The sequence below is a fragment of the Amblyomma mixtum genome, chromosome 2 (assembly GCF_055824585.1).
Source record: "Amblyomma mixtum isolate Tamu chromosome 2, ASM5582458v1, whole genome shotgun sequence".
Taxonomy (NCBI): domain Eukaryota; kingdom Metazoa; phylum Arthropoda; class Arachnida; order Ixodida; family Ixodidae; genus Amblyomma; species Amblyomma mixtum.
In genome coordinates, this window is record NC_143013.1 from 230,181,804 (window position 1) to 230,251,874 (window position 70,071).

At 46.6% G+C, this 70,071-nt stretch overlaps 5 protein-coding genes across 12 annotated transcripts in view; 2 read left to right on the forward strand and 3 right to left on the reverse strand.

Annotated features, from left to right (window-relative positions):
• Positions 1–2,036: 2,036 nt before the first annotated feature.
• LOC149362875 (glyceraldehyde-3-phosphate dehydrogenase 2-like) lies at positions 2,037–9,382 on the reverse strand. The gene is made up of 9 exons (XM_089573294.1): positions 9,330–9,382; positions 8,714–8,782; positions 7,501–7,597; positions 7,063–7,169; positions 5,337–5,454; positions 4,510–4,737; positions 3,603–3,863; positions 3,053–3,150; positions 2,037–2,350 (listed from the first exon to the last, which is right to left on the reverse strand). Exons 1-9 carry the CDS (start codon positions 9,365–9,367, stop codon positions 2,281–2,283), a joined length of 1,086 nt encoding a protein of 361 aa, XP_089429420.1. The 5' UTR covers positions 9,368–9,382; the 3' UTR covers positions 2,037–2,280.
• A 696-nt stretch (positions 9,383–10,078) lies between these two features.
• On the forward strand, positions 10,079–31,936 carry LOC149362876 (mitochondrial 2-oxoglutarate/malate carrier protein). Its single transcript, XM_089573295.1, has 10 exons — positions 10,079–10,237; positions 12,593–12,654; positions 13,693–13,783; positions 18,455–18,535; positions 19,752–19,874; positions 21,057–21,147; positions 21,364–21,454; positions 24,646–24,745; positions 25,851–25,902; positions 31,507–31,936. The coding sequence occupies exons 1-10, from the start codon at positions 10,167–10,169 to the stop codon at positions 31,684–31,686; spliced, it is 942 nt and encodes a 313-aa protein (XP_089429421.1). The 5' UTR covers positions 10,079–10,166; the 3' UTR covers positions 31,687–31,936.
• On the reverse strand, positions 31,084–41,040 carry LOC149362877 (uncharacterized). Its single transcript, XM_089573296.1, has 6 exons — positions 40,117–41,040; positions 39,750–39,988; positions 38,681–38,887; positions 37,761–37,982; positions 36,159–36,458; positions 31,084–31,893 (listed from the first exon to the last, which is right to left on the reverse strand). Exons 1-5 carry the CDS (start codon positions 40,271–40,273, stop codon positions 36,231–36,233), a joined length of 1,053 nt encoding a protein of 350 aa, XP_089429422.1. The 5' UTR covers positions 40,274–41,040; the 3' UTR covers positions 31,084–31,893; positions 36,159–36,230.
• A 1,193-nt stretch (positions 41,041–42,233) lies between these two features.
• Positions 42,234–47,454, forward strand: LOC149362878 (centromere protein K-like). Its single transcript, XM_089573297.1, has 2 exons — positions 42,234–42,700; positions 45,062–47,454. Exons 1-2 carry the CDS (start codon positions 42,327–42,329, stop codon positions 45,375–45,377), a joined length of 690 nt encoding a protein of 229 aa, XP_089429423.1. The 5' UTR covers positions 42,234–42,326; the 3' UTR covers positions 45,378–47,454.
• Positions 47,455–61,906: 14,452 nt separating this feature from the next.
• Rabex-5 (Rabaptin-5-associated exchange factor for Rab5) overlaps positions 61,907–70,071 on the reverse strand; it is a 94,035-nt gene continuing 85,870 nt past the window's right edge. For all 8 annotated transcript variants that reach the window (XM_089573304.1, XM_089573302.1, XM_089573298.1 and 5 more), the window contains 4 exons: positions 68,216–68,452; positions 66,871–67,101; positions 62,962–63,187; positions 61,907–62,237 (listed from right to left, as the gene is read on the reverse strand). In XM_089573304.1, the coding sequence (XP_089429430.1) occupies positions 62,984–63,187; positions 66,871–67,101; positions 68,216–68,452 (672 nt within the window). In that variant the 3' untranslated portion in view covers positions 61,907–62,237; positions 62,962–62,983. The remainder of the gene's footprint in view (positions 62,238–62,961; positions 63,188–66,870; positions 67,102–68,215; positions 68,453–70,071) is intronic.

Consider the following 70,071-nt stretch of genomic DNA (forward strand, 5'->3'; position numbering starts at 1 on the left):
CGGGCGCCACCGCAATGCACGCATGTATTGCGTTCTTCAGATGAAGGCCCCTTATTCCTTGCAACTTAGTCTCTTTACACTAAATATGCGATTCGTGACAACTGCACATCCTGAAGTGTACGTTGGATAAGCATTTTAAACACAGTGCATGATACCGTGGTATATGCTGTCAAACTCGTACCACGAAATAGAAATGAATACCTACGAAAACTTTTAATGCTGTTTTTAGCACGCAGGTTGAGTATTAATTTAAAGCAGTACATGTAACTATGGGGCAGGCAAGCAGCAAGGAAATGAAGCAAGGAATATAGTACTTACACTGCATAGGCGTGAAGTGTTGGCCGACTGCCGTTTGTCATGTTTCACCTTTACAGTACACAGGAGCCATCTTTTCGGATCCCTCGGAAATTAAAACATTCTCCAGCCATTTTGGGAGCGATTTGTGCACGCAGGCACGCAACACCGCGGCATGTCTTCCCTGTCTTGTGGCCAAGAAAAATTGCAATCGACGGGAAACAGGATGCCGCACGTGCAGCTGACGCAGGTGGGACAAGGAGTGGGCACAAATATGGCGTGTGCCCTCGTCAAGGCAGCACTGACCCCTTCAAAAGATCTCCCCACCCCTCCACGAAGCAGCTGAGGGGGAGCGCGCATCGAGGCACCCTAACTTCTGCTGGAGTAGGACGCTCTAGTGGGCTTGGTTCGTTCAAACAAAACGAATAAAACTGCTCAAAGAGAACAGGACGAAAGACGCACATAAGCTACCTTGTCTGTACTTATGTGTGTGTGCCTTTCATCCCGTTCTCTTTGCTCCATAGCTTTGTGCAGTTTTGCTCGTTCTGACTTCTGGGTCGACGCTGCTTACTTCCAGTGGCTTCACTCGGGCGCCCGGTGCACTACCAGCCCCCTGGTGGAGGTCAGTATGTAAACAACATAAACCATAAACCACAGTGACCACGGCCAGTCTCGAGGGGAGCGCGTTAAAGAGCGAGCGCCTCCTCCTCGGCCGCGGTGAAACCAGCTGTAAAACTACGCTGACCGCGGCTGCGCCGAACACGGAGTCGTTTGCAAAGTTGATTTATTTCTTGCTGTTTTAACTTGCTTGTTTTATCATTTTGGCCGGTTACCGTCCTGTCAGGTGCCCACCTAAATATCCGAGACATCATCCTTCGCCATGCTTCCCCTTTCGCGTAAAGGCCCAGTTTTGGGGATGATCCCCAAAACTGTTCATGATCCCAAGTGACGGCGAGCGACGTCATCACACGCAATGTGTTAGCCCATGTCACTTGCCTCGTCGCTCTGTTCTGCCTTTCAATAAATTTCGCCTAGACGCAGTTTCTTTTTCCGATCTCCCAGTGTGGGTATTGCCATCTTTTCAAAAGCTAACAACAACAAATTTCGCTCGAAGAAGTGCTAGAGAGATGAGCTAGGAGGTGCTGGGGCACAGACACGGCGTACACCCAATACCAATTGGAAATAGTCATGGGAACAGACAATAAATCATCTATTGTCATCAGCAAGTTTTTTTGGGCCAATGGCGTAGTGTCGTGGGTCGGAAGCATGCATGTCACGGATTACGTTCCGTGGTATGCAGAGCAACTCAAGCTTGCGACTAGCTTTGTTGCAAGGATCAGCCTTAAAGGATGGCGTGCAGTGCACTAGAGTCCCTCTCAAGGGTCGCTAAATCAGAAGCAATCAGCCTTCACCGAGCAGCGATGTTGCTGTGAAACTAGTGTGAAACCGTGCAGAAAGTAGGGCTATGGTGAACTAGATTTTATTCATGTTTATACTGCATAGTCAACCAGAGCAATTCACATGTTGCTGTTACCAAACGGTCAGAAATAGCCCAATAGTCCTTCACCCACAGCACAATGCTGAAAGTGATCTGCAACGAACCTGCAGAATCATTTAATATCTTATCAGAGGAATACTATATTTCGGAAATTTCAGCAGCTGTTACCATAGTGAAGACAATGTTGCACGCATTGGGCTGCATGCAACAAAAAATGCCAACGTGGCTGATGTAGCACACAGTCTTCTGGGGTGGACGCTTTTATTTCAGAGACCTGCACAAGGAGACACTACAGGTGGGAGGAGGAACGGAAAGACGTGGTGTTAACCTGTCGGCAGATGGACACACGGGCTTGGCGACTAACTCAAGAGAACCACAACACCTGCTGGCAGCAAAGGGAAGCAGCAAGTGGACAGCAGCCAAGAGTGACTGATGCTCCCTGGTGTAGCACTGCTGGCGTGCTGTCCTCTGCTGGCAGTGAAGGAGCTTTAGCCCCTCGACTTCATGTACTTGATCAGGTCGACCACACGGTTGCTGTAGCCGTACTCGTTGTCGTACCTGCAAGAGAAGCAGCCATCAGCCAAGACGTACTGTGCAGCAGCTACACAACACAAGGCACAAATTCCATAAAACAAAAGACACTGTTAGAATGCTAGGAACTTGGGTATATTCCTCAACTTTCACCATTTTCATCAATGAAAAATCCTAGCCTCTATGTACCCTTCGACAATTGCAACCACTGCTTTAATAGATCACTTGTTAGTTCCGAAGGCAACATAAATATCGACTAACAGTAGCTAGCACTTGACCAGTAATACTCATGGGTCTGCTCCTTTTACCAAGACTGCCGTTTCCTTGAGATGCCACAAGGAACTGCTACTATTTCTTCGTGAATGTGAACAAATTGTAAATCTGAAAACTACACATGGGCTATGGGAGGTGCCATGGTGGAGGTCTCTAGACTAATTTAGTCCACCTGGGCCTAAATTAATGGGCAGCAAATGGGCGCCATTATCTAAATGCTGCCATTTTGGTAGACGCGAAACAAAAGGCGCCCGTGAGCCATGCAATGAACGTGCCAAAGTTCTCATTCATCCATCTCACTGTTTACTTATATGAACGTGTTTACTCAAGAATTAAAAAAATGGGGCATGCATAAAATGCCTGCCTATAGAAATTACTAGTGGATCCCATGAGGGTAAGGTTAGGCCCGAGTTGCCCTAAGGCCTTGATCCAAAGGTATAGCACATGTCGACTAACCATGAAATCAGCTTGACAAAGGTCTTGTTCAGGGAGATGCCAGCCTTGGCATCAAAGATGCTGCTGTGCGTATCTCCAACAAAGTCGGTCGACACCACCTGCAAACAGTCCAGAGACACAGTTCTGAGAATGGCTACCAGGGGGTGTCAACGATTAACGAAGGGGAGCAAGGCTTGTTTCAATGATTAGGTGTGCACTGAAACCTGTAAACGCTGAAGTATGCTCGGCACCACATTCTGGATAGTTTTCCACCACGAGGTCACTAAGTACCGCTTTGATGACCCTTTGTGCTTCAACTAGAATTGACAACCTATCGCACACCGCCTTGCTACACTGAGGTGGACAGAAGTGAGAGCAGCTGATGACAGGGTCACAGGGGTGTGTCAAAGTTGAGCACGCATGACAAATATGTCTCCGACCCAAACTCTCTCGGAGAACCATGCATACATGCATCTGTTTCAATCCATATCCTTGCAGAGAAGCCACTGAGGAGGCGCGGCACCAGAATCAAAGAAGGGCAACAACCCCAGCTGCACGTTTCAACCCCCACCTCGTCCTCGGTGTATCCCAGGATGCCCTTCCAGTGGTCACTGAGAGCGGCGGCCTTGACGCAAGCCTTGATCTCGTCGTAAGTGGCCTCCTTGGCCAGGCGGCAGGTCAGGTCCACCACGGACACGTCCGGAGTCGGCACACGGAAGGCCATGCCCGTCAGCTTGCCGTTCAGCTCGGGGATCACCTTGCCCACTGCCTTGGCAGCACCCGTCGAAGCGGGGATGATGTTCTGGGCCGCTCCACGGCCATCACGCCAGGCCTGCACACGCGAGGTTTAATGAGCACTCGCCGTCAAACCTTTCTCACTGCAACAAACTCCATGGCACTGCGGAAGAACTACAACAAGGACTGCGCCACTCCCATCACTCCGGATATGTCCACTGCAGGGACAAGGCCTCTCCCAGTGTTTTCCTGTCAACCTTTCCTGTGATCATCATCTCCTGGAGCTCTACTTCTGAATCTCGCCAGCATAGTCGACCAGCCTGCCTCCCACTGCTACGCTTACACCTCCTCATGGAATCCAGTCCATTGTCCTACCGGGCACAGCACGGGTGTGGAGCTACAACAAAGCTACATTTGTGTGGCTGCAGATTAATTTTTACAGCCAGACTTCTTGAACGTGTATCGACATTGCACAGCACAGACACTTTAGCATTTCACTATCATTGAAATGTTGCCCTGCACAACTGTGATTAAATCCTGCGACCATGGGCTCAACAGCCAAATGCCACAGCCACTCGGGCAGGCAAGTTACGCCAAGGGGCCATCGGTCCTCTGCACTACATGCCCATTTTCTTTCAGCTGATTTCAGCCGCGATATGGCCAAAGTTGCGTCACAGTAAGTATTGTACACAATTATAGGAAACACAAAGAATGTGGGGAGTAAGTTCTAACTCGGCACTTGCCTTGTGGCTGGGGCCGTCCACAGTCTTCTGAGTGGCCGTGGTGGCGTGGACAGTCGACATGAGGCCCTCCACGATGCCGAAGTTGTCGTTGATCACCTTGGCCAGAGGGGCCAGGCAGTTGGTGGTGCAGGAGGCATTGCTCACAATCTTCATGCTGGGGTCGTACGCGGTGTGGTTCACACCCATCACAAACATGGGAGCATCCGCTGATGGGGCAGAGATCACCACCTGAGAGGATTTTCCAACCACAGACCCCAATCAATCATCAGAAACACACACGCACGCACATTATGGACACTTAACAAGCACTACTACATTCCTTTCTTGCATGCAAAGGGAACAAATATCGTTAAAAACTCTTCAAATCATGCTTGAGAAGCTGTAAACAAAATTTACCCCAATACCTGCAACCATACCATATTATTGCAGCTTAAGGCCATCATAATTTCCTTTGTTCAAAACATGGTGACTAGCCTTCTTAACACCAAATATCACACACATGTGTTGCGCAATCTACACTGTTCCACAATCAACATTAATATGCAGGCACTAGCCAGTGTCAGGGCTGACGAGTTTACTTCCCAGTTCATTACTCATTCGCACAAACGTTCAAATCTTTGTTTGGCTTAGCATGCATGCTTTGCTCCTCACACCCAGAAAACTGCAAAAGCACTGCTTTCCTACACGATGCCCTCAAAGCCCCAGTATAGCCAAGCTAAGGAACAATGCAGAAGGCACTGCGAGCCAAGAAGCTACAGCAATAATTCCTTCATTCACCTATTACGATCTTCTTGCATGCTGTGGTGGGATATGTCCCCTGGACTCACCCTCTTGGCACCTCCATCAATGTGCTGCTGGGCCTTTTCAATGGTAGTGAAGACGCCGGTGGACTCCACCACAAACTCTGCACCGACCTTGCCCCAAGGGATGCTGGCAGGCTTCATCCTGCACACACAGATAAGCAGCCCTAATCAGCACGAATCGCTACACAAGCCAGCACAAACAAAGATGCCACGTGCAAACAGTGCGGCATTGCACCCTGAACATGTGGCATCATTAGTTTACATGGGAACTACAAGGTGCTTGGTCTTTACTGATAACACACAGGTTGCCGGGGCATGGCGTGCCTTCAGGTAGTCCTTGCTACAGGCAAGTAGTCTTCTCCAGACCACCCCCTCCCCCCTACACTATCTGAGGATGACTACTGGTCAAGTTAGCTGCCATGACAAGCTGACTAAATAAAACACTGCAAGTCCGTACAACTCAAGGCAACACTTCAGCAAGGAAGAGGAGTTCATAAAAAAGGCCTGAAATGACACTGCTGGTCTGACACACTGAAACTGATGGGTGACAGACACCAAGAGCCAGACAGAATGAGAAGAGTTTCGCAACACTAAGTGGCTGTGTGGGGGGCACTGAACCCATCCCCGAGAGATCCTGGCAACACATCCTCTTTGCAATTCAGATAGCCTAACAGACAGCAAGAAAGCAGGCTACAAAAACAAAAGCCGCCTGAAGTGCCAGCAGAAGCACCGCGAGAAGCGCACGGAGATGAAATGAAACAAAGGCAACAAAAGAAAAGCTCTTCCATTGACTGCCTGCTAGGTCTAAACTTAGAGGAGGGGGAGCAGGAAGGTTCAAGCCATCAAATGGCCTTGGAAGCGGAAGCGCGGCAGCTGTTCCAGGCATTTCAGAACAAAAACAGTGCCGGTGGAACAGTGCCAGCCCAGCAAGAGAAGCCAGACACGCACGGCTCCTGGAGCACGGCCAGCTTCTAAGAGGGGAGTGGACAGCTTTGTCTTGTCAAAAGCGCTGCTCCCCAAGTTGGATCTCATACCAAACCAAGAATGGCATGGGCAAAACTCCTGGCCTTGCGGCATAGAGACTCCAATGTGCACTCAACCAAGGAACATTTAATGGCTAACTGGTTTATGAAGTAGAAAGTCCCAAAGCGACTAAGGCTATGAGGGACGCTGTAGCAGACGCATCTGGGTAATTTTGACCACCTGGGGTTCTTTAAGGAGCACCAACATCTCACAGTACATGGATCTTAACATTTCACCTCCATCAGAATGCGATCGCAGCGACCAGATCGAACTTGCATCTTTTGGGCCAGTAGCCGAGCACCGTGGCGGCTTAATAATTAACAAACCTGGGGTTCTTTAATACTTCCATGGTGCTCAGACGGAATGAAGATGTGAATACGCACAATGCATTCAGACTAGGTTTGTATTTGAAGGCTGTGCTTTGTGGGGTAGATTCCTGGAATTCCTTTTCTAATGCATCCCCTGGGAGGAAATCCTCTCAAAATGACATTTGATATGGGTAAAAACAAGAGCTGGAATGAGGTTTCAACAGAGCTTGATCCTTTGCTACTGTTGCTGCCTGTACTTGCACAATACTACACAGTGACCGCAGTGCATAAAGCATAAATTCATCCCCAAAGGATCTTACGTATTTGGCAGCTCATCTGGATTCCTAAGCACCCACAGCATGTAAGAAAGGACACCACAGGTGCATTCTATGCAAGGCAACAGTGGCCGTGGCACTCACTCCTGGAAGACGTGGATCTTGTGGCCATTGACCACGAGCATGCCTCCCTCCTCATGGACGTCTCCATTGTAGCGGCCATGGGTCGAGTCATACTTGAACATGTACACCTGCACGCAGAGGAGTGCAAGCATAAGCTCGAGTCAGACAGCCGAAAAACTACCCTGTTCCCCTTGGGAGACATCGCAATCATGCAGAATGGTGCCAGAGTGCGAGATGCAAAAATCTCATTGCCAAAAGCCCTTTTCTTTTATGCTTGCTGACTTAAACAACTACATCCTTATGGAGCTACTAAAACATAGAAAAACTGTTCGAAAGCATCCGTCACGTGCAAAATAAGCAGCATCTGACAAAAGCTGAATGTAACAGAACTGCTAGTTTCAACTGTGTAAACTCATGAAAAAACCAAGAAAGAGCACTGAACCTAGGGGCAGAACTCACCATGTACTTGACATCAATGAATGGATCATTGATGGCCACGACCTCAACGCCCTTGCTCAGGGCGGCACGCAGCACAAGACGGCCAATGCGGCCAAACCTGGGAAAACCAATTAAGACAATTGGTGCCAACCATAAAAAAAAAAACTTGTGCCCGGCATGCATTAATGCCGTGCAGAGAGTCGAGATTTTACAGCAAACACCCCTTCACTCAATGAGTAACGAGCCAAACACCACAACAAATGAAACTTATCCCATGTTGCAACAGCCCCATTTCTTTCACAATAATGCACACATCTCGCATTTGATTTTTTTTCTGGGGCTATTTAACTATTGCAAAGCAATGGGCAATGATTGCGCCATACAAGAAAAATTGTAAATTGTGGAGTTATACGTTTCGAAGTGACAAATGGGCTACAAAGGTGACAGTAGCAGAGGGCTTCATATTAATTTAAACCACCCAGGGTTGTTTAACATGCACCGACACCGGACAGCACACGGGGGCCTTCTGCGGCTCACCAAAAAAAAAAAAAAAAAATTAAACCTTTTTTATGATTACAGCGGCGATATGAAGGATATCAAGCAGCCCCGCAACTTCAAGGTAGTTTTTAATTAATTGAAATGTACATCCCGAGCACTTAAACGTCAAAATACGGGGTCGATTCCCTAACAAGAATGCGAACAAAAAAATGAAACGTCAGAAAAAAAAAAAAACGATGTACCGCATGCCCTTACGCTAGACGACAGCAGTGACGTAAGCGCTCATCGATCCAGACGGGATCGGAGGAGGCGGAGCGGCTGCCGCCGCTACCAAGCCGGATAGCAAGCGCGTCAAGTTGAGTCAGCAAACAAAACAAGAACAAAAAAGGCGGCGGGCGGGTGGGATCGCGCACAATACACACCGCGCTCTCCCCAAGATGTTATCAGCTAGGCGCATGCAAACTAGTAAGGAAATCGCGAGGGACCGGCGGCGCGCTCGCCCAAGTGGCAGACGCCGCACGCATTGTGAGTAGAGCACTAGAGCAGCCATGACAGCTGGCGTAGAGGTCACGTCAATGTGACGCCGGTACCAGCGCGTGCAGGACGGCACGAACGCCCGCCAGAACAGCCCTTTGTGGGGGCGAATTGGGTTTAAAAGGTCGCGGCCACGACAGATAAAAGGGAACGGGGAGATCGCGGAGTAAATGCGATAAACGCGGAAGTGGAGAACACGTACCCGTTGATGCCAACTTTCGCCATGTCGCTGCTGCCGTTCTCCGAGTTAGTAAACTGGGTGACGAATAAGCTGGAAAAGAAAAAAAAAAATTTGTGAGTGTGCGGGCAGCACAGGCAGAGAGAATAGCCTTTCAAACAATGCACTGGGGGGCAGCGGTTGCCCTTTCCGACAGCCGCAATCACGAAGATGCTACAAAACAGAACACCGACGATCGTTATGCGGCGCCTGTAGATCCTAAACCACGGAACACTTCACAGCAGAGTCCCAAGCAAGCACGCAAGACAGCGCACGGTTCGATCCACTCCTAGGACTCGAGTTTTCGCGGCCGGCTTACGAAACGGTAAATCACAACGGAACAGAGGTACGAAAGAACAAAGCGCGCTAACTTTAAAGCAAGGGCTCGAGAATTCCGCTAGCTGAACAGCGAATAGGATCGAAAACGGAGGGCCTGCAGGGCTCGATAACGCAACGTTGCGACAGAACTGACGTCCCGGTCAGCGCGGGCTACGCTAAAGGTGCTTACGTGCGGCTGGACACCTAGCCTACGCGAACGCCAGAGGCGGAAGTGCCGCTCGGGACTACGGGGTAAAACCCTCCAGCACAAGCGAGTTCTGACCGGCCGTGCTCGGCGACAGTGGAAACCTCCTGGCCCATAAGATGAAACGCCGCTGCTCTTCGAAGCGCGAGCGATCGCCGGTAGCAGTGCCACGCGCTCGCAACCGGCCATCATTTGTTACACCCAGGGGGCTGACGTGCACGAGCGCGGCCCCGAAGCCGCTACAAAGATGCTACCGATGCGTTGCATTTCTGCCATGATTTCGCTTCCCTCATTACAAGCTGCGCAAAAGCATACCAATGACAACGCAATCGTAGCCGCGAAAGGGAAACGCCGACAGCGTCCGCCGGCAGTCACTTTCACACCGTGCCACGCCCGCTAGGAAAACAGGAACGGCCGAAAAAACGGGCGTCGGAACGAAATAACCGCCGCTACGGTTCTGGGAGTCAACAGCGAGGGCGAGGCGACAGTACGTGACAATTAAACCAATTAAATACGGTGCGGAAAAAAAATTATTCGAAATGCCGTTCGCACTCTCACCTGACCGCCGACAAGGTCAACTGAATGAACGCGGGGCGCTCGAGTAGTTTTGTTCGGAACTGTAAATCTCGAACTCAGACTGCTCAAACGTTAGCATTTGCGACAGACAAATATCCTTCATAAATACAAGAAAAAGTCAAAAAATTTTACTGAACTTACAATGCTTTACAAAGAACCTCTCTGCATTCTTTCGTAAAAATCAACGAACTGCGCTCACGCACCGTGGCCACTATCAGCATCATTATAGGGAGACTTTATTGTTGTTGTTTTCGGTTTGCGGGCGTCGTCCGCAATCGGCGACCTTCAGCGGTCAGGGGCGCACTATAATTTGGCACTTGCACGGCCACCAGCGGAATCATGTCAGCGCAGACAGCCCCCGCAAAGACAATACCGAAACCCGTGCGGTTTCTGTTCGGTGGTTCTGCCGGGTAAGTCCCGAAAATGTCGATGTTAGAGAGATAGCTCGCTGGCGCATTGCGTCCACTAGACAGCCGGCCGGTCGGCCTGTCTCCTGTAAGCCGACACTTCCCGATACTGTCGGCCTTCTGCGCTATCAGAGCGGTGCAGATGCGTCCGATGTTCTGGGGCTGAGTACATTTTAAAAGAAAATGCTACGGCTGAATCGAGAACGCTCGAAACTATTGATGTAAGGGACACACGCGCGTACGACTACCTGTACACGCTCCGACCGTTGAACCCGCGCTTGACACCTATTGACATAGCGAAGAGATACAGCGTGGGAGAGACGGGTAAAGAGAGAGGGCACAGTGAGAGACGCTTCGCTGTCCCAACAACTATAGCACAAAATGCCACTTTACCAATGACACTTTGGGATTGATGCGGTTAACATATCGCGCACAACTTTGTGGGCGCATGTTCTGTTGGTACGCCCGTACCTTGTAGTGAGTTCACGATTCGTAGTATGCGTGCTGAGTCCCCACCGTCGATCGCGCGTGTAAGGAGCTTCTGATCCGCGCCAAATTATATGCAGATAGCAGAAGCGCGTTGCGCTGCTTTTGCTTGTGCACAGAGCGTGCACACATGCATACGTGGCTGCTAAATGTTTAAGAGCGGTGGATTTCAGTGGCTCGATGCTTGCTATAGGTGCGAAGGCGAACGTGCGCTACACTGACACAACCTGTATATGATAGCTCTATATCACAGCTGCTATAGTGTGATGCCAGCATTTGCATTAATTTGTTTTACAGTTAATGTATATGTTAAATATGAATTATTCTCTAGCGGCCATATGTGTAATCACACACACACCATGTCTGTTCCCGATCCAGCGACTGTTATAACTTGTCCAGAGAATACATCGTTTTTGTCACTGCGAATTGGCACACATCAATTCCTATAAAACAGCATATGTAACACATGCACTCTGTCCCATTTATAGATGTATCAAACAAAATTATATCCCTAATGGATAAGCGCAAGCACATGCTTCCAAATTGCATAGTCGTTACATCCGCGGCGGCCGAATCTCGATGGAGGCGAAATTCTAGGGGCCCGTGTACTGTGCGATGTCAGTGCACGTTGAAGAACCCCAGGTGGTCGAAATTTCCGGAGCCCTTCACTATGGCGTCCCTCATAGCCTGAGTTGCTTTGGGACGTTAAACCCCAATAAACCAAACCAAACAAAAAAAGTGGGTGTAGTGTGTCATACTGTGTCCACTCAGCTTATATGATGCCTCTCTGCCCCTCATAAAGAAATCCAATTGGATGAAGAGACAAACACTCGGTAGCTCAGTGAGTGAACTTCACGAGTGTATTAACTGTCAGGTTTAGGTTTCAGGTTTAAGAAACCTTGGTTGGTTGGTTTATGGGGTTTAACGTCCCAAAGCGACTAAGGCTATGAGAGACGCCGTAGTGGAGGGCTCCGGAAATTTCGACCACCTGGGGTTCTTTAACGTGCACTGACATCGCACAGTACACGGGCCTCTAGAATTTCTCCTCCAAAGAAATTCAACCACCGCGGCCGGGATCGAACCAGCGTCTTTCGGGTCAGCAGCCGAGCACCATAACCACTTTACGTCCCAAAGCGACTCAGGCTATGAGGGACGCCGCAGTGAAGGACTCCGGAAATTTCGACCACCTGGGGTTCTTTAACGTGCGCTGACATCGCACAGTACACGGGCCTCTAGAATTTCTCCTCCAAAGAAATTCAACCACCGCGGCCGGGATCGAACCTGCGTCTTTGAGGCCAGCAGCTGATCACCATAACCACTGAGCCAACACGGCGGCATTAACTGTCACATACATACAGCTGCTGCATCAGAACACACCACGCAGTGCAACATGCAGTTTCAGCGAGACTAACATGGAGCGGTCTGTGTTATGTAGGGAAAATATGAAGGATTCAAGCCTTTTTGCACAAGTAAACCAAAGGCATTTCTAAGCATATGTAATTATAGTACCACCTAATTTCCGCTATGTAATTCTGACTGGCATGCCCAATATCATTGTGACCATGATTGTACATGTCACATGCATATTCCCCTAATAGCTGTCGCGGCGGCTCAGTAGTTATGGTGCTTGGCTGCTGACCCGAAAGACGCGGGTTCGATCCCGGCTGCGGCGGCTGAATTTCGATGGAGGCGAAATTCTATAGGCCCGTGTGCTGTGCGATGTCAGTGCACGTTGAAGAACCCCAGGTGGTCGAAATTTCCGGAGTCCTTCACTACGGCGTCCCTCATAGCCTGAGTCGCTGTGGCACGTTAAACCCCCGTAAACTAAGCCAGCATCTTCCACTAAGCAGTGCTGACTGTGGCTCTTTGCAGGATGGCAGCCACACTGTTCGTGCAGCCACTGGACCTGATCAAGAACCGCATGCAGTTGAGTGGCAAGTATACACCGACCGCTTTGTACACGTAGGAACGTAGGGCATCCGCTTGCAGGTGCAGCTGGCTATTGGTAACGAATGCTTCGTAGTAGCCCTTGAGTTTAACATAAACAATGCAGACATGAACGTATTAGACAGGTTGTGTGGCATTTTTGCAGCACGTGCCACTAGATGCAGGACCAAATGAAGGAACATCTTCTTTTCCTTCGCATAGTTTGCAAGAAGACCGCAAAGATTACCACACTAGCTCCAAATTACATTTCTTCTCTAGTCAAATTCTAGTACATGCCATATTTGGCATGCTGATAAAGATATCTTTTCATAATGTGTTGGTTTTCAAGGGCCTTCAGTTGCTTACTGCCCAAACACTGAGTTTGGAGCAGATAGAACGAGAAACTTCACTCTCTCCCGGGTGTTGAGTAAATGACATTAAAAGAGTCACTGAATGCACAGATGTTGTCCTGTAGTGAACAGCAGCACAACTCCAGTGTGCCTAGCTGTTGGTTTCATGTGTCCAGCTGATAAGTCCAGTTCCCGAAACATCAGCCAGCATATTTTCAAACATGAAGGCACATAATCAGTTATTGAAATAGAAAAAAATGAGTGTGAACACACACTATCAGTGTATGTATCCTTTACATATCCTTTACACCTTCTACGCAAACTCTTGATTCAGTGGACTTGACAACTGAGTGCACATGACCAGTAGCATAATATACATCAGTCGTACTGGTGGGGAGACTAATTGGCTGCAGTGCTGTAAAGGGCAGCATATGTATGTGCTTGTAGATTTCCTGCAATGGCATGCAGCAAGCTCGGTGGCTACTCCTAGACCAAAGTGACATTCCCAGCTGAGCATCTAGCACCAGCAGGGATTCTCTCTCTGCAGTACTTCTGGCTCCATGAGCTCAATTGACACTGCAGTGGTATCAGAAATGCAGAACCATGTTAGCATGCACGCTACAGCTTTGCATGCACTAAAGAAATGACTGTGATGTGGTGATTTGTTGACTGTCGTCGTCACTGTGTTGACTGCAGGCGAGGGTGGCAAGTCCAAAGAGCACAAAACAAGCCTGCATGCCATCCGCAGTGTCATCCAGAAGGAAGGGATCCGAGGAATGTATGCCGGGTAAGACAGCTTGTCGCAGTGATTAGCATCCATAGTGGTATTACCCCAACCACCAAGGAAAAAAAAAGAAAAAAAGAAGATGCCATAGAGCATTGCACGTGGTTGAAAAGTGAACTTAAATGGCGAAGCTTATTTACTGAGCCAGGGTTACATGTTCAAGCAAAAGAGGTAATGGGGGTTGCGTTGAGTTTAATGCAATATTATTAACAATGTTTGGATTTTTACTGAATAGAAGTGTTGTGTCAAAACTTGCTTACTAATCCTTTTGTCTATGCCAGAAGTTAGAGGGACACCTTATATCCACGAAAAACCCTTATTGTCATGCACCTTTAGTAGAGAGCCTGACATTGAATGGTTCAGTCTACACTGGTATACTATGTGGATTGCACTGTGAAGCCATCAGTCACAGGGTGCTTGACCAGGGTCTGAAGTGATTCACATACTTCACAGAGTCAGCAGCCTGCAGTCTTGTGTTATGAATACATGCGCAAACTGTGCGCTTACAGCACATCTTGTATCTCAACTGGCCAATGAGCGTAATTACTCATGCTTTGTTAGTAAGTCATACCACAGTGACGTCAATGTCACCACTAATTAAAGGTGCACTGAAGAGGAATCTGATCTCGCCTTTTTGCCGCGGGAACTCAATCTACACGTTCCGAGCATTCTTAGAAACTTCGACTTATTGCTCTGTGTGGCCGATTTCTCTAATTAAATCGAATTAACGTCCGGCTCCCGCCTTTATATCTGAATTTTCCCTCGTACGGTGGGCGGAGTCGACCAACGCATGGGGTGCCTTTCAGCCAGCTCCGTGGAGGCTTTGCTTTCGCTTTATGTTGTTTTTTAGGTGTCCGTGAATAAATAGTTTCATTCGCAGATAATATAGCCGCAAAATAAGCCTGCAGAAATAAAAATACGCACGGACTATTTGCTTCTGCGGATTACTACGTATTACTCCGCCGATGGCAGAGCGGCAAGCCGCCACGGGACTGGGTGAAAGGCACTCCGCGCGTTGGTCGACTCCGCCCACCGTACGAGGGAGAATTAAAAAAAAAAGGCGGTAGCCGGACGTTAATTCGATTTAATTGGGGAAATCGGCCACACAGGGCAGTAAATCGCAGTTTCTAAGAAAGCTCGGAACGTGTAGATCGAGTTCCCGCGGCAAAAAGACGAGTTCAGATTCCTCTTCAGTGCACCTTTAAGGAGCACTGAAACATATACTCTACTGTTAAAGTCCCCCAAAAGTCATATTGCACACATTTTTATGGTTATTACCCACAAGCCAAGTAGTGCATGACGAGACAGACATGGGCAAGCAGTTACTTAAAACCGCCTATGTACAGGCATGGCCAAAATATTAGGGTGCACACTCTGTACAGAAGATATAATGGTTTCTTGGATTCATATGCAAATGTAGCAGTGGCATGTGCTATCGTATCTGTAAAGTACTTCCTTATATTTTCACCAGGTAAGGCGTGAGCAGAGTTTGATCATTGAAGCGTGGTCCACAATATTATGGCCGGGACTGTACATGGCCAGTAACAAGAGGTCGTAGCAGACAGCTCTGAATCCCACTGCTGCACATATAACCTTTACCCTGCATAAATGACTGGAAAGGCTGCCTGAAGGCTTCTTTCTTTTTGGTGATCCATGTTTTTATGAGCCACGTTTAGAGAGCATCAGCATCAGTGTAGTCACGAATAGCTGAAAAATTTTGTTCTGTTGCGCTCATTACGCTGTAGCTGTTGTGTATTTCTTTTCATGGTTTTTCTGCTGTAATCACTCCCTACTCCATATGGATGAATGTAGTTGGGTCACTTTGTAAACTGAAGCACAGCATGTTCCTGCGGTAATTTTGGTTTTCAACAAACGATCAGCATTCCTTGTAAATTTCTCGCTCTTGTCAAGTGAGGACATAATTTGTTCCGAGCCCCAGCAGTGTAAGTTGTGGCACCGTTATGCATGCGCACAGCTGAGGTGGGAATGAGCTTGTAAATTTTTGGCTGGGTTTCCTTGCCATCTGTACAGTAGTTTCCTGGTATTAAAGAACTGGGGTCAAGGCTGGGCATGGTTCCTCAACTTGCACCAGTATGAGTAGATCTAAACTGCGGACAGCTTGGCACCTGGTCATAAAATAGGCAGCCACTACAGACCATTGCTCACTTTACCCTTTACAGTGTTCACTTTGTTCAAGTCATAGCACGAGGAAAAAAAACATATTTCTGTCTTTTTTCAAAATAGTTTCCTGGGCCTTTCACGATGAACAAAGTAGCATGCAGATAAAACTGTGGACAAAGGAAGAGAGATGGACACTGTCAAGCGCTGAATTTCAGAGCTTCTAGTATCTGTCCCCCTTTGTTTTGTGCGCACTGTTTCATTCTTTTGTCTTTCTGTTAGCCCTAACTGTGAGATGCTCGAGGAGGTCGAGCTGGAAAGGAGATTCTCAGATAAACAGCACAAAACTAGCTGGCAAGAACCCTGCATACACTGAGAATCATACAATTGGCTCATTCTTTTTTTATTTGCTAAGATTATTTTGCATTAAAGTATTATTCCAAAATAGGACCTTTTGTGGCCATTTTTGAGTGACTCTAAGCGTGTCATTTCACACACCAGTTTTTCACATATGTTGCAGGGGTGGCTTATGTGACTTGGCACGGAATTCATTTGCATTGTTTTTTTCCTATCTGTGCGAAAACCTAAAGAAAAATAAATAGCTCACACTTATTCGTGCTTATGTGCTGCGAAACACAATCTGCATTCTTGGGGGCTCTACATATGTCTGCCCGAGTTTCACTGCATGCTAATGGCCAGTTTTTTAGTTGTGCATGTACAGCCAGCAAATGTGAGTATTCAGACACGGCAGATCAGTCCTCAAGTTAGGCACCCTGTTGCTGTAAGCAGTGCGTCATAATTTTTCTCTGCTCATTTTGCGTCAGACATCCAAAGTGCAGTATTAACATCCGTGTTGTGTACGGGCATCTGTTCATTTTAAGGCAGTCAGTACGACTGCAGCAGGTGCCTTTGCCTTTTTCTTTAAATTAGTACGTCCATTTTGTAGACGGATTGTATCAGCCTCGTGAGAAGACAAGAATGGTTGCCATTCATTTCTGTAATCTTGCTTACATCTTCTGTTCATGCTAACTCAATGTGCATCGACAAACACTACAGCCAACTGGTTCTAGAGGCACGGTTAATATTTCACTGGGGTTTTCCTCTTGAACTCATCCAAAGAAATGGCCACAGAGGCAGAGCGAGGCCCGCCCCTAGTGTGTTTGTATCAGTCAGGCTGGAAATCAATCTGTACAAGGCCCTGAGCCTGACCTTGTTAGTATCGCGTACCTCCGCCTTTCTCTGAGCGTGTCTTATCTGCGTGTTTCAGTCTCTGCCTCCTCACCACAGCGTGTTAAAGAGACACTCGAAAGGGGGCAAGTCCCAGACTATTTATCCAGACGAGCTGTTGTGCAATCTGGCGGGCAGAAAAAATAAGCAAAAGCTGGAGATAAGGAGCAGATATGCTGGCACAGGCAGGCCCGATTCACTTGTGGGCAGTGATAACACCTGTCCTTGTAATCTAGGAAGAGTACAATCAGTGTGAATCAGCAACTTGAAGGGCAAAACAGAAGTTGATTAAGATGTGTTGCACTATGCTAGGTTGTCTAACATCTCTTGGATTTTGCATTCTTGACTCACTAGTTGGTAATCCCAGCTGTGTAGTCATGGAAAATATGTGACAAAAAATAGGGTTTTAATGTATTTAAACCGAGTATACGTGCGAAAGCATGTGTTTAGCCTGATTGGCTCATGGTTTTGCTTTGCTGGATCGTTGGCGACAATATTAGACTCGGGTTAAGCTTCGATCGAGGTTAAGCTGATCTGATCTATTTGTGCCGCAGATGGAAGTTGATAACGATGTGCAATGCACAGCACGAGAGTGTGTTGCAGTTTAACACTAGGCGTGATCGGTTGCAGCGATCGCATAGTGCTCTCGAGCAGTGGCCAGCAAAGCCGATCGGTTCGGGCCTCTGCGCGTTCGAATCCCAGTTGCGGCAATATGTATTTAATTTATTTATTTATTCAATGTCAAGGCTGCAGCGACGAATTGGCTTTTGCAGCTTTGGTCATGAAGTAGAGTGTTTCTCTAAAAGGTTATAAATGAAAAGAAAAACTACAGAAAATGTTCACTACATTCGAATGGGAGCATAAGCACAGATTTGTGCTGCATAGAAGACGACGGTGAGCAAGCAGTGCCGCAGGACGGAGCAGATGGAAGGTGATGACAATGCTCTCCAATGCATAGCGCGAGAGTGCGATGCAGTTTAACACGAGGCGTGTTGGCTGCGGCGATAGCCTAGTGGTCTCGCTGAGCGGCCCTTAAATGAGATTTGTTCGTGCAGCCATGGGTTCGACTCCCAGTGATGGGTATTGATTCAATTTCTTTTTTTTCATGGTTTGACCTCTAACTCGGCTGAAGGTCAAATTTACGTGGTCCGCGATTGAAGTCCGAGGTGCCGTAGTGAAGCTTTCATTTCAAAACGCGACTCTTTCTGTCTTCTCAGAGCCTTGATGAGATCTCAGTTGTGCATACACCTGTTGTGCTCGTGCTCTTGCTTAACAGTGAGGAATGTAAGAGAGCATTAGTGAGCGCTTATGCAATAAATGTGTTTGCAGGCTGTCAGCTGGTCTGTTACGCCAGGCATCCTACACCACTGTTCGTATGGGGGTGTACACATCCCTCTTTGAAACCTTCAGGTATGTATTTTGCCATGCATTGATGTTGTGAATTTTTGTGTGCCCTTCCTGATGATGCAAGCTTAATTGTGCTCTGCACACAGTACTGTACACCATAACATTAGAATCTCGCATTATTCACTGCATCGCCAGCTTCTGTGCTGAGAGTTGCCTTCAGGCACGTGAGAGGCACCATCCAATCTGTCAGGGGTAGTATTATTCTGCATTATGGGAAATGGATTTCAGCTGTCCTCCCTTGCTGTGACTTCTTCAACATAATTACTTTTTATGTTACTGCTTTATTTTGCCTTTGATCTTGCCACTGAGTTGTGATATGGCTGTAATGGAGATTCCTTGCAAGTAACCTAAATTTTAGTGCATTCCTGCACTTAAAGCTCCTAGGTAGAAAACATCATGATTTCTCTCAGTGGTGAAGCAAGCCAACAATGCATGTTTCCTAACGGTTTAGAACAACTAGCCTAGTCGATTTCTGAACCTTGTATGTGTTATCTTTTGTGTGAAGCTTAACTGCAGGAGAAAAACAATAGTTTTGTACTGAATGACATGACAGCTTTACTTTGCTACATCCATTCTCTGTTAATGTAAAGGCACTCACTAAACAGTTGAGATCCCAGTGCACATTTTGCATTGTTTACAAGGGTATGCGGTTTTTTTATTGGCTGGCTAAAAAGTAACTGTGTTTTTGATCTGCGCTTCCTTTTGCAGCCACATGAACCAAGTAAGAAAGCAGCTTTGTTTGTTCATATATGCAGATTAATTCTTCGCCTCAGTGTGCTGACTGCATTCAGCAGAGTGCCTGTGGTTGTGAGCATTGTTTGTTTGTGTTGTTTCTTTTTTTTTGTTCATATTTGCAGGGAGAGAACCTTCAGCTGGTGCGTAGTGTATTTTAAAATTAGGCTGTAATCTTTCTGATTGAACACGGGACATGCAAGTGGTTCTGTTGAAATATTGTTGGGGGTTTTTGTTCGTGAAATTTTCTGTTCAGCCATTACTGCCAACAAGCACACCAACCTCACAAAACAGGGGTCAGTCGTGCTTTTATAGGTTGCTTGTGTTAAGATGTTTAGCGCCCGGGACTAATCTTATCATGCTGAGAGCAGAGTGATCAGCAGATGTTATACTAAATAAGGAGATTTTCACCTTCCTCTGGGTACCTTTAGCAGTGGTTAGCTCTTTCAGTGAGCACACACATTGCCTCTTCACGTCATGGTTACAGTTCTGAAGGCAAGCCCCCTGGCTTCTTGATGAAGGCATCCATCGGCATGGTGGCAGGTGCCGTAGGGGCCTTCTGTGGCACACCTGCTGAGATCTCTCTCATCCGAATGACTGCTGACGGAAGGTATGCATAAAGCTTACTCTCTATCGGCTTTCAAGCTTCAAGCTTTGCTCGTGCCAAGAGCAGATACAGAAACTGCCGCACCCTCTGTGTATCTGCGGGCTATGCATACCCTTAATTTGTTCTCAGCCCACTCCATTTCTCGACTCATGACAACTGCACCTCACGACATGCATGCTTTGCCACTGCTCACTTGTTTTACAGTTGGTAACATCTTGCCAAGCAGTACAGCCTACGATAACAGATACAGTGATGAGGCAGGACTGTAACACTCCCTTTTTGCTGCCTGAATGGTGCTTTGTGCCCACTTTTGGAATCCGGTACCCAATTTGAAAATTTTGTTAGTGCCACTAAAATGATACAAACCGGCATATTGCCTAGTTAGGAACAATTAGCATTTGGTCCATTTTGTGCGGCTAGTCCGAGTTGTGTGAAAGACCATGCTGAAGGCCACGGATAAGTATCTTCCTATTTTCCCTACAACATTTGCCAGAAAATGAGACACGAGGAATTGTCGGACGCTGGTTGGAAGTCACTCATTCGCGCCCCCCCCCCCCCCCCCCCTTTTTTTCATAGAGGTTGCTCACAGCGAATCTAAAATTTTTGGACTGGAAAGCAATGGCTTCCGAGAATATGTTCTCTGCGTAGCAATGAGTATAGGCGCGTAAATGGTATGTTGCATATTCACGACATCGGGCAGTAGAGGGATACCATGTGTTTACCAAAAAATGTCGCCGAAACATATTGAAATGAAAATGAAAATTGGTTTTGACGAAAGGAAATGAGGCAGTAATTGTCTCACATATCTCAGTGGACGCCCGAAGTGCTTTGCAAGGGGGGGGGGGGGATAAAGGATAGGGTGAAAGAAGAAAGGAAGAAACAGGTGCCGTAGTGGAAGTCTCCAGAATAATTTCGACCACTTGGGGATCTTTAGCGTGCACTAATATGGCACAGCACAGCCTTTTGAGTTTTGCCTCTATTGAAATGTGGCCGCTGTGGTCGGGTTCGAACCCGGGAACTCCGGCTCAGTAGACGGAGCGCCTTAACCACTGAGTCACCACAGCGGGTCTTGCATGTTGTTCAGGGTATAAAGTAAATTAGACCGATCCAGAGCATCACGTAAAATGGCTTTGGCCGACAAGTGCAGCAAGAGGTGTGACATTGCTTGCCTTTTTCAACTCACAGGTTACCACCGGCGGAGCGTAGGAACTACAAGAACGTGTTCGACGCGCTGATCCGGATGACAAAGGAGGAAGGAGTTCTCACACTGTGGAGGGTATGCACAGCACTGGGAGGTGCCACTAGTTATTCAGCCATTGATAGTGAACAGCAAAAAAAAAAAGAAAGACCTTGCGAGAGGATTGTTGAGCCTTGAAAAGCTGTGTACATTTGGGTCTGCAGTGCACCTGACTGTGTTAGCAGGCACTCCATGCATGGAGGTCACATCTGAGGCAGGTCCATTCATCCTCACATCCTCTCCCTCCCTTCGCAGGGCTGTGTGCCAACCATTGGTCGAGCCATGGTTGTGAATGCTGCCCAACTGGCCTCATATTCTCAAGCCAAGCAGCTGCTCCTGAACTCGGGTGAGCTGCCCACTGAAGATGCCTGTATGGTAGTGCCTGTGCTGCATCATTGCACTGCACTGCACACTTGTTTTGTCATCTGATTCAACAAGCTACATGCCGACCCAAGCCAGATGTGTTTGACTGTAAAGTTAGGGTTTGGTTGAATCCTAGCACTACTGTCCTTTTTGCGATCTACCGGTTGAAGTCGCTGTGCTGCTTATTTTCAGTTGCAGTCTGGTTACCCTGTAGTTGCAGTGGAACTGTTAAAGGGAGACTGAAGCACTTTTTTTGAAAATCCGGCTGGCAGCGGCGACCTATAGTTTTTCATGCTGTATGCTCGAATATCGCATCCAAATAAGGCAAAAACAAGCGCGAATTGACTTTTTTTAGCAGAAATATGCGGCCTGTGCCGCGGGGCACGCCGCGCAGCGCGCCGCCGCCCGTGATTGGTCAAGCGAGGTCGTGACGTCATTTTGAGGACTGGAGAAGCTACCGATGCGGATCCAGCGCTGCGCTGAGTGCAGATCGCAGCTTTCCGTGGCGTTGTAATAGCGAATATGGCGACTATTTTTTTACTGACCTCCAAAGGAAAGGATACTACAGTTTGTTCATACCATGTATCACCTGAAAGCAAAAAAGACACGAGCAAAAAATTCTACGCCTAGCACAAGCATACGCTAGCGTGAAAGACACGCACGCAGATCATGCGTAAAAGGTGCCAGCACAACCTCGGCTGGTATTCTCGGAAAGGAAGGGGTGCGAACAATACTCAAGTCAATTACCACCACCGGACGCCTCCTGGCTCCCCGAAAGAGCGTCATCCTAAAGAAAAGGCCCAAAGCGCTGTGTACAAAAAATCCTATTCTCACTACCCGGCGTAGGTTGGGGCAAGAAAGTATTTCAAGGAAACGATGAAGCAGCACAAAGCTGATGTCAAAATTAGCGAAGCGCAGTGGCCAAGCACTGCGAGGCATGTGACCACAGGATATTGAAGGAATCATTGTGCGCTGGAAACCAAGCTAGATACGCGCACAAGGCTGCTGCTTCACTCGTGGCGCGTTCAGCAGATGCCAGAAAATATTAATCGCTGCCTCGGAAACGTTCGCCCTTCCTAGATTTGCAGTTTAGGTTCAGTGAAGTAGTGGCCAACTATATGTGTGTTTAAAAGCCAAGCTAGCTGCCACTCGTTCGCTGCCACAACTTGAAGAAGAAACCGACTAAGGTTGCGAGACATGATGTTTTTTTGCAAAAACTTGATTGGCATTCATTTCTCTGTTAAATTTGCATCCGAAGTCAGAACGTCGAACGCTTTCATTTTAATCGCTTAGATACGATTAAACGAGATGCCGCATATGAAGAGCTTCAATGCTTGCTTTGCTTTATTGTGTTTTGCTTTGCTTGCTTGCTTGGACACGTCGAACCGAGTACAAAATCACTAACCGAGCCTTGCTGAGCACGCCTCAGGTGGTCTGGCCGCACCTATAAGCTGAGAAGAGCAACACATGCTTGAGCATCTATTAGGTTTCTGCAGGGGCGTGTTTCTAGTGAGCATATTTCTGCTTTTAGAAGATGCGCTTCTTTGAAATGGTGACACGCCTCTCATGCGCGAGGAAATGAAAGGAACTGCGTCATGGTTCAGCTGCGACCGAAATCTCCAGAGATCACATTAGGGACAAGCTCTGCATGTAGCCGGTCTCACGAAAGTGCTTCGAGCAGAGTACGCTTGCTTTGGTCGGCTTGAATTCTTCGTCAAAGCAGCGAGCGCTTGCGCTGCGAGCGTATGATCTTGCGGAAAACAGTGGAAGATGACACAGTCGCGGGCGTAGTTGTTCGTGGACACGAAAGCAGAGTAGTACCTCATGTTGAATCTGATTCTCAAGGTCGGCTGACACGCTTTGTACGTCACAACGCACGCAGACGAGGAACAACGCATGCAGCACGAGAAACAACGCGCGCTGAAAGCTCTCTCGGGTGCGCCGAAGTATCTCCGGCTCCTCAACGTGATGTCACGTTGGCCGACATGGACGAGGTTTCCCTCTCCGCTGTTCTCCTCTCCTGCGGTCGCGCGCGGCGCGGGAGATTTAAACATCGCGTTTTTAATTGGTGATTTCGCCACTGTTCTGGCCAAAATCGAAAAAATAATTTCACAGACGTGATCAGCAATGACACTACTTCAAAACCCTAAAAAGTTAGCTAATTCGAAAACCGCCTCAGTCTCCCTTTAAAGAGAGGCAGGCGGCACTCTTTTCTGTTTCGGCATAAACGGGGACCTGTACATCAGTGATCAGTGTCATGGCTCAGAGTCACTGTCACGTGCAGTGGCATGAGTCACATTGGCTGCAAGCTGTTTTGTTGTGCTGGTCTCTGTGAAAGGAATTAGCTATGTTGAAAGGAAATTATTGAATTTGCTTTCAAATATTGCAGCTTACCATTAGTAGCCGTTCTGTGCATCTGCCCCGGTTAAGTATAGCACATAGTTGTGCTTTTCGGGGAAATTCGCCTTCAGAGCAGGTATATAGTAAACTGTAGTTGAACTATGTTGCTGCGACCTAAGGTGCACTTTGTACATGTATGGCACTGACTTTTAGGTTCTTGCACACAAAGCGGACTTTACTATGTAGCATCATGGGAAGTGCTGGATATATCAGTGCTGCAGGGAACAACAAGACCTCTGTAATGCCTGCGTGGGTGAACTTGTACTGTATCCTGTGAAACAGATTTTTGGAAAAACACGACTGCAGTGTGTGATCCGATGCTTCAGCACTGTAGGTACAGTCTTTGTCAAAAGTATACAGCCCAGGGGTTCTGCTTCTGAGCCCTGCAACACAGCTCCTCTTACATACTGAGGCACCCTAATCTCATGAAGGCGGCAGGAACTTAAGTCCTCAACCTCCCAAGCTTAGTACTATCAAGTGTACTAAAGAGACCTGCTACACGGCTTGGAAGAAAACCTTTTGGGCTGCATATTTTTGACAAAGACTGTACATCATCACACCGTAATGCCTCTTTGGAGCAACGTTTCGTAATGCTTTGGCAGCAACTAGAAATTGCCCAGTTGGGAGGAGCCATAACCGATTTCACCCTCTTGTTAGAGGGCTGTATGAGTACCTTACTTTTCGAGTTGGGTACATGGACTGGGTCCTGGTAGGATTAGCTACCACCAGCTCACCAGTACAACGAAAAGCACTGTCGCGTCATCTCTGGTGCAGGGTACTTCCGGGACAACATCATGTGCCACTTTGCAGCCAGCATGATCAGCGGTCTCATCACCACGGCAGCCTCCATGCCCGTGGACATCGCAAAGACCAGGTGCGCCCCCTTCTGTGCACGTTTTCTCTTTTTTTGCTGACTGCAGCTGCACCTAGAGAGCATTCTGTTCGCGAAATTTCCTTCCGAACTAAATCGTCAATCCAGGGAACACCTTTAGGTCATTGCTTGTCTCTCATATTTCGCTCAGTTTAAAGACTCAGCCCACTTACCGTAAGCTGCACCTGGGGAGCGTTCTGTTCACAAAATTTTCTTCTCAACTAAAAGTTTATCGTCAAACCAGGGAAGACCTTTGGTTCATCACTTTTCTCTCATATGCCACTCGCTTGAAAGACTTGACTCACTTACCATACCTCAAACGCGCCTTGAGTGTTGCAGTGCAGTCGTATACAGCATGATGCATACAGGGTTTAAACGTACTCCGAGGACAAATCAAAGTTAGCCTCTATAAATTAACCATCACTTTTGAACGACAAGGACACTGCCTTCACTGAAAACGGAGCCCTTATTAGCTAGAAGAGGTTAAAAAATGAAATGCAGGTGTCACCACTACCTTCCTTTTTCACAAACTGCAGTGCCTCAGGACAGGTTTTTTGGGGGGGTGGATTCCTGAGGCTAGGACACTCCCCAATGATGATTATGGAGCCCCTTCTGGTCTTGACGACTTGAGTTTGAATCAAGTCGCGGCAAAATTTTAAATCTAATTTTCCCGGCAGTAGTACGTCTTCTCGGCCAGAAAAAGATGAGAAAAGCCAGTAAAGTACAAGGAATCAATTTTTACTGAGTACAAAAGTTGGATAGAGGCATCCTCAGCATCTCTTTAGCATGGCCTCTTTACCAGTGCGCGTCAGAGAGGAGCGTGCACAGAAGACTCGCTAGCTGGACATTAAAGGAAGACCTTAACTGAATGTGTGTGCTACTGGCAGCAAAAACAAACTTGCCACATGGTATACTCATGGTAGCTTATGCCCGCTGGTGTAATCCAGGTAATCGGAGCACCATTTTTACATACCCGGAGTCTATTTTCCAAAGCACTGAAGTTCCACAGGCGATAAAAAAAAAGCGCCAGCACTCAGAGCCTTGTCACCGCTCTTCTTCTAAGCGTGCTTGTGCAGTAACACTGATGTCATGCTTGTTTCCATTCCAGGATCCAGAACATGAAAACTATTGACGGCAAACCAGAGTACAGGGGTGCCATTGTGAGTATATTCCCTTTGTGCGTCCGATCCAACTGCTTTTGGCCAAACTTGTTTCTGCCATGATTTTCAGAACCATGCGCTTCTTCAGCGCTGAGGAATGGTTTTTCTTAGCACCCAAAAGACTGATTTAGCTAGAATGTTAATTAAATTTTGATCATGACCCCCACCAATTTTCGTAAAAGACTGCCGAAAATCAACGTTTGAAAATCCAGAAATTTCATTTTTACAACTTTCTAGATCTGTAACGAATATTGCATTCAAAATTTAGCAAACTTCACCTGCTTAGAGCCTAATACAGACAAAGTTAATGCCTTAAAGTTGGCTCTGCCTTCCACTGTCATTTTATGCATAAGACATTTATGGAACTCTAGTGAGTGAAGTTGGTTTTCCACAGTATAGTTTTCGTCTACTTTAATTGCCATAACATGTGCAGCGTACAAAACTGGAAACGTTTCCTTGTTTTTTAGCTATGCAATTGTAAGGCAAAACTTCTTGATTTTGGAGCTCTGCATTCTCTGTTATTTGTCACGAAATATTGGAGCAAAGCTTCAAAATTCTGCTTCCGTCAGTAGTTCAAATTCGATTTGTCATGTTAAATTCAAGAGGCTTCACCCAAACCAGTGCATCAGCATGTCTAAAGCAGGTTTTGATGAGGAGCATTATATTGGTAAGCAGTGGAAAAGGAGTCGCTGTGATTTCACAGTTCACACTGCTAAGCTATTTGCTTGACAATACTTATCGCAATGCAAACCTCAAAGTAGAAAGGACAAGTGTACATGTGTGTCCCAACCAACATTATGGATTTGTCCGTGTTGCACTGTCCGGATAGGCTTTGACGCACTGTGCTTCAACTGGCATTCAGCCAGGTTGGTCTCTAATGGAGATTACATTTTGGCAGTTTGATGTTCACTCATTCTGGCACCTATCACTGCTGAGATCACAACCTTTGTCAGCTTAATAGCTGTAACGTATATTTGTAATAAGGGAGTAATTATTCAATGGCATCCACCAGAGCGCAGCCATACGGCTACAAAGGAAAGCTATACAGCTTTCTCAGAAACTTCGGAGTTAAAGAAAAATTCGTCCTGGTCCGGGGTGCGAACCCAGGACCACCGCTACACCGGAGCAGTCGCTCTACCAATTGAGCTAACCAGGACGGCAAGCTTATGGTAGGGCGAGAGCGAATTGATCAATAACTCGAAGTGGGAACAGTGTTGGTCAAATGTTTTAGGGGAATCCCCCAAGGTGGAGTAGATTTGTAATAAGGGAGTAATTACTCATTGGCATCCACCCGAGCATCCACTGTTCCCACTTCGAGTTATTGATCAATTCGCTCTCGCCCTACCATAAGCTTGCCGTCCTGGTTAGCTCAATTGGTAGAGCGACTGCTCCGGTGTAGCAGTCGGTGGTCCTGGGTTCGAACCCCGGACCAGGACGAATTTTTCTTTAACTCCGAAGTTTCTGAGAAAGCTGTATAGCTTTCCTTTGTAGCCGTATGGCTACGCTCTGGTGGATGCCATTGAGTAATTACTCCCTTATTACAAATCTACTCCACCTTGGGGGATTCCCCTAAAACATTTGACCAACGTATATTTGTTCGTATAACTAAACCTTCCCGCAAACCAAGCGTCACTGAGCGGTATTGTCAACAACAGTTTAATGGCAGCAAAAATAATATGGCACAGTACACATACAATGTGCTAGCAAAAGTCACAGTGAACACCAAGTGCATGAAAATAGTAACCGTTCAACCATACAGCCACAAGAAAGTTTCCCAGTGAAATAAAAAAAAAAACACCTTATCGGCGGCGTTGTCAGCGTAGAATGCTTTGGTGCTAAAGAGTAACTGAACACACTGAGCTGCTAGCCGTGATGGAGACTTATTTTTTCTTTGGCGTTGGAAACAGACATTCATACATTTGGTGTAAAAAGATGGCTGTAGTGTGAAGCTGCTGTAACTAGCGCATTTCAAGTCAGATATGATTTAGTAAAGTACACACGGTTGTTAATAATGGTCTGTTTGAATTGAAGCTTTTGTCCCATCAATATCAAGTGCATTACCCGTAATTTGAACAAAATTAGAATTTCGAGAATCAGCAGTATAATACCACGTGGGCGACTGCAACGGAATATTTCAGTGAAGGGTTTGAGATTCAACATGTCCAGTGTAGAGAAGGCTCTTGAGATGGTCCGATTAGAGTGGTCTAGTGAGGAAGCAGTACGCTGCACCCCTATTATGACAAATCCCTGAGGGTTGCAGTTCCACACGCAGGAAAAGCTTCACGGTAGTGATAGGTGGCAACCAGAAATGACAATCTGCTGCTGAAAATCTCATGCTGTGCACCTGCTTGTAGAGAGAAACAGTTAACAAAAACAAAAATCTGCATCCTGAGTTATCAGAGCTATCACTGAGATTGAAGACATTAGTAATGAACTGAACAAAATGGAACATGGTCGACGCTCTTGGAAGGAGACTTGCAGGGCAGACACATATGCAGGCTTAGCACGTGAGGTCAATATTGTGGGCTTTCACAGTCCAAGGTAAGACACTTAAAGCGTTTTCTTTGGCTAGGTCAACATTCAGCAACACTTAGTGCTATAAAATGAGCACTTCATGCAGCTTCTGTGCAGGAGTAAGTTGACTTTGCAAAACGTTTAGCGGCAGTGCACAAGATTTCATTGTCTCTAAAATCTCTAAAGGATGACACCAACAAACTGCCCATACCCACCTTCTAAAAAGTGCCAGAAAAACAAACAGCTTGCACTTGCAACGGTTAATAATAAACATAAACAATGCAGCACAGGCAGACAAATATACCAACTGTATATTCAACACCTAGGCAACAGTATATACTATAAAACAACAATGTGGATTAGTCACAGTTCAACATTAGTGCACAGAGGTTATTTCCACAAGAGTTGGACACAACACCGAGCAACACAGGCAGGAATATTGCATTCACTTTGGTCGTCTTATCAGGAAGAGGCTGTTCACTGCAACAGCTCTCCAATGCCTGTGGGCTCTCTTGCACAAGAGTGTGAAGAAGGAACCAGGCTATAAAGGCATGAAGTAGCTTCTGTGGCTACGCAAGGTTTTCTGCCTCTGCTCGGAGTGCTTACTTTTTAACCCTCCCTGACTTTAATAAGAAATAAGAAGCCTACAAATAAACTCTTGTAGTGTTGCAGACCAGGATAGCAACAAGTTCTCAGCTCAAGACAGACTTGCGCGCTGAGCACTAGAAGACTAGGACTGGTCTTTTGCGAAGCTAAAACTGGTTTGCAGTCCTCTTTGATGGTTAATTAGATAGTTAAACATTAAACATGAATGTAAATCAAACCGATGCCATGAAATTCTCCTGATGGGTAACAGTATAAATTGAGCTGTATACGCTTGTACAAAATGGCGCAAACAAAATCTGAAACACTTGTCACCGAGCACATTAGTTTCGGTGCTTTTAGATGGCAACGAAAGAAAAGTGCTCATGCACAGAGCTTTGTGCCTCGATGCAACACTGTGCAAAGGAGATGCTATGCCACTTCTGTTTGTACACAGTGCACTGGAACAAAAAATGCATTCCTCATCTCATCAGTACTGCCTATCAAATGCGGCTGCATGCTATCACGGCAGACGCACCTTGGCATTGATGTGGCCGTATTTTCGTGAATTTCATTCACCCCCCCCCCCCCCCCCCCCCCCCCCCCCCCAAAAAAAAAACAATCTCCAGACGCGAAAGAGCAAGAATGGTATAGTAGGAATGTGAAAGACGCTTGTACTGTAAAACATACAAGTCCTTGCAGAAGAGGCAGCTGCAATGCATTGGCAGTTATCACTCGCATGTAATTCATCCCTGCCGCACGCCAATGACAGTTCAGCACAAAGGGGCAGCGACAGGTATTGCATCTAACTATCACCTTGACCTTTGCTGCATTGCTGCAGCTGCGGTATCTAAATGTCGAAAGACGCTTGCAACCTGTTGCTTTCCGTTTGATAAAGTCCGATAGAGGCGACATTCTGCATTGTATTAGCTAGTGTATCAGTGCCAAGTTGTGCATCAGCTATTGCCTTCAACAGCTGCGGAAACTCTAAGAACACAAATCTTAGCAGGGGCACACATGCAGGCCCTTCATGCATATCTAATGGCACACTGCTCTTGAAAAGGCTGCAGAAATGCACAGTTAGCAGTGTCTTGCATGCAAACACACACACAGCTTGTGTGACTGTAGTTGCAAACTTTGGCGGTCACATGTGTGGTTGCAAATTTCCTCAGCCCTTTTATATACAGGATGTTTCATTTAAGACTTTACACAATATTTGAAAATAGTCTTTTAAAAAGAGCGCTTTTTTTCGGTATAGCATTGTCACGGTGTAGTACATCAGAATACAGCTAAGATGTGCTAACTAGCAGGCTGGTTAACTAATACTGAATAGTTAACTTTTTAACCATTACTGTTAGGCTCCTTATGTACTGAAAGGCACGTAGTCCACTGTAAGTAATATCCATACCAGTTTTTAGAATTTCGAAAACGCGGTTACCCTCGGCGCTGTGGCTCTAAGAATGTTGGCTACATCGCGCAAAAATACATGCACTTTCGCGAAGCAACCTCTGCAGTGTTAAGTAACTTGCCGAAATAGCCAAAATTTGTTGGGTCACAGCGCCGAGCGTAACAGAGTTTTCAAAATTCTAAAAACTGATATGGATATTACTTGCAGTGGGATACACACCTCTGAATAATTAAGGAGCCTAACAGTAATAGAGTTAAAACTTTTAAATATTTGTTCTCACGTCTTAGTTGTATTTTGATGTACTACACCGTGACAGTGTTATGCCCAAAAAAGTGCTCTCTTAACTCGACAAGCCTATTTTTAAAAACTGAGTAGTCTTAGGTGAAACACCCTGTAGTATATGCACCATTACCACAGACCGCAAGGCAGCAAAGAAGGCATTCGGGCGGGAGTTCACTTGCTTTTTAAAAACACCAAAGGCTGCATGAGGGAATTCCTGCAGAGTTCACGCCACAGTTGTTCATTGGCAAAATCTGTCTTAAAAAAAATAAAATAAAAATCCTCCACTGTATTATTAGTCATTGTTATCTGAGATGCCTGAGTGGGTTGGTACAGCCATAACTATTATTCATAGTCTCAGTGGAAGGTGAAAGTCTGGAGGTTGCGTTTCTTTCTCCTGCACAAACACAGTCTTTAACTCTGGGTTAAGATGTGAGTGATGGTCATTTGTGCTTCAGTAACTAGCAATTGTTACCCTGAGCATGTCTCATTCTGTCTGCACATGCTTTTTGGAGGAGCAGACTGAGTTTTCATCTAGTTTAACTTTTTGTTACAAAGTTGTTTAAAGAAAGAAAAAGAACAGGTGAGGTGATCTAGGAAATGTGAACCAGTGCCCAGGGAACTGGCACCTAATGTCCTCATGCTCTGCTGCACCTGTACAGACTTTTGCAGCACCACCTTGGTTTTTTTGACGACTAACCTAACAACTGCAGCCATTTTTGAAAGGGAAGCCAGCCCACTGGTGCTCACATCACAGAGCACTTCTCGTGGGCACACAGTTGCTTACGGTGCCGGCTGATCTGCCGTCCCATCTCTCGTAGGACGTGCTGACCAAGGTGGTTCGCAACGAGGGCTTCTTCAGCCTGTGGAAGGGCTTCACGCCCTACTACGCCCGGCTGGGTCCACACACGGTGCTCACGTTCATCTTCCTGGAGCAGATGAACAAGTTCTACTACCGCGTCATTCTCGGAGACACCTCTGGAACGCGGGGTGGACTCTGAGAGACTCGTTGCCTTATCCCTTCACTGCATCACCACCTGTCTTTCGTCCGAGCCGGCCAGCGGTAGTCCCTTCCGAGTGTTCGTGCACGCAGAGTCCACTGCCGACAAGGGAGGGGTACTGGCACTCTCCTCTGTGTGTTCTGTTCATAGAGTCGTCTTGTGTGGGCCAGCAGGGCCTTGGTGCATTTTTTTTGGTTCGTCGGTTGGCTGTTGGAAAGAGAATAAAATATACGCTGCTTCTTACGTTCAACAGGTGTGGGATGACTCTTTGTAAGTAGTCACATCATCATAGGTGGGTCTTACGTTCAACAGGTGTGGGATGACTCTTTGTAAGTAGTCACATCATCATAGGTGGGTCTTACGTTCAACAAGTGTGGGATGACTCTTTGTAAGTAGTCACATCATCACAGGTGGGTCTTACGTTCAACAGGTGTGGGATGACTCTTTGTAAGCAGTCACATCATCATAGGTGGGTCTTACGTTCAACAGGTGTGGGATGACTCTTTGTAAGTAGTCACATCATCACAGGTGGGCCAGGGCCAGTATTTGCATGGCTGCGCTCTGTTATCAATATCACTTGCAAGGACAACCTATGTTCAGATAGACTGCGCATGCATCAATTTCTCCACATTTTTTTAAATTCATCGAGTCTACATGCACCTATTTCTACAAAGGGTGAACGTGAGCACCGACTCATAGGCCTCAGACTTGCGCCAATTGGCAAAGGGTCGCCTTCAAGGTGAAAACAGCCTGACCACAAGATGGGATGTTGTGTGCTGCCCTTGCACATTCATTTCAAGACATAAAACTATAGTTAGTGGTCAGACTGAGAATTGAGTAAATGTAGAGGTGTGCTAGTATTCAAAACTGCACTTTATTCAAATACCACAGATGTTAAGAAATTTTTTACTCAACTTGTGACAAAACATCATGACTTATCCAAACACCAGTATCTTGTACCTGCAACGTGAGCTGGCTAGCTATTTTGTCACAGAACTGACTGCCAGCATGCAACAAAAGCTAGCGTCCGGTGATGCTAGGGCTTTCATAAAATCAATGTGCTGACAGCCGTCGAGAGCTGCTGCTGTGTGCTCGCGTGTCGGAAAACGAATTGCTACACCATGCGACACGTCAGTGTGGTGTGCCATGGTACGGTCAACAACTGGCTATGAACCTGACTGGCAGCGATCTTCTCATTTTACATCACAATGATAAGAGACAGCAGCATGCCCGGAAGCAACCCGACTTGTGGAGGAAAGTGGAGGGGCAAAGTGGCGGCAACCACTTTGATCGTTTTCATCTTTCGTCAGTTAAAATCAAGAAACTAAGTATGTTAGGCCGCAGAGTACAAGAAAAAAGCGTACGACGAAAACATCAGCTCATGCACCCTCACTGTATACAGCACGGCCAGCATGCTGAAGCATCTAATAGCGCAATTTCATTTCCCTGCTTCTGGTTCGCGACAGCGTTTGCGCTCACCACGGGACTTGCAGTCTGGCGAAACCAGTACGAGAGGGCTAAGAAGGTGACATGTCGTCTTGAACACTCCGTGTCTTTAAGTGTCGCGAGGGAACGTGGAAGGGATCATCCTGTTCACATCGCAGCCGTCTCGTTGCATTTTACCAATGCTTTGCCCCTCCAACAACCGACCACTTACGTCGTTCTTCCACTAAGGAGGTATCTGGCCACCTTACAATGCGTCATAACAGGGTTCAGCTAGCTCCTTTGTCACGTGAACATTAAGTCAAACTGATTATAATAGACGTCTTTTTCACTGAATGCAACTTTTATCCAAATTATTGTAAACAAGATATTATAGTCTAAAATATAAAGTTTATTACAACTGCATGATTCCCTCTCCATATTTAATGCCTGTAGGCCTTAAAAGCATAATAAAATTATGCTGATGACAGGTGGAGACAAAATTTGTTTGCAATATCTCTGTTCTTTTTGTTTTTCATAGCTGTGTCTGGTGGAAAAATGTTTGTCTTCAGTTTAAACTACCTGTACCGAGGTTCAAAATTATTTCAAAATATTGGAATCGCTTAGAAACCAATATCTATTATTTGTATTCGCTTCACGAACAGAAGTTTGGTATTCGCACACCTCTAGTAAAAAGTGTTTTTTACCCAACACTTTCTGCTGTTGAGGTGAAGCACACTATATCAATACTAAATTACGGAAACAAGAGCAGCATGCAGAAGTGAAAGTAAAGGTGAAAAATCTGAAAACTGTCCTGTCTGCACACTGTTTCTTTGTTCCTGAATGAAGTGCCAAGCAGTCCATATAAGTACTATTCATACCTACTGGTGCGGTATTGATAATAGTGCACTTAATGTGGGAATACTTTTGTAAAGAGAAATTCCTGGGTTTTTAAGGGGGGACCCTGGTCTTGAAAAGAAAATTTTATTAATCTAGTTATAGTGATGAAATTTTCAGGCCACATGTATTTTTGTGTGCTGATTTTAGATATGCCACTTAATTTTGTGTAAAACAATTCCTTGAGCACTTGTGCAATTTTGATGCAAGTATTTTGTGGAAAGTTTTGAAGAAAATTTGCTGCAGGAAACTTGCTGAAATGCATGCCATTGGGTTCTCTTGACACCAAGGAATGCAATAAGGGTAAAATTATCATCCTGGCTATCATAGAACTTGAATTATAGGGTACTGAAGCTGCCAATTCAGAAACAAGAATACACACTTTTCGTCTCATTTCTGAAGCGACAACTTAAAAACCCTATAATAACTCAGGTGCATTTCAGCGAGTTTCCTGCAGCAAATTTTCTGCAGAACTTTCTGCAAGATACTTGCATAAAAATTGCACAAGTGCTCAAGGAATTGTTTTACATGTAATTAAATGACATATCTAGAATCAGTGCACAAAAATACATGTGGCCTGAAAATTTCATAACTGCGACTTCATTAATAAAATTTTTTTTTTCAAGACCAGGGTCCCCCCTTAACCTCCACGCATTTTCTCGAAACTTTCACGTTAGGTTCTCTGGATCATTTTGATCGTATGTGTCAAATTTCATAATTAGGAGCTCCATTTCGATCCAGTGGAAATGAATTTAAAATTTTCCCATTTTCTGGTCTCAATTGATGTGATTTTTATCCTTGCATGCGTGATGTCATGAGGTGCACGCCCATCGATACTCACTCTGCGTTTAGTATCGAAAGAAAAAATTTCAATCTTGTTTTTGGTCATTTCAGACAAGTAACGTTCGAAGCTGTCACTTGCAGGGCAAACCATAACGTACAAGAGGGGCTTTGTGACGGTATCCGTTACATCGTACGTTATTTTCACACGACATCATACCTTGGTCAAAACCCAGTTTCAGTTTTGGTTTCCTGGTTTTTGCTGTTTTATTACATAATTGCTTTCTTTATTGCTTTGAAAAACTGTATCAGAACCTAAGACAGGGAAGTCCAAGAAGCATAATGCAAGTCAATTCAAAATGTTTGAAATTTCTCTGAACTTGTCCCCCTTTTTAAGCCGCCTTTATAAGCCCTGCTCAAAGGCTTCAAAGATGCTGGGAGCGTGAAACACAAATTCAGACTCTGAAGCATTTGTACAAAAATAGTCACCTTAAAGCCAAGAGCAGAAAGGTACAACCACTGCACGGCACAGTGACCGCCACAGATGAATAACGCAGTCAGATAAAAGCAAATGCAATCAGTGCAGCCAGAGGGTGCCAGGGTGTTAAACACTAATCAGAAATACTAATGTTCAAAACCTAGCCTCACTGCATGAATACTACTTAAAAGCTAACACCACAGTTTCTGCACAAGGCACGGGCATAAGCTGGAGACAACCTCATTGAAGATTGAAAAAAAAAAAAAGAAAACTTTTTGCTCAGAGGTGAAAATCAAGGAATTTAGATTTGAAGGACCAGGCACATTTTTTTGTTCCTGAGGTACCACACCTCTTGGTCATTGAAAAAATGTGAACCTTGCAGTGAAAAGTTTCTAGTCAATTTAAAACTGATGACTGGAAATGACAGTTAATTGTTCTCAGGGTTGCACAGCACTGTGGCATTTATGCTCATTTATGCTAACTCCACAATGTGTGTTAAAGTAAACTGCCATCCGAAAAGAAAGTCAAAATGCAGCCGAAGCAGTGACCGCTAAGAGCTCGACCGGTTCCTCTGCCACTACTTTGCAAGCCCAAGCAACCAGTCTGCTCTTGTTTCCTTACAATCATCATCATCAGCCTGGCTACACCCACTGCAGGGCAAAGGCCTCTCCCATGTCTCTCCAATTAACCCTGTCCTTTGCCATTTGTGGCCATCGTATCCCCACAAACTTCTTAATCTCATCTGCCCACCTAATTTTCTGCTGCCCCCTGCTACGCTTGCCTTCTCTTGGAATCCACTCCGTTGCCCTTAAGGACCAGTGGTTATCTTGCCTTCATGGTTATCTTCCTTACAACGTGACCACCTAATTTCATGGCCAATCAAGAAGGTGCTTACCTTGGTCAGCAGAGGGCAAGACCCTGTCCTGCAAAAGGCTGCGGCCGGCATACCAACACACAGGAGCAGGGCCTAGGAGTGGAATACGCGGAAGATGGAGGTGATGTGCCGCCGGCAGATGGGGCAGGCATCCTGGCGCTTGAGGAGCATGCGGCCACAGGCAGCACACGTGCACAGGTGGTGGCACGGGTGTAGCACGCAGTTGCGCTCCTCGTCCATGCACACCACGCAGTCCTTGTCCCGACCGCCCGCACCCCCAGCCTCCAGGACCTCGGCTGTCAGGGCACTGCACAGCGTGTCCTGCAAGCAACGGGGGGGAAACGGGCCCACGGTCAACGCAAGGCACAGTTACGCTTGCCAATTATCAAGGCTTTCAGCAGTAGCTTTGGAACAAAGTCTGGTGGGTTACCAGAAGTTTGTGTAATCTTTCAGGGCCAACAACTCTGGTGTTCTAAGTGGGCCACCTGACAGCTCAAATCAAATGGGCAGCTTTACATGTACGGACCCCTGCTGCAGCTTAGAACAAACAAGAAAGCATCTATACCTCTTGCTTAGTGTGTGTCACTGTTGACAACAAACTACCTAAATGATTTTAAATAGGAGCTCCAATAATGATTACACAACAGTTAAGCACAAGAACCATGCCAGACACAGGCCTGTAAAAAGATGCCGGCAGTTCTGTCAGAGAGTCTATATGAGAAGTTCATGAAGGCTTGAACACATCTGGTGACAGTAACTGAATGCTTTATGAGCTACCAATATCGCTTCTTGGATAGTGACCATGCCTTGGTCAAACAAACTGCCCAGTAACACAGGCAATGTTTAACATTATAAAGCAGAAATGCTGCCGCCTGGTCCATGTTTTACTCCCAGCAGTAATCCTAGACATGATGACCCTGACGAACAGGTGTTTGCATATCAAATTACCGAATCTGCCTTCTCAAGAGGAAAACACACAAGAGAAGAAGCCCAAAATGAGTTAACTAATTGCAGAGAGAGTCATTGTTACCAGTGGTAGCACCAGCCTTACTCTTTGGCCAGCCCCAGTAAGTGACTAATTCATTTGAGAATACGATCATCACATTGATTGACAGTCAACCAGTATTTTGGCAAAAGTAGGCCACTGGTGGCCAAAATTCAGGGGGCACTTTGGCTCTCTAAAGTGCTGCAAGGCGAAAGCCTATCCTGGCGCACTGTTTGGCATTGACTGCGAGACTGTTCGTGCAGTACTAGTGCTTTATTTGACTACATATTACAACTACACACTTTGACTGCCGACTTAGACTGCTTCTTTAGCACGACTCTCTCTCTGCTTTGATGAGTGCGGTTGTATCCATGGTTCTGTTCGCAGTACTGAGGTACGTAATGTGGTCACCCACGGACGCCTTACGCCCCCCGTCGGAGCGGACGACAACTATTTTATTAGTTGTCGTCTGCTCCAAAAGGGGGCGTCAGGCATCAGTGGGTGACCTCATTACTGCGAATCCGTGCACTCTGAGGTCATGACCATTTCGACCAACCGAAAAGCGTGACACCTCTGCTGACAACCTTCTGTCGACAACGATGAGGCATTAAGGGCTTTCGCCAAGCAGTGCCACTCACGGGGCTGGCCAGGTCAGGTGGGGAGAAGGGTGGTGGTTGTCGCGCCATGGCTGTGCGTCCCAGCAGGGCAAGTGCCGATCGGCGTGCTTCGCGCTCCCGCTCCGAGAGCACCAGGGGCTCGGGGCCAGCACGAAGGAAGGCGGTCTTCCCCATCCGTTCCAGGAAGCCCCGCACCCATGACAGGGTTGCCATCGAGGTGCCTCTGCACAGCTGAATTTCCACCTGCATGACAGGGACGATGTGCCCTTCACAAATGCTCAACGGCTTTAGTTTTTACCTTTTTTTTTTTTGCTGAGGACACTGTAGCTATAGTCCTGCAATGTTCTACACTCAGGAACTTGACTGGCGGCTGAGTGTTTCCAACAAATGGCTCCAGCAAGGGCTATTATGGTGCCAGCCTGTTCGATGAACATGAACTTCATTACTGTGATGGATTATATAAGGATGGTTTTTTACTGAAGCTGCAATTACGATGAATTAGCAGACCAGCTCACTGTGCATGCAGGTAAGCAATGATCTGCCTGCCTTCAACAATGCACGCATTTTTGCCTATTATTTTCAAAATATTGATTCATTGGCTTCCAGTGTCTGTTCTCAGTTCCATGATTAATCCGTGCATTTGAAAGTTTATAACCTTTTACCTCTATTCCTGAGTTCTTGTTAAACACCTTACTCTCACAACGCTTACTGTTTACCTTTGTATTACGCTAACTTGCCTTATTGTGCTTATTTATTAGACTGTTCAACTTATGCCCTTCCTGTTATAATCCCACATGGGATTGACAGTATGTACCAATAAAATAAAAGCTGCCGAAGAGGGTGACAGCACAATGAACCAAGTAAATGACAAAAAAAAAAAAATAAAGGGTATGGGTAAAGCTGGAGAAGACACGGGGAGAGCAGTTCAAAGGCGGGCGCACCTCTGGAATGGCGTAGACGGGAAAGAGGAAGCGCATGCCCAGGCAGCGCTCCTTGCCTGCGGCCCGCTCAAAGACCGAGTCCATGGGCAGGCGCATGCTGCTGCTGGCCAAGATGGCCGTGGGCCGGCAGCTCTGTGAGGCCACCTCCATGAGGGACACCTTGGCTGCCAGGTCCTCGGTGATGCACTCCAGCACCAGCTCCGCTTCCTGCATGGCAATGCACTGCCATCACAACGGCGCCCTGAAGCCAGACAAACCACACGTGTTTTTTGGCAGCAATGTTTGATGATCCATGAAACTTCTTTACTCTTGGAACAGCGTCTGCTGTGTGCTCTGGCATACAATGACAGAAATAAGCTGCTTCACGGCTGGTATACTATCGATTCAGAACAAGCACTGCAATCAAATCAAAACTCTCTCTGCAGCACAGGTGCAAGAAGAAAGAATAGTCTGTGATAGAGGATTCAGTCGAGAGCTCAGCGGTCATCATACAGGCATCGCAGAACCGGGGTGTAGAAGAGCCATATGCAAGGGTACTGAGGAATATCTATACCAGTGATGGAAAGTGATGACGTACCAATTGGGAGTGTCAGGAGCAGAGCACAGAGACATTCCAGATCAAGAGAAGGAAAGGAAGCCAACAGCATGCACGTCGTATATGCTGAACGCACAAATGGTGGACAAAAGCACTACCATCATGGAGCACTGAGAAGCAAAAAGACAGGGGGGGGAGGAGTCGAAACAAGACGGGGATCAGGCAAGGGTATCCAGGGCTATGGAGTAGATGAGATTTGTACGGGCAGAAATGGCTAAATTGAGACAAGCATTTAGGCTGCATGGCTTGTTGCGGCTGCCACAACAATAAACTTTCACCTCCCGTGGGTATAAATGCAACATGTGCACAACAATGATAGACATGACAAATTAGCCAAACCATGACACTCACTGTAGTCTTTCAGCACAGTCATACATCCCTTGTGCTTCAAGCTGTGATTAGCTGTGTTATTTTAACTGCTGCCTGCCCACACTCTCCCGTACTTCTGCCCAAGAATGTCAAAACGTGGCTGACCCTGAGTGCTTCTTCAAGGCGGCTGAGGCAGAAGACGCTGCCCAAAAATCCTGGCTGTCGCAGGAGACCGCACTCTCGCAGTGCCTTACGGTCCTCGGCCAGTCGTGGTGCCACTCGGTCCAGTGCCTCGGGCAGTGCATCGTGCACCCGCACCTCGTGCCCTTGTGCCGCCAACTCGCCCGCAACGTTGACGCCTAAGCCCCCACAGCCAATGACAGCCACACGCACCATGCTGTCGCCTGCAAAGTGCATACACCCTCTCGAGTAAACGCCCAAAGGCAAGCCACAGAAGTGAAAATAAACATCTAAACAGAGGGTGAAACTTCTGTCAGGAATGTCTACATTCTTCTTAACCCTTTTTTCTTACTGTTCAGGCCTGCTGTGGTCGCTTTGGTTTTCGGCTGCTGAACCCAAGGGGAGAGAGGGTGCCTCTGGAAAGCACTGAAGAGTGTGAGGGTTGGCCGAGTATCTGCTATAATGGGGTTGCTTGGGTCCTTTGCTGAGTCAGCATAGTACGTCAGCATTCAAGTCCATGCCTGTGCATGTAAAAATTTGAGCCCGCCACAGTGGCAGCATTCAAATGGAAGTGAAATTCAAAAGTGCTCATGTATTGAGCTTTTGGTGCGTGCTAAAACACCTCAGATGATAAAAATTAATTGAGAGCTCTCCATTACAGCATATACTGTCAGCAACAAATGAAAAGCGAACAAGAAAGCTGGGGTGGAAACACAAAAATACCAGTATAATAATGTCTAGAGAGGAAATACAAGTACGGTTGATCAACACTTGCCCTTGCACCTTTGAAATGAAATTACCCTCTCCTAGCATTGAGCTTCCCCTGGCTAAAAGCTTCTTGCTTAGCTGCTCGTGGTTCGATTGTCTTGTTCGCAACGCATTTCTTGCTCATAGATGCTGCCTGGGCTTTTACAGCAACAATCCACTACCTATTGTTATACATCAAAATGTGGATGCATTGCTTCAACTGAGGTCTGAACTAGGAGAGAAGCCAGTATTTGTTTCTGTGCAGCTGTTCAAACATGTCTGCACGTACCTCGTGAAGAAAGCAGAAATTTGTGAGGGTACGGAACCCGTAGCTTGCGCACACATTGCAGGCACAACCTGATCAAGCAATCAAACAGGGGTTCACATTCTTCAGGAATACCCTTGCTTAATAAAAGAAAAATAAAACGAAACTATATACTGTGAACTGCACATTCCAGACAGGTCAACACTGTTCAAGCAGTACGCGGGGCACACGAAGCACAATTACATGTTCCGGCAGAAACAGCTGATCGTATCGCTATTTTTAACGTCATTTATGTAGGGAAGGCAACAGTGAAAGAAAAGCAGGCCACGCTACCTGCGAAGCCGCTGTTTACGTTATGTAATAGCCTCTTCTCCCGCGGGCTTTCCGAGGCTTTCACCGCGGAAGCTACTATTTCCAACGGTGCGCAGCGTCGCACATAATCACGCCCACCTTACATTCTCTATGCTAGCTTACACCGTGGCGGTGACCGAAACTAAGCAAATGACGCATCGCAAAAAGAAGCCGATGACTAACAGCATAAGCGAACGTAGTACAGACAAAATTACACTTTGGGCGCCCAGAGTTTTTATCCCGACAAAGCAAAACCACGGCGCAACTGTGAACGCAAATTGCCACCACGCATGTAACGCACTTACTTGATGATCAGAAAGGTATGACAAGCCGTAGCGAAGAACAAGATAGCTTGTTGTAAGCATTTTCCATGGAAGCAAGGTCTGAAAGTTTCAATGCGCTGCCCTATTGGCGGCTGAGTGACCTTTACGATGTTAATGTGCTCGTCAGACCAACTTACCACAACGATGACTCGACCGTTTTGTCAGCAACCGACTGATTTTAGCTCGGATGCACTGCGTTGTTACGTGCCGATCATGCGTGCCCGGAGGAGGCTAACACCACTGATTACGTCAAACTTCGATGCGTTCGCGCCCAACAACTACATCGGTTGTCGCGACCGCCTGACGCCATGCCCTACTTCACCACTTCCACGATAGGCAAGTTTCCGAACCAAATAACGCGCTGTTGTCATGGCAACGTACGCGTACGCGTGCGCAAAAGCAAACAAACAAAAAGCAAAACATCGTTGGTTGATTGCACGCAAACAGGCGTCAACAAAATCATAAAAAGTTGTGAAAAATATAACGTTTACGTCAAAAGTAATTAAAAACGGTTACTGATAATGCAAAAATTTAAAGCATACAAGGCTACAAGACAAGGTCTATTGTACAAGGCGCACTTGTTAAATCGTTAAATCACGGAGCTTAATTTTTAGAAATGTAACACCAGCGCTATGGAGTCTTATAATGTTAAAGTTTTGAACTCTTGCTGTGGGATGATGTTAGTTTTAATGGTTTTCTAAGTCGCTTTCATTTATCGACTCGACTAAAGCCATCATCATCATTAGCGTCATCACGTTCATTATCATCATCATTAATGTCGTCCGTCGCAAACAACAGCAAAAACAGCATGGCGCGTCTTCTGCGCGGTAGGCTTTGAAGACTGAAGATGTATTGATCGCACTGTACGTCTCTAAGATGTCCGGCGATAAAGCGATGATGTACCGGGACCTGGCGGCCAAAATGTCCGCCCTGGAGAAGAAGTTGGTGGAACTGCGACACGCAGATACACCGGTGCTGTTGGACGTCGACTACGACGCTTGCTTTCTGAAGGCGCACCGGGATCTGACCGCAGAAAGGGAGCCCAGCCCCTTTCCAAGACCGCTGCTTAGAAGCAAGCTCCTGGAGAGCTTGAGAAACGAGCGCGAAAGTCTGAGGCGCGTGCTCGCCGATCACGACAGCCGGCTCAGGGCCACCACGCGAGAGATCGCCGACTGGAAAGAACGCATAGGCGCTCTTACGAGGGACGCTCCGTCGTCGACTGTGCCGAGCGACTACCGTGACGTACGCGAGTAAGCGATTCGTGATTGTTGTGGAATAACGTGGAACGCGAGCCCTGTGGCTCCGCAGCTAGGGCGATTAAAGCGCCTGCAATTTATGTGCACGATGAGGTAGCTGAGATGAGGCGTTGGTCGTACTGCATCGCAATTACTTTGAGACGCAAGTACCTGCGAATTGGAAGCGAGTGCTGTAGTGTAATATTAATTCTTCCTCCGTCAGCTCATTGCTGTTTCTAATGGGTGACCTCAACTCACTAAATTCGAACTTTCGGTTTGTTTGATGCTTTGCTACCATCAGCATTACATGTATTACGGGGAGCTCAATTCAAACGAGATTCGAGTGTATTGTACATGTTCGTAAGTGCTCGACGTCATGGTTAAACGTTGCAGCTGGAACACCTTTGAGAAATGGTGGTGCCTATAGTTTTGCTTGAGAGGATACTTTGTGTTCTTGCAGATGTATTGGCATTTAGCATGGATATAATCTACTCCCTGCCCATTCAGATGGTTTTGCTCATTGCATAATCAGTTCATGCTCTGGTCTTTGGTAGCTTAAGCATTTATCACAAAGCCTTGCCCCTGGGTTCAAGACACGGACTTTCGGCTGTTGGCTTTAGTTACAATGCCTCATTAGCCTTTACAGATTGCATGGTGTTCGGAAGATTCACAATATCAACACACCATGAAGTCTTCCAGGCTGCATAATGAGATGCAACAGTGACGAGTGGCTTTGGGGCGCATTTTGTTTTTGCTAATTCTTTCCTTGTCAGGTTGCGATTTCTCCAAATTACATTTCAGATAAGTAAATGACATTTAAGCCCACAAAAATATGCACCTACAGGCCAAATATTTGCCTGCACCAAATATGCTAATAGTTAATGTCAAATTGACACGGCTTCGAGTTTTCAAAAGTATGTACAACTTCCAGGTAGAGACCGTGGAGAAGTTTTGAATACAGTTCAACCTCATTATAACGAATTGAAGGGGCCCGGCAATTACTTCATTATAGCCCATGTTCCGTTATAGTCCATTTTCCGTATAGTTCCGTTGTAGTTATGTTCCGTTATAATCCGTGTTGACAGTGTTTTCAAGGGTTATATCCATTATTTCGTTATGAGGTTCGACTGCATTTGTGTATGCTTACTATCATCAGTATACCATATGCATACTATACAGCGGTGCCAATTTGTTTTTCGCTCACTGCTAAACCTGTTTGTCTGAATGCGAGCTTGTCGGCAGGCAGCACATTGTCTGAAGAGGTATTGACAACCTGGTGTTCTTCGCATTCACTTTCATAGCTTAAAGGGCATGCAAAGCTTGGTTACGTCAGCTTGAACTGCTCTCCCATTCACACCATTTATCAGTGCTCACACGGGCACGCACACACACACAGACAGAGAGAAAAAGGTGCTGCTTGTCAACGGTTAAAATTCATTGAAAAGTGCTCCAGCCTCTTTCCCGAGTCACCAACAAGATCACATGGCAGACAGTTGAGAAAATTCTCTGCCAATAATTCAAAGCATTGCATTTTAAGAGTAGCTGCAAAGTTGCTTAATAATATGGAGAATGCCTGCAGTGTTCGAAATCCATTTAAACTCTTCTAAAATTCTGTTTGTATGTCTGCCGACTGCTCTCGTTTGTGATAATCATCTAGAGCAGAGCTCTCAAACATGCAGCTTTGACGGGCAGTCCACTTTTCCCAAAGATTTAATTTTGTGGGCAAACGTCTCCCCTTTTCCCCTCTTCACTCTCTGATGACGTATAGCTGCAAAAACAATTCCTTGGCATCCAGTGAACCCTGCCTACGTTAATAATTAGCTTTCTGTGAGAAGGGCCTAGAAACTTTGGCTAGGATAAAGAAACAAAGCAAAAGGGAAAAAAAAATGTTCAAGAGTGACCTCTTCATCAAAGCTTTTGTACTTTTTTTTTTCCTGTTTGATTAAGTATACTTTTACCTACTTTTTCACTTCTTTGCCTTAGGCCCCTTCTATTTCCATCTCTGTTTTTGGACCATGAGAGACGAAATTCTGTCAATGCGACCCTGCATAGCAAGTTGAATTATAGACCCCAGGTCTAGAGGATTCTGCAGTTTGCCATGCTGCACAGTATGTGGTGTTTGTTTGCTGCCTTTTTAGTGCAGGCGTAAAGTATCACTGAAGCAAGGGAATAATTACTCAGCATTCACTCAATTTCTCCCTTTGTTAAGGGAGTGAGGTAAGGTGTTAATTTACTCCATTACTTCCAATTACGCTTATTATAGGGAGTACTTGAAGCCTGTTCATACCTCCACACTGGGAGATTCCTCTAAACGCAGTGGACTAAAAAGCACCATTGATTACCACCCTTTGCCCTGCTTGTCACTGCAATTTCCAGGCTGGCCAGAACGAGACTAAACCAGATTGCCAAGTACCTTGACAACTGCTACCCTCAACCGCCGAGGGAGGACCAGGCCTCCTCAGCTTCTGCTGGAGCACGAGACGCTGCAGTGCATCCTGGCTCGTGTGACTACCTCACAGTGTACGAGATCCTCGAGGAGCTGCTGGCGGCCAGTACCCTGTCGGGAGACCTGCAATACATCAAACTGGGCCCGAAGCATTGGCTGCCTCACGTGCAGGTGCTTCTGGACAGCAACGTGGCTGAGCGAGATCCACAAAGGAGCGACCACATCAGGTTGACGGACTGGGGCTGACGCGACGCTTCGAAATGAACAGTGCTACTAGTGTGGAAGCAGTCGGTGCTTGAGTTTGTGACATTGGTGCGGGACTTCACCGGTTAACGATGTGATGAGGAACGTCTTTTTTGTTTTTACCCAAGAACATACTTGGATCTGCTGCGGTCGCAAAAAAAAAATATGGTGCTGCAACCGGCTTGGGAGTAGAGAGTGCCGAAAGTTTCTGATTAATTTTATTTTCAAGTTCTTGCTTTTGCTACTGCATTGCAGGAACGTGATCATCTTGTGTGTGTGTGTGCATTTCTGTTGACTGCTCTAGTTCGAGGCCACCCACTGTTAAAGGGACCATGAAATGGTATATGCTGAGGTCAGGAAAAGTGCACAAGCTATCGTTATTCCATCACTCATCACCGCACTGCGAAAATTTTTAAGCTCGCTTCGTTAAAACTGAAGATGTCAACGATTAAAAATGATGCACCTCCTCGTCTCCTCAATTCATACATGCCAACTTGCCAGAAAAAAAAAAAAAAAAAACAGCTCGGGACTGCACCTTATCTAGCCCCATCATGCCCATGCCCCGTGAGAAGGCTTGCCCAGACTGCCCACTGACGCTGTCAGGGTGGGGAATGTGTGACAAGGTGTCGCAGCGATTCGCAAGGTGTCGCAGGTCCACTGCAGAGCTTTTAAATTTGACTTGAATACTAACAAAGACCACTTCTACAGGTCTGTTGCACTAGATTACGACCATAAAAATTATTTCAGGGTCTCTTTAACCACCTGTGTTCTGTGTACATTTTTTTCCACGCTTTACATATCAGCTTTTTAGTTGCGTTAACGTTTTAGTTGCGTTAAGAGCCTTTTAGTGTTTGACTCCTGGACGAGTTGACCATAACGAACAATAATTGACACAGAAGGCATATTTTCCAGTGCTTCTGTGTGCCAAAGTACAAAAAATAAAAAATTATGATCCAAGTAAATTATTTTCTCTCGCATTCCATTGCCCTTTGCAGTTGCAACTTGTGCCCCCTTCGCACCACTGAACAGGGTGCTCAACTGAAAACTTTTCATTCCAGTTCTGTTTAGAGTTCAATGAAGAAGTTCATTGCCAATTCACGTTCAAAGTAAAAAAAAGCCTCGGCTCAAACTGGTTCACACTTGTACATTAATGGGTAACTTCAGGGCTACTATCTAGGAAAATTAAAATTTGTTTGTGTATATTTGGGGCCCTCATTTCTCAAAAAATAAGAATTCATGCACAGTGCACATTTCCACGCTTACAGAAATGCAACCCTATTGTTCAAAAGAACACATTTATGCCCATTTGTAGTCTTTATCATCTGAAGCAGTTTTAACTAAAACTGAGCTACAGTGTCCTTTCATAAAACATTCCACCGTGTGTGGGAGAAGAAATCACAACTCCAGACAGCACTTCATAGTCGCACTGCAAAACTTTGCGACGTATATCTTTATTTCTTGTTTTTGAAAACCAATCCTTCTTTTCTAGGTACGAAATGGGCCTGCCATTCTGTTCAGCTGGAATCCGAAATGTTGCAAGCATCACTGACTTCGTGAAAAAAGCTCTAGACGCTGTGAAAAAAAAGTTTGAAAAGGCACTTGCACAATTGTAGATGCCATGCCGCATAGGGTTATGGCTCATTGCATTATACTGAAACTTTCACAGTAGGCTCTCCAGAGTCTTCCGATCCTTCGTGCCAAATTTCGCAGCTGGGCTGCATTTTGTTTTAGTGCAAATAATTTAAAATTCTCCCATTCCGTGGCCTCGTTTGGAGAAATTTTCATAGCAAACTTAGCGAGTGTGACGTCACGAGCTGCACACACGTAGATATTCGCTTCACGTTTGTTAAAGGAGGAAATTTGAGCTTGGTTATGGTCATTTTAGACAAATGATGATCGAGACTGTCCCTTGCAGTCACCAGTTTAGCTAAATCAATGTCATACTTTGGTTGAAACCCAGATCCTGGTTCCTGCTGTTTCATAACTGTTTTCCTCGTTACTTTGAAAAACTGTTTATTGTAACTAAGACAGGGAGGTGCAAGAAGTATAATGCAATAAAGACGAACCTGGAAATACCGAACCCAGGTAGTTCGAATTACTGGCTATATCGAACACCTTGAAAAACATATGTAAAGTATAGGAATGTCACTGCAATTTCGACGGTCGCTCCGTGTAGCGGCCAATGGCACTCACTTTGCACATGCGGGGACTGGTCGGCTGGCATCACTAGTGCTGTGAAACCGTGTGACGAGGTGAACATAGGGTGTGCTTGAGGGTGGCCTTCGCCACATCGCTGTCATGCGGCAAAGCCAACTAAAGCCTAGTGGCGGCTCTTGCCTGGCGTGCTTCGCTGCTTAAGGCATTGCGGAAGTCAATTGTACTTTAATTTTATTCAGTGATTATCTTATTTACAGCGTACTCGTAATAGGATTAGCCATTTTATGACAGGCAGTGGCCAGTTCCAAAGAACCTTCCGCTGAGACTTCGATGTGAGCAGGTTAGGCCTAGCGAGCGGGGCGCTGCCAGCACACCAGCGGCCGGCACGTCATAACGCTGACTGCGACTTATTCTTGCTTCTAGGTTACAGATAAGCTTATCTATTGCCATTTTGATATATAGAACTATTTCATGGTCCCCTTCGAATTCAATATGTCCAGGTTCGACTGTAGTCAACTCAAAAGGTTCGAAAATCCTTCAGAACTGCCCCCTTTTTAAACGAAAACATGCTGGTTTAGGCAAATTTGCAAAAATTCAGCTTATATGAAGTGAAGGTGAATGAAGCTAAGACTGCTTTAAAAAGGACAATCTCTCTTTAGAAAATGGGAGCTGGTGTATGTAGCAGAGAGTGACAAGGCCTATTAACCTCCCTAACAGACATTCTTTTTTTTAGAAAATTCGAACCGATATAGCTTTTCAGTACCTGTACCACCATCTGTCGGCTGAACAAAAATCTGCATTGGACGAGCTTCATTTGCTCTAAAACGGTAAGCAGAGTGGCACAAAACACATGACAAATTGAACTCGTCATAAGCCAAAAATGAGCCTGTCCGTTAAGAGGTTAAGCAGTGCGTCATCTAGCATGTCTAAGGAAAGCACACATAACGAATATAGTTGCAAAAAAGCCACTCTCATGGCTGACAGTACAATATGCAAATAGGCGACAAACTAAAATCGTGCAGGCAGTTTTGACCAATGTTCCTTCCTGTGTTGACATAAGCAAAAAGCAGGCCACCTAGTACTATATAGCTGGGCCGGCAAAAAGTGTAGCCATGCAAGTTCAGCATTCTGAAGACGGTCTTGTGTGGTGTTGCCAGGGAACGCTGCAATGGCATGCTGATGTACCACATACCAGTGGCACTACACAACAGAATCCACTGATGTTAGCATTTGCGCACGTTGCGCCCTCTGAGCAATCAGATGGAATGAGATGTAGTGCGCACTCTCCTCTGAGGTAACAGTGCAGTCAAAAGTGACTGCCTGCATAATAAGAGCATCATCACCAGGCAAACCTCTCCTTTATTCATAAAAGTCTCTCTCTCTCATCAATCTGCACACAGGTCTCCTGTCTTCTGCCAAGGCATCATAAAAACCAAGGCAATGGTGTTGCTGCTTTAGATGATGACAGGATGCAAACCACTCATTGGCTTACAAATTCACAAATGGGGCCACATAGTTTGAATAACAGCGACCAAAGTGCAAATGTATTTGTTGCGAGGTATAATCATGCAGGAACGAAAACTGTTTGTTTTTCAACTTGTTTCTAAAGAGATAAAGACTAGATGTTTATGCACTTAAGTCACATACGAGGAAGGACTCTAAAGAAAATAAACTGAGAACACGCCGTCATTCGTAGATGTAGTAGAGAGTTCTACTGCTAGATGGGGTTCTAGGAGACCTTCATGAAACAACTGTGCAGACGGTGTCAGTTTACAGGTTAACATTTGAGCGTAGAGTTGTGTTTCTCTTACTGTTATTTTGTTCCGCTTGCTAAGTCGCTACGGGCAGATTTAAAAGAGCAAAGAGTGTGTTTGAAATTTTGTTTCCTGCTTGAAAAATCGGCAACGGAAGCTTACCAAATGTTGTAATAGGCTTTTAAAGAGGATATTATGAGCCGCACACAAGTTTTCGAGTGGTCTGGGCGCTTTAAACGTGATGAGATGAGTGTTGAAGACCATTCTCGTTCTGGGCGCCCTTCAACGTCTCGAAACGATGAAAATGTAAGAAAAAATCCGCCAGAAAAATCAACAAAGATCGTCGTTTCACGATTGACGAAATTTCAGAAGAGACAGGCATGAGTTGGAGCTCGTGCCAGCGGATTTTGACTGAGCAGTTGCTAATGAGACCTGCTTCCGCTAAATTTGTTCCTCGGCTTCTCACATAGGATCTAAAGAACATTTGATTGAATTTGAGCTGGGACTTAAAAAAAGAGATTGAAAGTGATCAGAACTTTTTGACAAAAGTCATTGCAGGTGATGAGAGTTGGTGTTACGAATATGACCCAGAAACTAAGCAAGCTTCAAGCCAGTGGAAGACTCCAAATTCTCCCAGACCAAAAAAAAAAAAAGCAAGACAATTGAAGTTGAATGTGAAGACGATGATCATTGTCCTTTCTGATGTTCATGGAATTGTGCATCGGGAATTTGTTCCTCCTGATTAGACTCTTAACCAGCACTTTTATTTGGAAGTTTTAAGACATCTGCGAGAGGATGTGCGGAGGAAACGCCCGGAACTTTGGCGATTAGGTGATTGGTTCCTTCATCACAACAACGTCCCCGCACACACGGCCTTACGAGTGGCCCACTATTTGTCCTCTCGGGGATGGCCTGTCGTTCCCCACCCTCTGTATTCACCAAACCTAGCCCCGTGTGACTTTCTCTTTCCGAGAGTGAAGAAAAATCTAAAAGGGAAGCGTTTTGGTGATGTGGAGGCGGTAAAAACAGCTTTACAAAGAGCACTGGACGATATCAAAGTTGAAGAGTTCCAGAGATGCTTCAAGCAGTGGAAAAAAAGACTTGACAAGTGTATCGCATTTAATGGAGAGTACTTTGAAGGTGACTGAAGGAATTTTGCACAAAAGTTAATAAGTACAGTTTTTATACAAAAAATCCCTTATTTTGATGGGTCCTCCCTCGTATTACACCGCGTTTCTTTGGGTTGATGCGTTGAATTCGTGCTCAGTATGAAAGTGTGCCGTTCCGGTGACACGTTTGACAGCTTCACCGCTGCTCTGATATGTGATGCGCCGTGCTGGTCACCTCTGTGGTTATGTATTTGCGGCTAGGAGCTTCCGTTGGCTGACCATTATCGCATTCTTTCTCTTTTTCAGTTTCACAAAGTTTGGAATCAACCTACACGACGCGTCAACCAATATATGCGAGTGAATATGGGGTAGTATGTTCTTTTTTTCTATGTAATTCAATTAAAAGGCAAAGCATGACCCCTCAATTCTTTTTGGTAAAAAAAAATTTCCATTAGGGTGATTCCACGAGAGATCAAACTGCTGAAAGATTTCAAAGTTTTTATTTTCTCGATTATTCCATAAACTATGCGCACATTATCCAGTTGGCCAATAGTGAGTTTCGTTTCGTGAAAATGCTAATATTTCAGGAGAAAAAAAAATTATGAACTACGTCGTGGCAGAGGCAGCGTTTACGCGCACAGCTCAGTTTCACAACTCTGGTATGACATAAGAATCAAGGTATTAAAGCCATGACGGATAGATATATTTCACGTTCTAAAAGTACAGGTGAAAAAGAATATGTCCAGCTTATTTGTGCAATTGTGAGGAAGTCGCTATTTCCTAGAAAAAATTTCGGAAACGGCACAAGTCTCAAATGAGGCTATTTTCAATATTTTTTTCTCTGCAAATATAAACCACATCTTCAAATATCAGAGTAGCTAAGCATATAGGTGTATTAAAAGTGTACACACTTTTGTTGTTATATAATATAGGGAAGCGCAAGGAACATTCCCCTAAATCCGGTGTTTTTGAATATTGTTACAGACATGACGACCACGACTCCAGGAGCCGGGACAAAGACGAGGACATAGAAGCGCTTGTTGTTTTTGGCGGGCTAGTGTCTTCCAGCTAGCAGCTGCCTGTCTCTCTAATTGTAACGTTCACTTGGTGGAGATTATTCAAAAATGAAATGAAAAAAAAAAGAAACCATCCTCAGTTTTTCACAAAACTTCTGTAACAACTCTCTAGAAGAAGGTGAAAAAGAATATGAAAGGACATGTTGCATCATGTTGTTTGAAACAATGTTATGCAAGTTCATACTTGTAGCACAAACTTGTAGCTTCTCAACCATCAGCAGGAGTGATGCATGAAATTGTAGCTTTTTAGTTGCACTTCTGAATGAAACAAACAGCAGAGTCGTGTGTGCAGGAGCACTTGAACACTTATTAGTCAAATATGGCAGAAACATGAAAAAAGTACACACAAAAAACAAAAATTACAGGCCGCACTAAACCAGAACTTGATTAGAGGAAAACTGCAGCGCACAAACTGTTTCACATGTTTATAGCTGTCATTCCTCCCAGTTTTAGTTCTGAGGAAAAATCACTGCACTTTCCATGGCTGGTAGAGTCAGCGGTCATGACTGCGGTGCCACTGTGAAAAGCAATCACGTGATGATGTGAAGCAGAGGTAGACTTGACAGGTGCTGCACATAACGTCCGATTTTAGTTCATGTTTTCTCCTCTGATAGCAGAGTTTGCAGTTCCTTCGTTTTTCCATTTTTTTTGGCTGGTGACGAATGGATTCTATGGGAGGATTGGGGGCATGGGCTTCTTTTATCTCATCGTACTCGAAGATTTGTTGAATGAGCTGCTCCCTAAAAGCCAGCTGATCGAATCTGGTGTTTTGGGTAAGCTCTGGAACATCAGGATGGTCTCTTCGGTGTGCTTGGTAGAGAATGAAACTGTTTACGCAAGCGATGTCAACACAGTGGAAAAAGAGCGTTTTCCACCAACGCACGCATTTTCTCATAACGTTACAAGTGCCAATTATTTCATCGAATTTGTCCGCTCCCAACATTCCAGCGTTATAATCATGGACCAGGAGAGGCTTTTTGATGGTTGTCACAGTCCACGTGTCTCCTTCTTTCTGCCTTCGTTTGGCCGGAACATGCTGGTTGGCTGTGTGAATGGTACTCATAAGATTCACAGTGCGCCGGTCCTTCCACTGCATGTAGAGAACGTTGCCATCCCGAAGCCACCGGACTTCTCCGCGCTGTGCGCTCCTCTCCCAAGTGGTATCCTTCAACTCTGAAGGTAAGCTGCGACAATCTTTGCGGGTTGTGCCACATGCAAGAGTTTTTCGCTCGAGAAGGTGCTCGAAGAGTTTGGCTGAAGCGTAGGAACTGTCCACGTAAACACGGTAGCCCTGGTCGAGATAATTTGCGCACAGTTTGCTGATTACATCAAAAGCTTGACCATGCAGTCCTGCTACCCCACGTTTGCCAGTATCGACAGAAAACTGAAGGGTGTATCCTGTTTCGGAGTCAGCCAATACCCGCAATTTGTAACCCCATTTAGTCACTTTGTCTCGCATGTACGGCAAAGTTCCTGATGTTCCTTTAGATTTCACCATTCGTTCATCAACGCAAAGGTCGCGATTTGGTTGAAAAAAATTTATAGACGTTTCATTGATGTGATCCAAAAGCCAGGACACTCTCCAAGTCTTGCCAACAGATGCAGCCGCCACTGAAGCCTCCGGGTCTGCAACGTGCAAAAAAGCAAGCAAAGCGAAAAACCGATTTCGGGACATTATTTTTGGTGGAAGAAGGCCAGAATAGATGATTCCGGCATTCCAATAGAGATGCAGTCGCGGCAAGTCAACAATTCCCATGTATATGATGATACCAATGAATTTCAGCATCTCCAATGGTTTCACCTCTTCCCATGAGCCATCACGCCGAGCGTATGTTTGCCTGTCCAAAATCTTCATCCATGCATACATATTAGTGTTTTCGCACAGGGTCCTCATCACCTCCGCCGTGAAGAACATCAGGAAGAAGTCTAGAGGTCGAGCGAATCTCCGAGCGCCGCTCCGCAGCGATGCGCCGATGTGGACACCCGGCTGTCGTCTTGGTTGAAACGCGACTCGACTGTGAGTATTTGGCAGACTGTCTTGGTCATATGTTGTGGAGACCCTGAAGCAAAAATAAACCACTGTCACCAGTTACAAACCGCATGCACCGCAGAAAACACAGTGCGAACGAAAACAAAACTTACGTGCGAGTACGCGCTGACGTTCCAGGCCCCTGAGACGTAGTCTCGCTGTCGGAGCTAAAACTAAAATCCGACGTTTGTACGTCGTCGTCTGACTCATCACCGCTGCTTTCGTCACAAAAAACGTCCCCAGAACCGGCCGAAGCGCTCGGTGCCGTTTTTCGCTTTCGAATTACGCGCAGCAATGCGGACGCCATGTTCTCCGACCGACGCTTTCCTTCCTCCATGCTGCTGCGGACACCATAGACCCCTCAAAGCAAGACCAGTAGGACCTACTCAGCCTACTGAACTGCCTGAACTGCCAACGTTCTAGTACAGTGTTTTTTATTTATAGAACACTGTAGCAACTGTTGTTCTAGTAACGTTGCTACAGGCCTGCACGGATGGCGCCAACTTTCGTTAGCTTTTCGGCCGTTGAGGACGCTCTGTGGCTCTGTTGCCCTGTTCGTCTGCTATGATGATGATCATCATCTTCAACAAACCTCGAGTAAAAAATGATGATGATGATAGTGTAACCTTTCTTAAGGTTCTTTTGAAACGGGCGGGCGCATAAAAAAAAAAAACATTCCCTGGCAGAATACAAAGAAAAAAGGAGGAAAAAAAACAATTTCGAGAGCGAAGTGGCAAACGCACACATACACGTTTTATTTTTCACGGCGTCCCCGATGTCAAAACACTGAAACGAAAACTGCAATCAAAATAATAGTTGTACAGCTACAAACTAGACGGCGCACTTTTTGCGCGGGAGTTTTAACGTCGGAAGAATACGGCTAGGATTCTCACAGGATCACACTTTGGGTAACCAAAGGATGCGAAGGCTACATAGAAGACACACTCCAAGCAGCAGTGGACATCATTGAGGCATGCGCATGGGAATCCGGCCTCACTTGTTCTGAGCAAAAATCTGAACTCTTCGTGATCCGTCGTAAACAAAGAGGTAGGCGTACCACGACATCCCCCCCGCAAATAAACGTCTATGTTAATGGACGATCTGTCAAAGAGGTACAGACCATGAGGATACTGGGGTTGTATTTACAAACAAATGGAAAGAATACTGACACACTCACTAAGCTAAAACGCACGGTAGAAGCGACGGCGCGATTAATCCGCCGCATAGCTAACCGCAGACAAGGGGTGAGGGAAAGAGATTTATGCCGACTAGTGCAGGCCTTTGCGCTAAGCAGGATACTCTATGCCACCCCTTATCTCAAATTTTCGAAAGCAGAAAAGGACAAATTGGATAGTATGATACGGCAGGCCTATAAGGCTGCGTTAGGACTCCCACTAAATGCCTCAACTGAAAGGCTTATGAGGTTATAGGAATACATAACACCTACAATGAACTGAAAGAAGCCCATTTAATGGCTCAAACAGCGCGATTAGCCAATTCCAGAACTGGCAGGAGTATTCTTACCAGGCTCGGAATTAACTTTCAACCTACGAATAACGATGCTAAAGTAGATTTACCCCGCGACTATAGGACGGCCCTACAAATCAAACCACTCCCCAAAAACATGCACCCCTTACACCATGAGGGTAGAAGACAAGCAAGAGCCAAAGCCTTACATAACAAATACAGACAGTGCGCTGGAACACTTTATGTAGATGCGGCAGAATACAAAAATACCAATGCCTTTGCAATTGTGGTTGTGAACGAGAATGGTGACCACATCGTCTCGGCGACAATCAAAACGAAATCCTCTGAAACGGCAGAAGAGGCGGCTATAGCCCTCGCCCTAGCGCATACCCAAGGGAGCATCATCTTCAGCGATTCCAAAATGGGTATCAATAATTTCGCTAAAGGGCGAATTACAAACACCTCCCTTAGAATCCTTAACGCAACCAAATTCTCACCAAATTATTCCGAATTGATATGGGTCCCAGCCCATTCGGGGAATCCGGGGAACGAGGCAGCCCACAATAAAGCCCGAGGTTTCGTCGACCGGGCAGTGGATGAGTCTGGCTCCCTGAATTTCACGAAGGACTCCATGATCACATATCATGATCTCACCAATCATTTTAAACTAGAGAGGAGAATTTTCCCCCCTCCAGACAAAAGACTTACTAAAGAACAAGAGGTTACGTGGCGTCGTCTACAGACGAGATCGATACGCACCCCATCACTCCTCGCGCACATTTATCCAGATCTTTACAACCCAAACTGCAAACACTGTGGCCACCGTGCTACCTACGATCACATCCTGTGGGACTGCAAAATAGAGCCACCTCCGGGTGATCTAGTTACAGCTCCTTCTCTCGAGCGGTGGGAGACCGTGCTGGCTAGCTCTGACCCCAGAACGCAAGTTTTGGCGGTGGAGTGGGCTGACAAAGTCGTCGAGGGCTATGTACTCTCGACCACTTAACGCGACCTCTTGCCAAGCTCTTCCCGGCGAATAAAATGTTTTACAATCAATTCTCACAGCCGCGCCATAGAGAAAGATATTGGTAAAGAGCGGACCATGGAGGCGGACACTCGGCGAAATCTGGCCCCAGGAAATGACGCGCAATCCTCCTCCTCCACTAGAAAGCGTGCGGCGTATTTGTTCGTGCGGGCAGACCGCAATTTTTTTCGTCTCTCTTGCCCTTCGACGCAGAACTCCTGTTCATGACGGCGGCAAGGTGAGAAATGTTTGTTTGTGGAAGTACGCTGTATTGCATGCAATTTAGGCGGCCGCGCCGGCCGCCGTTGCCTGTCTGCAGTTCGTGAAGCGGCGCGCTCGCTCTGTGGCCAGCCGGCTGTTGTTCACGGCATTCTTGCAGTTTGTGACAACGTCAAGGAAGGAATGTTTTGTTTTTGCAAAAGTACGCTACATTTCAAGAACTTTATGCAAAATTACGCTGCATTTCGAGCACTCTAGCTTAGTACGCCGGCGCAGTTGTGAAGGGCGCGCGCACGCTGTGTCATGCTACGCCGTGGCGGGAGCGGCGGGAGGAATGATGCTGCATGATGCAGCCTCGCCGGTCGGTGCGTAGAAACAAAAAAAAAAAAAACCTGCCCACGGCCTGTGGCCCGACGCGCTGTGCCTAGCGGTTAGTTTTGCTTGGTTTCGCGCTTTCTCGGGACGTCACGTTTTTGTATGGCCCCCGACAATATGTAACTTCTTATGGGTGACATTTGTCGGTGTAAGGTTAAAATGTAATTTTTTGAAAGTGGGCGAACGGCGAAGACGACCGTTCCCGCGCAGCAAGTACGGGACCGTAGTTTTCAAGACTGGTGGAAAAAAAGATGACGCACGAAATGCTCAAAAACCTTACTCTTGTAGTACGTATGTATGTATGTAGTACGTGTGAAAGAGTCCGTTATCTACGCTCGTGGAAACGCACATTTCGCCCGTGCATTGACAACACAGGGATGCGCTTTTGAAAACCGGCAAAAAAAGGCAACGCGTCGGGCTTTCTAAACTCTAAAGAGCTTGAAAACCAAAAACTGTTGCGTCGATAGTTTAATTTTCTATGCTTAAAACATACGTTGCACCCGTGTATTTCTCAGTGTTCCTAACACATTCTGAACTTCTGGTTCGTAGTCCGTGTTGTGGCCGTCTTTGTACGAAATATTCTCGAACAAACCGCGTACTCTGCTGTCCACCTAGGTTTTAGAAGGTAGACAATAACGTCGGGGAATGTAGAAATGCTTGCAAAAAGCTGATTGGTATCTGCCGTGTAGTAGGGTATGTGTATTGTACTTTGCGCAACGACGTTCAGCACGCGAGTTTCGCAAAAACATGTTTACTCCGCTCGTAATTTCGTTCCCTCGCCGCTTTCGCACCTTTTCACTGTTTACAGAGTTACAATATAAGGTGACTGAGAATGACCATACTTGCGAATTTTTCAGGTGATGCCACCCGTCGGCGACACCTGCTGTGTGCCGTGGTGCCGCAACAGGATCACCTTGAGCAGGAGGCCAGGAACCATCTTCCGCATCCCACGGCTTTGTTTATGTTGCACAAAATAAATGTTCTCATTTCACTCAAAACCTGGTGTCTTTTGTGGAGTGCTAATATTTGGCAAAGGCTGTGATGCAGCTGCGTTCATGGCTGGTCAAAAGCACTCGAAATCTATTTAATTATACGCTGCCAACGGCGCAGCGGGGCGCGGCGTATGCTAACATTCAAACCGCGCGCCCCTGAAACCGGAACCGGAAGTCGTCCCAGGCAGCGAGGCGCAGCGCATGCAGCCATTCAAACTGCGCGCGTTGAAACCGAAACCGGATGTTATGAGACTCCGCCCGCTTGGTGCGCTGCAGTCAAATGGGCCGCTGGGCCCCATTAACGTTGGCTGGGCCCTATGGGAGTGTCCGCTCTTTACCAATATCTTTCTCTATGGCCGCGCCTCCTCTACGGCGCGGCGCTGTACGGAACAGGATTCTCACAGCCGGCCTCCTCTACGGCGCGGCGGCGACGGAGGCGGAAACCGCGGCCGCAACGCAACGGAGAGTTGTTCTAATCGAAAGAGGCGCCGGACAACGGCAAACCAGTTTGGGATAGTTTGGGTGGGCGCTCGCTGCTCGCACTCGCTCGCACCCGCGCATCGCCGCCGCCGCCAAAGCCGCGACGCTCGCCAGCGCTATCTCTTGGTCGCAGCAAGCAAGCGGTGGGTCACGTGAAGCGAGCTCGCACTGTGACTGGCGTGTTCTCCGGCTTTGTCGCCGCCGCTCGACGGAAACGTAGAGCAGGACCCGGCGGCACGGGCCGCCCGATTTGGTGGGGGGGAAACGGTCCAAAAACCGGTCCCTCCGTCAGCTGCGGGCGCGACGGAGCGAGGGGAAAACCGGCTGTGAGAATGTGGCCTAATATGATGCCGCGCATGTCCCTATGCTCTCATTCTGTCGTTCCACTGCAGGCGCACCGTGGCTAATTTGTTTTGGAATTCGTGTCTGTTTTAAAAATTTTGAGCTTCTTTTTTAGCCGCTGTTCATTTATTTTGATCGGTTTCAGCCTGCGATAGCTGTGCTGGAGCTGGCATTTCCTCAACTTATTTACCATTTTCTTTAAGCTTTTGCCAATCAGAGAGGCTACAAAATAAGGAAACGACGCCCTCCTTCATTAATAAAAGACGGTCAGAGCCTAGAACAGAGTGTGAATTTGTAAAATGTCTCTGGCGAGCACATTTTGTGATGGTATGAAAATAAATTAGCTTTGAAATGATGTTGTATGCTTCCACGTTCCTTTCATGAATGTAGCCTGCTTTTTTAAATGAAAAACAACCTCATAGTGCATAGGTGCACTGTGCAGTGATCTGAAAATCACATTGAAAGCTTCTGTTTACATACATGCATTCCCATATGGGCTGCTGTCCCAGTTGTTACCTGCACCCAGCGATAGCAGCATCACCGAATCCTGCTTATGTCACAGATTGGTGTTTGCCCATAAATATGTAATTAGGTATGCTCTCTCTTGACGAAAAAGGTCTTGGTATTTGGGGAAAATTTAAAGCCGAGGGCATGCTTGCTGCTTCTGTCTCTTCATTTAGGTGCTCCTGCAGACGCTCGAGAAGCTGCAGGTTTGAGCATAGATAACGTTGTTGAGAACAACATAATGCATTATGTTCTTTCGTATTCTTTTCTTTCTCTCTTTCTAGAAATTTATTTCAGAAGTTTCAAGAAAAATTGGGAATGGGTTTTTTTTTACTTTGATTCTTTATAACACTACAATATTCAAAAACACCAGATTTAGGGCATTTCCAGGCAATTTCTTGCCTTGAAATTGAAAAGTGAAAATTGGTTTTTCAGGAAAGGAAATGTCGCAGTAACTCTCTCACATATCTTGGTGGTGAGCTTCTTTATGGTATGCAACAGAAGTGTGGAAAAAGTCTGGAAGTCTCTTGTAGCACCTATAGATGCTAATGTACTCTGCAAATTTGAAGCTGGTGTGTTTCATATTTGCAGAGAAAAAATTCTTGAAAATAGCCACATCTGAAACTTGAAACGTTTTCGAAATTTCTCTAGAAAATAAGTCTGATATAGTCTTTCTCACCTGTACAGTTAGCATGAAAAATACATCCATCATGGCTTTAATATCTCAATTCTTACGTCATAGCAAAGTAGAGAAATTGAGCGTGAAAACACTGCCTCTGCCATGATGTCACAGAATTTTTTTGTCCTCAAATATTAGCATTTTCACAAAACGAAATTCACTACATTGTCAAACTGAGTAATGTGTGCTTAATGTATAAATAACTGAGAAAATTAGAATTCTGAAATATTTGAGCAGTTTGATCTCTCGTAGAATCACCCGTTACATTGAAGCAAATACAGAAAATTTTGTGGGTTTTTTCAGCCACATTTCCCACTTCCCAAGCATTTCACCCTAGATAAGATGAGCAACGGGCCAGGGAAAAGCTTGACCCATTTCATCACCAGTGGGCATCTGGCAGCACTGGGGATCAAACCCCGCACTTCCCATGCGCAAGGCAGATTCTCAAATCATTAGGCCATCGCCGGGGTACTGTTATTGACTAGATAATTTTTTACCACTGTCATGTGTTCAGCAGTAGACATGTCTTAGCTCAGAAACAACCTCCAATAATCTCGAATCCCCATTGGACCTTTGTTTTTGCGAGTTACTTTTTCTTCGCTTATTCTGGCTGCTGCAGTGATAAGAACCAGGGTGTGCAGTAATATAATATTTTTAACAGATATACAGCAATGGGACAAGAGTGTGAAACCGACTAATTATGTGAAACTTGGTGCCCGAGAAACGCACTGATGCAAATGTGAGAGTAGCCAACAGCCACAGAAACCAAGGGGCACAGGGGATTTTTAATTTATTTATTTTTGTGGTGTTGATCAATTTATATTACTGAATATGTAATTGCTTAAAGCTAATTGATTAGAAAAGCAGAAGAAAAAACAACCACATGCCGCCGGTGGGATCCGAACCCACGACCTCCGAATTACGCGTCCGGTGCTCTACCGCTGAGCTACGGCGACGGCTGTCAAACCTTCTGCTTTCGGGGGTATTTATGTTTACAAATAACCTAACTTTGGGAGTGTTCACCAGCACCACCCACGTTCTTAAGCGGCGGACGTAGAACGTCCTGAGTAACCGCAGGTGTGACGTAGAACGTCATCGAACGGAGAGGGTGGAAGCTGTGTGAGAACCCTCTTATGCTTCCTATGGCATTAAGGCTGCCAGAACCGAGGCCCTCGTTAAGCAATTAAGTAGACAAGGAAAGGGGAATGAGGGGCTCGTTATAAATATGAGAGAAGCCAACAGCCACAGAAACCAAGGGGCACAGGAGATTTTTAATTAATTAATTTATTTTTGTGGTGTTGATCAATTAATGCAAATGGCACAACATGGCCGTGGGCAAGGAAAAAGCACAGCTCTGACATTGTAGCATGTGCTGTGCATATACAGCACATCTTTGTGAGCAAAGCTGATGCTCTTTGTGGTGGAGGCAGCGCCTAATATTCAGATTTAGGCCTAGAAACACAACAGGCATTGCTTGTAGAAGCGACGCAAGAGAGACAAGTTGCGACAGCTGAATGCTGGGACATACCTCTGTGACTCGGTAAACTAAAAGAGCCAGAAATCACACTGCTCTGCCCGCATTTGCAAGGTCCACAGCGTTTAAGGTCTCTGCCTTCTCAGCCATGTGGCACCAGCACAAGGACTGGTGAGCGTGTCATAAGAATATGCTGCGTTTGAGCTTAGAAGCAAGTCTTCAAACTGTGCCTTGAATTTGCACACCTAAGTAGCACTTGTAATTGCTAAGCGAGGGCCTCGGTTCTGGCAGCCTTGACGCCATAGGAAGCATAAGAGGGTTCTCACGCAGCTTCCACCGTCTCCGTTCGATGACGTTCTACGTCACACCTGCGGTAACTCAGGACATTCTACGTCCGCCGCTTATGGACGTGGGTGGCGCTGATGAACACTCTCAAGATTAGGTTACTTGTAAAACATAAATACCCCAGAAAGCAGAAGATTTGACAGCCGTCGCCGTAGCTCAGAGGTAGAGCACCGGACGCGTAATTCGGAGGTTGTTGGTTCGGATCCCACCGGCGGCATGTGGTTGTTTTTTCTTCTGCCTTTCTAATCAATTATCTTTAAACGATAACATATTCAGTAATATTCTAAATTGATCAACACCACAAAATAAATAAATAAATTTAAAATCCCCTGTGCCCCTTGGTTTCTGTGGCTGTTGGCTTCTGTCATACTTGTAATGTGCGTGTAACAACAGCTGTTCCCAACCGCACTAAGCACATTCGTTGGAGGAGACACAAATATAGCACAAACACAGAAGCATACCCCCACAACAGCACAGATGCAAAAAATGAAACAACACAGAGGAAGTAGAGGTGAAGGATTAAATTTATATATAATATATATATATATATATATCTATATACACAGAAAAATTTGTCTCAACCATTTTTTTACAAGTTGGGGAGTTTGTAAAACATGCCCTTGTCATCTTCAGTGAAGACGGTTGTTCCTAAAGAACGGCGTTTCACGGGCACACAAAACAGCCATGTGGCGCAACTTTGTGGCACGAGTCTGCCTGGCACCGGAACATGCACTGTCACTTGTGGTGAGGCACAGATAATTTGTTGTCGCTCAGTCCAGACACATCCCCAGTCTTCTGCGACGGCCTCTGCTGCCATGTTGCATTGACAAGTGCCTCCTGGAGAGGTAGAAAAAGGGAGGAAAAAAGAGTGATGGGCATACTTGACATGAACTGAAGGCACATCAAGACGTGCCCCGCCCTAATGATCTCTGGAGTATGCAGCCCTACAAGGACACGTTCTTTGGTTCAGGCCAGCTCAGGCATGCAGGTGCATTTGAGGTATTGATCAATCGACCATACAAATAAATTAGGGAATAAATGAGCGCAGTAGTGAGGTACTACTGCCCAGACATTTAACAAAACTACACGGGTGCCAACCATTCAATTAGTCGGTGGCTTATTTCAGTGTACACTACTCCTGTGAAATCAGTCACAGTAGGTGCACATACGCTAGACATATGCCAATGCAAGTGTTGCTTGCTGGGCTGTTTCTGAAGTCGCCATCACCGGTGCTGTGAGACTATAATGCCGCATTTACACGAGGAAGAATTCCATCCCTCTCAAGGGTGAAGCGTGCAAACAGCACAAAAACATCATGCCTAGGGGTGCCAGGATGGGTCCATCAAAAACCAGCACAGCAGCCAGGGTAGAGCAGCTAACATTTCTGAGGACTGGGTCTTCTCTGTCTTCCGTGCAACAATATTGTCAAACAGGCAGCAAATGCTGCATGGTGCACCTCGTTTTCCCTACACTTAGGCTGGGAGGGTTTACTAGGCTATCTTTAGTTTGAATGCGTATAGAAGGAGGCCTGCGTCAGCTGCTGGCCAGCTAGGAAGCCCACCTTAAGGAGAACGAGCGGTGCCCTATGCCTGGTCCGTGGCCTCTACGACTGGTGCAGCGCAGGGTAGCTCCGCATTTGCCGGTGGTGGCAGGGGCGGCTCCGCTGGCTGTGCCCTCGCATCTGCATTCGCGCTGACGACAACGGGTTGCAGCGGAGGGGGCAGGGACGCCTCCAGGGTGTCGGGAGACATGGGGTCGCCAGAGGACAGCAACACCCTCTGCACATCCTGCGAAAAGTTGTGCGTGCGGTGTCAGCAATGGTGGCAGGAAAAAAAAAAAAAAACATAGCAGGGCAGCCGGCAAGAGCCCCCCAAGACAGTAAGCGCAAGCATTCAGTCCAAAGTCTAGGCCTGATGCCAGACGAAAGGCCAGAGCAAGACAACGCAGTCACGTTACCATTCAAATGACAAAGCAATAGGGGATATTCAAAATTCCGCAAGTGCGCTTTCCCGCATAACAATGTTGCCCCAAACAAGATGGCCGACTTCGCTATAAAGGAACTACGTGGGCTACAGGACAGGCGCTAAGGGTGTGGATAGAATGTAAGAAACGTATTTTGGAAGAATCAAACAAAAAACCAGTCTTTCTTGCTTTGTTTCAGCTGGAAACGCATGGTCAGCCATCTTGTTTGGGACAACATTGTTATGCGAGAAAGCGCACTTGCGGAATTTTGAATATCCCCTATTGTGTACCCACAAGCGCAAGCAGGCAATGCCTTCCCAAGTCCTCTATTCTCTCCTCTATGCACTTGTGGTAGCTTACAGTTAAAATGTTGATGGCAGTTTGTTTCAAGTCAAACTTATGTCCGAAGTCGCAGCATCTCAAAGGTGCTGAGGTGCATTCACAGCACCTCAGAAAATAAAATGTTCACAGCATGACTGTGCAAGCGTAAATGAATTTCAAAATGGGCGAGGGAGCTGCCAACTTCTCACAACTGTACTTTTTTTGACAGTGTCCAAAACAAAAGACCAAAAAAGCACATTACAACCGCACCAGCAGCAATTTGCTCTCCCACTTGTCCCTGAGGCTCATCCTTTACCTGCCGACATTTATAAAGTGAAAAAAAAGAAAGCGAATGATTTTTAAACAACCAGTCTATTGTACTACGATGTTCAGCACAGCTAAGCCTGCAAGAAACTGTCAACAAAATGAATGCAAGAAAGAAAAAAGAAATGCAGCTTGGGCAACCAAATCCTAGCTACCTTTAAGTCCTTGTTACACTGGCCAAATTGTAATGTTGCAGACTTCAGAACATGTCGAAAGTTTTCAGGACCCCTGAAGACCAAAAGGGTTGTCCTCACTGGCCGCATTTGTTTTTCCAGTCCCGGACTACTTGCTGGCAGGTCTCTGCTTCCGCTCGGACAGGAAAAGCGTCATGGTCACATGACCTACTTGCCATAGGCATGCCATAGGCTGCTTTCGAACTCGCCGCCAGAGCCGGGCTCCCCCTCGGTTACCGTACAAGGACGCTGTCATCTGCTAGCAGACGATGCAAGCCACGGCCACCACGACGCCGAAGCAACGCCGAAGCAACGCCGTGCGCTCGATCATGATACTGAGTCGATTTAAAGACTGTACTGTCAGCTTAGCGTCGGTGCATTACAGAACTCAGCTTCGGAGGTATGCTCGCCGCTACTGCTTGCGGCGAAGTTCGCACAAAGTAGCCCAACTCGTTGCGGATCGGCAGATAGACGAAAGCCTTCGCAAAAATGTTGACAACAAGCTCTATAGCTGCTCCAGTATACGAGTGGTTCACCTGCGATGCTTTCAGGTAAGCGTACAGACAGCATGTCGCAAAACAAGCGAACGAGAACCTCTTGACGACACGAGCAAACAATACGCGCTCGCAGCTTCGAACGCGCGTCCGTGTGCGGTGGATTTCAAGAAAATAAACGAAGATGCAAGAACAAAAAGTCTTGCGATGGCTCAGAGAGCAGCTACGGAGCTCATTTGAAGGTTTAACGCATGATATCGACCTCCAGGAACACGAAAAGTAATCAAAATGCACCAGGAGTCTAACTCAATATGGCTGCCAGCGCGGCGCGCAGCTGTCATCTGCTGCCTTCTCAGCAGCCCGCGGACTGCCATAGGCTAAAAACGAACGCGTTGCTATGGCGATGCAGGCAGGTGGGCGGAGCTTTCGGGCTGCCCGAGAAAAACAAATACCGGACTCGAGTCCGCAAGTACCGTATAAACGCGTGTAAGGGCCGCACCCGTGTATGGGCCGCACCCCGTTTTCCCGAAGACAATGTTTAAAAAAAAATAAATCCGTGTAAGGGCCGCACCCGAACTTTCCATGACCCAGGCGGGAATAGCCTTCTAAATGCACGCGCCGTGGCCTCCGCGATCGGCTCCGGCTGCGAACAACGGTGCGCTCGATCGCGGAGCGCTTGATCGCGGAGGCCAAGCACGCGCACAAGAGCTTCCAAAAACCGTCCATGGATGGCGCCCGAGGCCGCAGCCATCATCATCGTCAATTTTTTTTCTCCCCCCCCCCCCCCTCCCGCGACTTTCCGCTATCTAATCAGCATCAGTATCGCCAGCTCCAGCCTTTTTTGGCGGATTAGCGCGTTCGCGGTAGTTGTGGCTTTCGCGTGCTGCCGCCGAGTAAGCACCTTATCAGCTACACGGCTGGGAGTTAGCTCTCGAACGCGGCAAGCGTGCGGCGGGCAGGGAACTCGACGTGGCCGAGAAGTGCGTCCGATGACCGTGCAATCAAAAGGGTGCATTGAGAAACACAAGCTGCAAAAAACGCGCTTTCCGAGGCGAGCCGGGTGAGTTTCCCGAACTGCTCTGCTAGTGATGGAAATGCGGAACAACGGCTACACGTTGACAGCGGACATGCTGCACGGCTTCTTTGGGATGAGCGTGCACCAGAATAAATGCCATTCATTCCCTGATTGCTGTGTTTTTGCTTAAAAAAATTTTTTTTTTTCTAAATCGCGTGTATGGGCCGCACCCCGAAAATTGGCTCCCGAATCTGGAAAAAAAAGTGCGGCCCTTACACGCGTTTATACGGTAGTCCCGGACAGTCCGGGACTGAAAAACAAATGCGCCCACTGTACACATTTAGAGCTTCTGGGGATCCACAAGTGTCTTTTCAGCCTGCCAGCAAACGTTTACAGGACGCGAGTGTGCGGAAAAAAAAAATCATTTCACTGCACACACACGCAAGTCAAATTCGTGAAATGCCTGCAAGCATGAAGAAGTGCGCATGCTTCATCCCCTAGTATCAAATGCGTAACTGTTCTTGAGCACATCATGCATGTAAACTTTTTGGGATTAGTATTCTGGACTTAACGTCATGGCCCAAAATGACACATGAGTTATAAAGGGGCACCATAGTAGAGGTGCCCGGATCAATTTTGATCATTTGGGGATCTTCAACTTGCACTGACATTGCACAGTACACAGGCATCTTGCATTTCGCCTCCATCAAGGCTGGGATTGAACTCATGTCGCATAGTGGTTATGGTGCTATGCAGCTGACCCAGAAGATGCGGGTTCGATCCTGGCCGCGGCGGTTTAATTTCAATGGAGGCGAAATTCTAGCGGCCCGTGTACTGTGCGATGTCTGTGCACGTTGAAGAACCCCAGGTGGTCGAAATTTCCGGAGCCCTTCACTACGGCGTCCCTCATAGCCTGAGTCGCGTTGCGACGTTTAACCCCATAAACCAAACCAACCAAACCAAACCGAACTCATGTCTTCAGGCTCAGTAGCCGGGTGCCCTAACCACTGTGGCAGGGGCGTAATCTTGCCGGCAGCTGTACACAAACATCGTGTGCACAAGTGTTGTGGGAACACAGTTCCGAGATCACTGTGAGGCACACTGTATATGTGCAAAGTGAACACCATTGGTGCAAGGCACTGCACTGGCAGAGTGAATACAGAGGTGGCACACAAACATACCTCCAGGGGCTCGGTGGCAGACGGGTCAGTGGACACGACCGGCGCCAGCGGTGCGGGCGGAGGCGTGTCCAACTGCAGCAGCAGGCCGTCTCCTTCGTCCAGCTCTCGGAGCACGACGTCACGCAGGAAGGCCGGCACAAACCGCACATCCAGCTCAGCAGGCACCTTGTAACCGGAAGGTTTGACCGGTGCCTGTACCAGGGCCTGCTCCACTTCGCGAGAGACAGTCTCCTGCGGGGTCGACAGAAGAAGCACAAAACTTGAGAATACACCCAGCGGGGGAAGGACGAAGCAAAACAAATGTGCTGGCTGTGCACCATCTCACACATTGTTTGCAGTGTAGTCGAAGCCGTGAGCATGAGGCAACGGCTTCCAGAAATGTGCCATTCTTCTGCCTCCACAAGTCGATCGCACAGGCCTGGAAGCCAGCGCCTTGCACTCACAACACCCACTCTATGGCTAACAAGTTCTGGCAGAACGCAGCAGTCTATGCTGCCTTCATTAGCCAGGTTTGAACTGCTAATGACAGAATAATGACAGACCTGCTATGACATGAGGGGAAAAGCAGATGAGCTGGTTGACAGCCGCTGAGACATTTCAATTCAGGAAGGTTGGAAAAGGAAAAAGAAAAGACAAAGAATACTGCATCTATGTCACATGGCAAAGATTACAGGCTATTTCCTGTCACAAGGGCAACATGCCAGGAAACAGTCTTTGCTACATCAGCAATGCTCAGGTAAAGTGCATTTCCAGACGGCTCTAGAAGGGAGTCTTAGAATGCACATCATAAAACGATAAGAAAGCGCTCCTATAATAAATGATAAGGCTTGGATGTACGGGGGCAACAACAAACCACTTCAGAAGCTTTGCTATATAATAACTAAACCTACACCACCAGCAGAATCACAGCACTGAACGGACACAAACGTTTTCATCCAAAGGAATAACTGGCCACAATGCGAGCATTCTTCTAACAAGGGAGTAATTACCCTGAAAAACCGACGACCACAACCCAGGACTGCTTCCTCTCATGGGCAGTTGATCTAACCTAACGAGGACAACTAACAGTTGGCAGGAAAATACCCGACCAATCACTGGCTCAAAGTGGGAATCCCAGTCAGCAGCCAAGGCACAAATCCAAGTTTCATTCACTTGGAACAGCAACAGCAGATACAGGATACACTGGTCAACACACCACTTCCAGGTGCCACTCTACTAGCTGCTTTTCAGAAACACGCAAAAATACCTATCTGAGTGAAAACAAATACAAAGGCACAGGAAACATGGCACAGAGTACGTGCACGTACGCCCACACTTTGCATTTTGATTTGCAGGGGGTACCCACCCGGAACTCGTTGATGCGCCCCCGCAGCAACCTGGTGCCCTCGGCGAGTCTCTCCTGGCGCTGGCGCATGTCCGAGAGCAGGGCCAGGTTGGAGTACATGAGTCGCAGGCCCTCACTGGCGCCCTGGTCGTAGCCGCCCGGGGGAACCGCCTCGCCCGTCACATAGCGCTCAAACTCTTCCGCTGGCAGGTTCAACGACTCGGCCGTCAGGTTCTCGATGAAGGACACCGCACAGCACTACGGGCGGAAAGAAAATGGGGGAGTCAATGAAGAGAGAGAAAATGGAGGCTATAGCAACACAGAGCCATTGATAGTCGCCTGTATCAACAGTTGCAAAAGTGTTGCAGCTAGTGCTATAGTGTAAGACAACTCACTCGAGCCCTTCAACCCATCATAAAGAAGGTTAGGCCTCTGTGATGTGTGTAACAAGACACAAAAAGTAGATTAGGTAGGTGCTTCGCAACTATGCTAATTGGAGCCTTAAGGCAACATTGCCCGTGGCAAGACGTGACAACACAGAATTCACACACAACTAGCCCCGTTCACCTTGGTAAGAATATTTGGGGTGAATAAATGATGCTTAACACTGAACTGAGCAAACCTGCTCATCAGACTGCTTCCAGATGTGACACGTGCCATAGAATAGGCCACATGATGTACTTCAAAGTTGTCTAGAGTGCGCAAATGAGTGGAAACAGGTCGTGTTGCCACAAAAGTGCATGTTTTGAAAACTGTATATTTCTTGAGCAAATTTCGTGTTTGTACTTTGAAACCTCATGGCTAATCCTATAAAGCCTTTAGCTGCACTTCCTGAAGAAGCCCTTTTCTTTCGTGGGCTTCAATGGATAGAGTAATCCATACAAATGTGATGAAAAGACCAACTTCCCATGCTCGGCGACAGGCTAGTCACCTTTATACTAACCAACTTCATTGCAAAGCAGTTACCCTATTTGCACGAATATAACATGAAGGAGGACTCTTAGCCTCCAATAAAATGGGGAAAAAAATATTAGCACAATTATAACATATGCTCAAATTGTTCAGGCCAAGATAGCTGAGGGCTACGTGTGAACGTGGCATCATCTTCTGTGTCTGTCATTGATGTTATTCGAGAACTAACACTTTAGAAGCCTACTAAGTGCTAATGCACATGGTCTTTCGCTCAGAAACAGCCTCCCTACCGTTGCCCCTTTCCTTGCCACCGCCACTTCATGTTGATGCAGCATGATTATGTACAGTACGGTCCATTATTAATGGGAACATGCGATCGCGAGGCCTCCATGCTTCATGAAGCCCTGCTGCCTAGATGCGGCGAGACGAGGCGGCATGAGGCGCATGCGCGGAAAGACCAGCCGCCATGCTTACTGCGCATGCGTCTTGTGCCGACAATTCCCACAAATTCTCGGCAGTAGAGCTCCGCAAAGCGTACAGGCCACGCGATCGCATGTTCCCTTTAACAGTGGACCGTACTGTACCTCATTTCCCATTGATTCCCTCCTCTGCTCCACACGGCTCCTTTACTGCATTCTCTTTTTCAATGATCCCCGCCGCCTTCTCTTGACGTTTGTAAGCCACTTTCTTTATCTGCTAACCATGAATCCATGCACTTCGTTTCGATGGCTCAAGGTCGTTAAGAAGAAGTTGGCTTCTCCTCGCAACTCACGAGCTTGCGGTTGAGCTTGCAGTAGGTATCTTGAAAAGCAGAGCAAAAAGCTCGCGCTATATTTGGTCCATACCTTGGTTCCGAATATAATGCGAGGTGCATTCTGAAGCAGACGATTTGAGAACAGAAAAGCTCACATCATATTTGTGCAAACATAGCAACCCAGGAAGAAAACAGACGCCATCTATCCGCA

What these genes read in the sequence shown, in the direction of transcription:
- LOC149362877 (XM_089573296.1), bottom strand. Translation starts at nt 40,273, where the DNA reads ATGCTGACGTACTATGCTGACTCAGCAAAGGACCCAAGCAACCCCATT. An exon ending in CCGTCTACGCCATTCCAGAG is followed by an intron (nt 37,983 to 38,680) that starts GTGCGCCCGCCT and finishes CCTGTCATGCAG; the next exon opens with GTGGAAATTCAGCTGTGCAG. An exon ending in CACCTGACCTGGCCAGCCCC is followed by an intron (nt 36,459 to 37,760) that starts GTGAGTGGCACT and finishes CGTTGCTTGCAG; the next exon opens with GACACGCTGTGCAGTGCCCT.
- LOC149362878 (XM_089573297.1), top strand. Translation starts at nt 42,327, where the DNA reads ATGTCCGGCGATAAAGCGATGATGTACCGGGACCTGGCGGCCAAAATG. An exon ending in GACTACCGTGACGTACGCGA is followed by an intron (nt 42,701 to 45,061) that starts GTAAGCGATTCG and finishes TGCAATTTCCAG; the next exon opens with GCTGGCCAGAACGAGACTAA.
- LOC149362875 (XM_089573294.1), bottom strand. Translation starts at nt 9,367, where the DNA reads ATGGGCCAGGAGGTTTCCACTGTCGCCGAGCACGGCCG. An exon ending in AAGATCCACGTCTTCCAGGA is followed by an intron (nt 5,455 to 7,062) that starts GTGAGTGCCACG and finishes CTGTGTGTGCAG; the next exon opens with GATGAAGCCTGCCAGCATCC. An exon ending in TTGATGGAGGTGCCAAGAGG is followed by an intron (nt 4,738 to 5,336) that starts GTGAGTCCAGGG and finishes AAATCCTCTCAG; the next exon opens with GTGGTGATCTCTGCCCCATC.
- LOC149362876 (XM_089573295.1), top strand. Translation starts at nt 10,167, where the DNA reads ATGTCAGCGCAGACAGCCCCCGCAAAGACAATACCGAAACCCGTGCGG. An exon ending in GAACCGCATGCAGTTGAGTG is followed by an intron (nt 12,655 to 13,692) that starts GCAAGTATACAC and finishes TGTTGACTGCAG; the next exon opens with GCGAGGGTGGCAAGTCCAAA. An exon ending in GAGTTCTCACACTGTGGAGG is followed by an intron (nt 21,148 to 21,363) that starts GTATGCACAGCA and finishes CTCCCTTCGCAG; the next exon opens with GGCTGTGTGCCAACCATTGG.